Source organism: Schistocerca cancellata, chromosome 1, assembly GCF_023864275.1.
Source record: "Schistocerca cancellata isolate TAMUIC-IGC-003103 chromosome 1, iqSchCanc2.1, whole genome shotgun sequence".
NCBI classification, from domain to species: Eukaryota; Metazoa; Arthropoda; class Insecta; order Orthoptera; family Acrididae; genus Schistocerca; species Schistocerca cancellata.
In genome coordinates this window covers 573,193,777-573,265,865 of record NC_064626.1, presented here as the reverse complement: position 1 = coordinate 573,265,865, position 72,089 = coordinate 573,193,777, and the positions used below count along the sequence as shown (strand labels likewise).

General features: G+C 38.1%; 1 protein-coding gene across 1 annotated transcript; it reads left to right on the top strand.

Moving 5' to 3' along the window:
• The first annotated feature begins 38,373 nt into the window (after positions 1 to 38,373).
• Positions 38,374 to 64,917, top strand: LOC126181670 (transmembrane emp24 domain-containing protein eca). The gene is made up of 5 exons (XM_049924789.1): positions 38,374 to 38,583; positions 42,766 to 42,881; positions 48,293 to 48,397; positions 56,185 to 56,331; positions 64,211 to 64,917. Exons 1-5 carry the CDS (start codon positions 38,451 to 38,453, stop codon positions 64,358 to 64,360), a joined length of 651 nt encoding a protein of 216 aa, XP_049780746.1. The 5' UTR covers positions 38,374 to 38,450; the 3' UTR covers positions 64,361 to 64,917.
• The last annotated feature ends 7,172 nt before the right edge of the window (positions 64,918 to 72,089 follow it).

Below are 72,089 nucleotides of genomic sequence, written 5' to 3'. Positions count from 1 at the left end.
ACTTACACAGCACACATTCCTAGTTCCCCTGAACATCCGAATTACTGTCTCCTTTTCCCGCCTACAGCAGTCCATCTCCCATATTGGCGGCCCACATCTGGGCTAAAGATTGCGGTTTGCACATGGTCCCCTCTCTCTGAACTGGAGTCCTTCCCTTTACTACACTACTTGTGGTCCGTTCATGTATGCCTCCTTGGTGTACACCTCGGCCGCAGCTTCGTTTGGAACTTTAACGTGGCTGAGGTTCATGTTGGCTTTGTCTATGTGCACGGCGGTCCTATCGAACAGCATTCCTTACCCGAGGGCTGCAGTGTATTCACTGTAGAGCTGGTGGCCATTTCTCGTGCACTTCAGTACCTCCGTTCATGCCCTGGGGAGTCTTTTTATTTTATGTACTGATTTTCTGAGCAGCCTGAAAGCAGTCGCCCAGTGCTAGCCTCATTATCCTTTGGTAGCATCCATCCAGGTGTCCATCTATGCCCTGGAACAGTCCAGTCGTTCAGTGGTGTTCATCTGGACCTTTGGTCATGTCAGAATCCCAGAAAATGAACTTGCTGACAGGCTGCCCAAACAGGCTACACAGAAACCACTTCTGGAGATGGGTATCCCCGCAACTGACCTGCGTTCATTATTACTCCGCAAGGTTTTTCAGCTTTGGGAGACAGAATGGCAAAATCTCAGTTCGCACAACAAACTGCGAGCCATTAAGGGGACCATGAATGTGTGGAAGTCCTTGATGAGGGCGTCTCACAGGGACTCTGTGGTTCTCTGCAGGCTCCACATCGGCTTTGCATGGGCGACCCACGGCTACCTCGTGCGCTGTGAAGACCCAGCTCAGTGTCGGTGCGGTACCCGATTGACAGTGGCCCATATTATTCTGCTATGTCCTCCTTCGGCTGCCCGGTGACTTCACCTTCGGTTGCCGGACTCGTTATCATTGATTTTAGCAGACAACGCCTCATGGGCTGATTTGGGTTTACATTTCGTCCATGAGGGTGGGTTTTATCATTTGATCTGAGTTTTACTGCCTGTCCTTTGTTCCTCTGTGTCCTCCACCCTAGTGCTTTTAGGGTGAAGATTTTAATGGTGGTTTTTACTGTTTATTTTTGTGGTCGGCCAGCCACTGTATAATCTGCTTCCTTGTTTTACTCTCTTCTAACTGTTCCTTATATCTCTCTGTTGTTCTCGTGCCCTCTTTTGTTCCGTTTAGTGTTCGTTACCTTTCCTTCAGTACTGCTGGTCTTTCCTTTCTTTCCGTTTTGTGTTATATGTCTCGTCTGTTTTATTCTCACACTTGTGGCATTGTTTTATTACGAACAAGCCTATGACCTCGTAGTTTGGTCCCTTTCCCCCTCTTTTAAACCAACCAATCAACAGCAGCAAAAATGGTCTAACAGGAGTAGGATTCATTATGAAATGGGTGGAGTGTGTGTTACTGTGAACAGTTAAGGTATACATGGTGACATCGCAAGCTGAAGATGCTGAGATAGAGAAAGTTTATGAGGGTATTGAAAGGGTAAAACAATATGCAGTGGGAAATGAAAATGTAATAGTCATGGGGGCTGGAATGCAATTGTAGGGGAAGGAGTGGAAGAAAAGGTTACAGGAGAATATGGGCTTGGGACAAGGAATGAGAGAAGAGAAAGATTGATTGAGTTCTGTAATAAATTTCAGGTAGTAATAGCAAATACTCTGTTCAAGAATCACAAGAGGATGAGGTATACTTGGAAAAGGTTGGGTGATATGGGAAGATTTCATTTAGATTACATCATGGTCAGACAGAGATTCCGAAATCGGATACTGGATTGCAAGGCGTACCCAGGAGCAGATATAGACTCAGATCACAATGTAGTACTGATGAAGAGTAGGCTGAAGTTTAAGAGAGTAATCAGGAAAGGTCAATATGCAAAGAAGTGGGATACAGAAGTACTAAGGAATGACAAGATACACTTGAAGTTATCAACGGGTGTAGATACAGCAATAAAGAATAGTCCAGTAGGCAATACAGTTGAAGAGGAATGGATATTTCTAGAAAGGGCAATCACAGAAACTGGAAAGAAGAACATAGGAACAAAGAAAGTAACTGTGAAGAAACTATAGGTAACAGAAGAAGCCCTTCAGCTGATTAATGAAAGAAGGAAGTGCAAAAACGTTCTGGGAAATTCAGGAAAGCAGAAATATAAGTCGCTGAGGAATGAAATAGGAAGTGCAGGGAAGCTAAGACGAAATGGCGCATGAAAAATGTGGTGAGTAGTCTTTTGCCTCTACTGTTCAATCTGTACATCGAAGAAGCAATGATAGAAATAAAAGGAAAATTCAAGATCGGAATTGAAATTAAAGGTGAAAGGATATCAATGATATGATTTGCTGATGAATTGCTTTCCTGAGTGAAAGTGAAGAAGAATTACTTGATCTGCTGAATTGAATGGTCAGTCTAATGAGTACAGAATATGGATTGAGAGTAAATCGAAGAAAGAATAAAGTAATGAGATGTAACAGAAATGAGAACAGCGAGAAACTCAACGTCAGGATTGATGGTCATGAAGTAGATGAAGTTAAGGAATTTTTCTACCTAGGCAGCAAAATAACCAATGATGGAAACCAATGATGGATGGAGCAAGGAGGACATCAAAAGTTGACTAGCACTGGCAAAGAGGGCATTCCTGGCCAAGGAAAGTCTACAAGTATCAAATATAGACCTTAAGTTGGGAAGAAATTTCTGAGAATATACGTTTGGAGCACAGCATTGTATGGTAGTGAAACATGGACTGTAGGAAAACCTGAACAGGAGAGAATCGAAGCATTTGAGAAGTGGTGCTTCAGACGAGCGTTGAAAATCAGGTGGCTGATAAGGTAAGGCATGAGGAGGTTCTGTGCAGAATCGAAGAGGGAAGGAATATGTGGGAAACACTGACAAGTAGAAGGAACAGGATGATAGGACATCTGTTAAGATATCAGGGACTGACTTCCATGATACTAGAGGGAGCTGTAGAGGGCAAAAACTGTAGAGGAAGACAGAGACTGGAATACATCCAGCAGATAATTGAGGACACAGGTTGCAAGTGCTACTCTGAGATGAAGAGACTGACACAGGAGAGAAATTTGTGGTGGGCCACATCAAACCAGGCAGAAGACTGATGACTCAGAATTCCACATAATTTTCTGTGTTTATAGAAATGTAGGCAGATCTGTTGCTAAAGTACAAAGATGTTGGTTTTTCTGCTATTAACTGCTTTAGTATTGTGCACATATTCTAAGTGCAAATGAGTCACTTCCGTGTTGATTACTTTATGTTAATGCTAGTTAACATTGAATTGTGCCTCTCTCAGAACTTGTTTTGAAACCATAGTGGGCTTTTTACAGAAGCTGTCATGAGTGATATGTTGGGACTTCAAAAGGACAATTATTCACACTATTGTGTAATTTCAAATTGCTTTATTAATAACCAATAAAAAAGTCATAAATATTGCATAAGGGGGTCTTCTCTTGAAGTCATAATTTCAAATCCACAGTTCAGATCCATAGCATAGGACAGATTCAAACATTAGCCTACTTATTCTTTTCTTAGTCTTGTTGGAAATGTTCTCATCTCACCAAAAATAGTTCATACACCCAATTATTGCTTCGTGGTATTCTCATTTTACTTCTGTGTGACACAACAGACTTTTGTCGATATATGCCCCTAGATATTTAAATTTTTCTGTCTCATAACTGTTCTGTCACCGATGAGTACTTTAAATCCAGTGTCGCTATTTGCTAACACACATTCAATTTTTCATTTATTCATTTGTAGTCCCCATTTATCATGTTCATGATATCCACATCTTGTCATAAATTCAAAATCATATTAGTCTTGTGCTAGAATAGCATGCTAATCTGTAAAACTTAACAAATTAACAATGTTTTATGTTCCGTTGGATCCGAAGCATAGTTTGTAATTATAAGACATAATGAAAATAAAAGCTCCAAAACTAGCTGCAATTTAATATTTTACATGAGAGGCCTGTTTCATGGTGATTGCCACTGTCAAGTGACCTGCAAAAATAACATTGGTGAGATTATCTGTTTGTAAATCATGGCTGTTTTATGATTGTATTTTGCATTGGTACTTATGTCTAGTTGAAAGTAGATAACCTTACCATTTAATCAGTACCTCATAATTTCTATACATTTCAATAATAGTCTCTAGAAGCTGGCTATCTGTGTCTGTATTTTTCAGAGCCTCTCACAGTTTCTTTTTCTGGGAACTACGTCATAAGGTGCTGCTAACTCTACAAAGGCAGAGTATAACTCTGTCCCTAATGTTACAAATTTCTCCATTCTCTCTTGTAAAATGAAGAGATTATTTGTACAGGATCTGTCCTTCAAAACCCACTCCGGTCTTCAAAAATATAGTGGCAAACATTCTGCTTATTTTCTCATAAGTAATTTTGCCAAATAAGTGAGTCATTTTACAGTTCACATTAATTCATGCATGCATATTTTTCTAGACCCCTTCTTGAAACTGGAAACCACATATGATCTTTGACTCATGATATTTCAGTCGATTGACAACAATTGTTCTAATGTCCATTGTTCTTTCCTTTCTTCAAATGGTGTCTTCGAGCTATACCTGTAATTGTTCTCTACACTTCTATAGTTAGTGATCTAACTATTAAAGTTGCAATCAGAGTGCATTTCTATTCCCACATCTTGTGCCTTTCTGATGTAATTCTGTTCCTTAATTCCTGATTTATTGTCTGGTAATTTGGTCTTTGTTAAGGCGATTTAGTTGATAACTTTTTTTTACCAAATTGACGTCGTAAGATCCAATACTCATAGATATTCCTACTTGTCTGCACTCTTACTCTGTCCCCATAACCTCCACAGCAATTTTCCTAATTTCTTGTTTAATTTTCTCACATTATATTTCAACATTGCTATCTCCTGGCATTATTCTTGGTTTTTGCTCTAATCTTTGTTGAAATAAATCCTTTATGCTGAATTGGTAGGGGAGAAAGAGCTTGTATGATGTCTGTTTCAAGTTCTTTTCATTGCTTTGGTTGGTTAGTTGTCCTGTTGTTGATAGTTTTCTCTTAAAGGATAGACGAGCTTTGATAAAATTAAGGTCAGATCCACAATTGTCTCCGCTGCATAACTGCAATTTCAAACTACAATTTTTTTATCTTTGTTTAGTTATGATGTAATTAGTTAATGATTTCTACTGTAATGAGGCTTCTTTCCCATGCATAACTGTGAACATATTTATGTGAATGATATGTGTTGAGAATTCTCAAGTTAAAACGGTTAGATAATTCTATAAGATTTCCTTCTGAGTCATTAACTAACATTTCTTCACATTTTCCTATTACTGCATCATTTACTTGAGAGTCCACTTGTACGTTAAAGTCTCTTACTATTATTACTTCTTAATATTCTTAATGTGATTGTGTAGGTGGTCTGATTCCTGGTAGAAATGATTTTTGCTTTGCTGTGGTATATCAGCACTTAGTACATATACTCCAGCTGTAACCATCATAATTCTATTCATTTTTTTATTGTATTTACATATTCATCCATCTACATGGAACCAATGCCATCATGGCTAATGTACAAGAGGTTTTATAAAGTATGATTGACACATTATGAAACACACATACACTATCCTTCTACACATAATTAAAGAATGCATAATAAAAGAACATACATGATAAAACAACATAGGTACACACAAAGATTTCTTCACATGGTTGAACTAAACATTATTAAGTTACTAAGTTTCATATAATAAAAGAATATAGATCATACATAAAAATTTCCCAATGTGGGTAATAGTAAAATATGAGCCGAACATGATTTAGTTACTTGAATAACCATTGTATACATAAGGCAAGATACTGGAGGGAAAAAAAAAGAAAGAACGTACAAACGAACAGTATTATGAGTTATTTAGTAAATTAGATCAACTTTTGAAGAGTTTTCAAATTCTTTAAATTTATAAAAAGCTTTTCCTTTCAGCCATTTTAGTCTTATTTTCAAATATATTAAAAGAGGCAGCACGTGTCTGCATGGGCAATTTGTTAAAAGCTTTATTTCTACATATTCATAACTACCTTGTGTCTTTTTAAACTTGAGTTTAGAAAGTATGAGGTACCATATGTCTACCTTTAATGACTGACAAATATTATGATTATGAATGGACTGCCTAAGGTTGTAACTGTTAAGATTTTCTTTTATGTACAAAAGGCAGCTGTATATAATGAGAGATGGACTGGCATTATCTGTAATTCTTTTGGTGATTCAAAAGAGGTGCCTGATGGCTTTCTTCTGCCAAATAAAAATTTTCCTGGGTCCTGGAGAATTACCTCATAGAAGAAGGCCATTGCTTAGGTAGCAATGAAAGAATCTGTAATAGGTAATTCTCAGAGTTTTGGCATGTAGCTATTGGTCAATAGTGCAACAAATGTTACTACAATGATTGTACCAGTAATTGATCATGTGGCCACAAATATTGACAGGGAAAAATGTGATGTAGCTGTAAAAGATCTCAGACTATCACACCTCCTCTGTCAAATAACAACAGTAAAATCAGGCATCCAGTCATTCCCTAAACTACCTGCCTACAAACGACATCTATCAGAAATAAAAATAAAAGATTTTCAAAAGTACTAGCAAAACAAAGCTGGGATGAAGTGTACAAGTAAACCAATGTGAATATGAAATTCTCCACATTATTTAAACTGAAATTTGAAAAGGCATTCCCTAAAGTATTCATCTCTGAATCAACATCTCATAAAAACAGATGGAAAACAGCAGGTATTAAGAAGTCCTCCCAAACGCTTAAATACCTCAGTTCCATGAAAAAGTCACAATGATCCAGAATTCTGAAATATCTATCATAGATACAAAAAGATCTATAGGATGTTTCTGATTGTTGAAAATAAGTCATTTAATGACAAAGTAATATATAAAGCAGAGAATAAAGGCAAAGCAGTCTGGGATGGTATAGAAAAGGAAATGAGGTGAGGAAAGCAAATGCAGAATAACATGCTGCTAATGGAGGGAGATAAGGTAATAAATGATCCACAGTACTTAGTTAGACATGTAAACAAGCATTTTTCCAGTATTGCAGAGAACTTACAGCAAAAATTCCACAAAACAAATATAATACCTATAAATAATGTTGCACTGAATACAGTGTTGTTACATCCTACCACAGAGAATAAAGCTGGTAAAACTGTTCAAAAACTGAAAAATAAAAAGTCAGTAGGCTTAGATGAAGTACCAGTGTGTGTACTGAAACAATGCATAGGGATTATATAAGGCCCCTTAACAAATATAATAAATGAATCCTTCACATCAGGGACATTCGCAGAGCAGTTAAAATAGGCAGGAGTTGTATCTTTGCTTAAGAAATGTAATGCAGAAGACATAGAAAATTACCAGCCCATTTCCTTCCTGTCACCATTCTCAAAAATAATAGGAGCAATTATGAAAGACAGATTAATGAATTATCTGAATAAATAGTCTTTTAAGCGTATCACAGGTAGGTTTCCGAAGTGGCAAAAATACAGAGTCAGCCATAGTAAAATTCACAAAAGTTGTACTTGATGCTCTTGACAAAGATGAATGTGTCACAGGCATATTTTTGGATCTTTCTAGGGCCTTTGATACATTAGACCACAAGATTCTATTAGATTAGAAGCATTCGGAATAACAGGGGTAGTTAATGACTGGTTTCCAACATACCTAGCTGATAGGATACAAAGAGTAGAGATAACACATACTTCAAATAGATCTAAACATTTACTAAAACACTTATCAGAACCAAACTACATTAATATAGGGGTTCCGCAAGATAGCATATTAGGGCCAATACTCTCCCTGATATACATAAATGACTTTCCCACTAGTGTTACTCATGGTGAAAACATTCTCTTCACTGATGACAACAATATTATAGTCACTGAGAAAACAAGAGAACTCCGCACAGAGAAAGCAAATGACACTCTCAAGGAAGTTTACGATTGGTCAATAAGCAATAAAGTGATGTTGAAAATAAAGAAAACTAACGCTATGAATTTCAGTTTGAAGAGGGAAAACGGCAATGTCAAATTAAATGTAGATGGCCCCTTCTGTAGACCGTGTAACAAATGCAAAATTTGTAGGAATGAATATTGACTCTCAGTTGAAGTGATGTCAACACACTAAGGTACTTGCAAACAGAATGTCATTAGCATGTTATGCCCTTAGGATCCTATCATCAGTGTGTAACATGCAGTGCTCTTAGTTATATGTTTATTCATATGTACAATCAATTCTTAGCTATGGCACTCTTTTTTTGGGGAACAAGTGCACAAAATATGAACACAAGTTTCAAATTCCAGAAAGGAGCCATAAGAATAATAACAACAAATAGCAGTTGAACTCATTGTAAAGATATGTTCAAAACTCTGGGGATTTTAACTGCTCCACATGAATACATTTACCAGTGAGTTGCACACATAAAAAATAACATTGGTAATTACTGCACAAACAGCTCTGTCCATGATCATGGAACAAGAATTAGTCTCAACTTACTTTTACCAACAAAAATAATCATAAAACTCAAAATAGCATTTGCTACCAAGGAATAAAACTGTACAATAAAGCACCAAAAGAGATAAAAGACATTGCAGAAATACACTTATTTAAAATAGGCAGCGAAAAAAGCACATGTTATGCAATACATTTAATACAATGAAAGATTATTTAGATAAAACAGAGTAGGTGTCTGATAAAAAAAGGTTATGATGATCATAAAACATCCAACATTCCACATAACACCTTCACAGTATGTTTTTCCTTTTCCAGAAAAACTTATCCCAAAGCTATGCACAGCACAATAATAACACCACTTCCTCTTTCTGAGCTCAACATCTCACTCATTTTAGAGCTGACTCAGCTTTTCAGGACGGCAAATCTAATGTCTCTAACTAGAAGTCTATAAGTGTATGTGTATATGAATTAGCTTATTTTTAATTGGTCTTAACTTGTAAATACTTTGACATGTCCCATATCCTTGTAAAAAGAGATCTACGGATGAATTAAGCTGCTGCCACTGCTACTACTACTACTACTACTACTACTACTACTACGAGTTAATCAGCGCTTTCTCAGAAATGAATGTGTGTAATTTTTCAGTGGATGGATAACTCATGAAAGCTTGCGTCATATATTGTCTATGTGACCCTTTCAACTTAATTTTGTCTCTAGGTATATGCCAATGAGTTTGGTAGAAATGAGCTCTACATCAACAATGGGTAAGATGAAAGAAATATTTACAATCTTTTCATAGTTAACAGGTAATTTATTTGCTTAAACCATATATTGGATAGTCTGAGAAAATCTTTTCTCCTTCTGTTCATTTATGTCTGTCCTAGAATTGATGAAGTTTGTATCATGTGTGAAAAGCACAAATTTGCATGACATAACTGTGAGTCAGGTTCTTTGTAAATATTGCAAATAGTAATGGCCCAAGCACCGAACCCTGAGGCACACCTCTAGTAACACTCAGAAACTGTGGCTTTTGACCATTGTAGCTTACAATTTGTTTCCTGTTACTGGGATAGGATTTAATGAGGGAGAGTTCCTGGTCCCTGATGCTGTAATGCCATAGTTCCTCCAGTAATATTCTATGGTTTACAGAATCAAATGAAATCCATTATTGTGCCTTCATTACACAATACAAACATTTTGAACAGCTTTAACTGTTGATAACTGGGACCTAAAAACATACAGAGACTTTTTTTACAAACACATGCAAATTTCCTTTTGTATATAATAATCACTTACGAAAAAATAGGTATCAGAGAAACTGGATGATTATTATTAGTGCAGGATTTATCACCCTTTTTGTGTAGCAGGATTACTGCTGTATTTCTTAGGCATTCTGGAAAAATATCACAAACAAACACCCAGTTTATAAGTGTGCAGAGAGGGAATGATATTATGCCCATTATATTTTTAATCACGAAATTTGAGAGGGCGTAAATACCTGCCAATCTGGAACCACTTAATTTTGCCATTGATTTAATCGTGTCATGTTTTCCACATTTCTCCCATTAAAAATTGGAATGGTATCAGCAAAACTTTGTAAAAGCTGGTTTTTATATGCAGTTGTGAATTAGGCTTTTGTACATGTTTCGAACTCTTCTTAAGAGGAGATGAGGAAATAGGATTTACAGAATATTACTTAATAGTGCTAGTGAAAGTTCATTCATCTACAAATTCATAATCATTAATGTAAACTCTCAGAGTGTTGTTACGCAGAATGGAAATATATTAAAAAAATTAAAAATCCGCCTCAATTGCGAAAAAAGCACCTAGTGTTAACATAGGTTTCGGCGTAGATAACTACACCTTCTTCAGAACAACAATAAAACCCACAAGTGCCTAAGAAGACCTTTGTCAATGATTAAAAGAACACCATAGCAATACATTTATAAATGAAAAAGAAAAGGAAAACACAAACAGTACATATGTACAAAGTCAAAACCACTGCTTAACTTAATAGTGTACACTCCACCTCATACCGACCTATGTTCGATGAGCCATTACCCGCCATAAACTGCAGCTACAAATTAAATTTTTCCCAAACTAATTTTATACGTTTACAATCGTCATATCTTATTTCACAGTCATTCAGCTTCTTCTGTTAATGGAATCTGTGTTCCTTCAAATTTCATTCAACTATGCATATAATCATATAGATAACACTTTTCTTGCTCACTAGATTGAATAGATTTTGTAGAAAAAATTTCTTAATATTTTTCATTGTACTCTTTTGAGATTTGATGAAACTTTGTCAAGGTTTGAAGACATGAATTGAAAAGTGTCAGTAAACCTCATATTGAAATTTTGTGTCATTTTTCCAAAATTAATACATTTGCCTTCAGTTTTGGTATTCAATCTATATCCTTTAAATCATAACAAAGTTCTTTTACAGACAAATGAGAATTGTATCGTGAAAGATTATGTAAATAAACTGGTACAAAACTTCAATTTGTAGTTTAATGGATTTATATATTTTCCAGTCAAATGACATCTACAAAATGTAAACATTTTAGATCTTGAGTTTAGATTCTTCTTCAGGTGTTAATAGCATCATTCCTCCAATTTCAGAATAAGTTCTTCCAATTTCTTCAACCTCTTTTTTCATACAGTCAATGAATTTTTGATGACAATTTGTTCTTTGATGTATGACTGGATCCATGTAGTGTCTATTGATGTATTTAATATACTAACAGAAACCACTTGGTTCATGTTTGTGATATTTCATTGTATATGAGGTTTTGAGATTCAGTTGACAATGATTCATCTTTAACAACAAACTTTCAAAATCTCCATAAATAATAAATGGAACATTCTGTGATTGTTGATAATTTTTAAAATTTACATATGAATCTTTCTCTGATAATTCTACTTCTATTGATTTGTTAACTAAACAGTTTGATGTGTGAATGTCTAATTTTTTTCTTACTGTTGAAGTGAAGTAAACACATATTACAAATAAATTTTACTTCATGTTTTGTAATTTGACTCAAAACAAGCCCACACCAAGTGAGGTGGCACAATGGTTAGCACACAGGATAGGCGTTTGGGAGGTTGATGGTCCAGACCTGTGTCCGGCCATCCTAATGCCGGGACAGGTCCTTTGAAAGGTCACAACTGATTTCCTTCTCCATCCTTGATGCTGTCCAAGCTTGAGCTCAGTCTCTAACGACCTCAAATTCTTTGAGACATTAAACTCAGTCCTCCTGCCTTCCTTATTCAAAACAAGCTTAGTTATCTATTTTTGTAACAGTAGTGTGAATTTTCACCATTTTTGAAACAACGCGATTTTCTGTTTCTCTTTCTTACGTTTCATTTTTAATGGATATACTTAATTTTTTCTTCAAATGAATAAACATTAATAGATACCTTAATTCTAGTCTCAATTGTTGGTATATTATCAAACACTAAAGGAAATTTAAAGTTTTCAAGTTTTTGATCTAGATCAACAGATTTATATTTTGTGACTCTACCTGCGTTTTTATTTACAGAATATAATGCAGTCTCTATGGACCATAGTAAACATTTTGTATCTTTTTTTTACATTAATAGAAGATTTCATATTTTTACTGTTAAAGCAAGTCAATATAAGACGAACATTTTAATGGAATGTATGTAGTAATTCCAAACTGTGAGCTGATTGTTCTGTTTAATGAGCAACCTGATTCTTGAGCTTGAAAATTAGACACTTTTGATATGATATTTTGTTTGCCTTTTTAAATGTTTTATTAATTCTCTCTCCCTCCCTCCCTCCCTCTCTCTCTCTCTCTCTCTCTCTCTCTCTCTCTCTCTCTCTCTCTCTCTCTCTGGTGAATTTATAGTTTTATGTTCGAAATCGAAGTTCCATAATATTTGCACTTGTCTACACTCTGTACTCACAAAAATGTTTAAATTTTAATTTCGACCCATGATTTATTTTAAGATAATTTTTAACAGTTTTCATAATTTTTGGTTTTGGTGCCTTCAAGAAGTAGTTTGTGTCAAGCAAGTTTAGATTCTTCCCATAATTTATAGTTTCTAGTTTTTTTGCAAAAGCTTTATCGACTAGATAAGAATTTAATTGTTCTTCTGTTTCTTAAATCCTCAAATGCTTAAGTAGGAAAAGGAGATATTTCTTGTAGTTTTTACTTTCATTATTTTGAAGAATTTAACCTCATTTCCAATTTTAGAATAAGTAAATTGTTTCCAAAAATTTCTATCCTGGTGACTATTAATATGTGAAATTAGAAAAGCATTAGTTAATTTACTATGTCCAGTTAAATTTTTTTTTACAATGGTCACCAAGTTGGGCAATGACGAATTGATCCAGTTGAGTCTCTTATTCAACCCTAAAAGTTTTGTTAAGGAATTTTAAAAAAGGCTCAGCCAGATTATTTATTCTGATATTTTTTTAGTACACTTTTTTACATTTACTGGTAAACTTGTCTTTACAAGATGGGTTTGGGTAACGACAATCTATCTTTAATTTCTTGACAATTTGCACAATTTTTTGAATTTGTATTTTCTTAATCGTTTTTCTATGTTTTGATCATTTTTAATCGATGATAATATTTTTTTATGTTCTTCACACAGGATTCGTTTTAAGCGAATTTTATAACGCTAATGTATATACTTTTTTCACAAGCACAAGGAATTCTTTTACTATAATGGTCCCTTATAAGATATTCATTTATACATTGCCTAAAATTGTTCTATAACTATCTTCTCTATATTTCTGTGACGAATAATTGTCAATTGATTTTCCACCTCCACAATATTTTCATGTTTTAGATCTGATGGCTGCCATTTATTTAGAAAAAATTCTTATTAGGAACTTGAAAAATTTAAATGTTCTAATTTTTGCAGTGCATTCTTTTAAACAGTTATTACCTCTGGAATTAATCCTGATGTTTTACTGCTGTCAATACCAAATACTGACAAATCTCTTGGAACCAGCTGTAACTACTTTTGGGTGAATTTATTATATTCATAGAAACTATCATCCTTGAAAAATATAACGATCCATTAATGTACCTAAACATGAATTCATTACAGTAGGTATTCCTGGAAATTCTCTTGTTATAACTCCTTGTGTTGTATATTTAAAATTGCATTCATCTATCTACATATAGAAAATTTCGTTAAAGAATGAAAATGTTCTAAGTACATATGTGTTGAGTACACCATTTATTAAATTCTTTTTATATAATTCTGTACTAGATATTGGTTTAGGATATCCTGAAGTTAATTTTAAAGGATGAAAAAAAAATATATATATGTAATCATATGATCATCAAATAACACCACTTCACCATGAAGTCTTTGATATATTCAATCTGTTTTTTTGTAGATCGCAAGGTAAGAATGATAACCAATTAGTTATTAATTGAGATTTCATATCTCTACCTACACACCCACATCTGATAACAGATATAGAAATCTCCATCCATAAATAGCAAGTGATCAAAATGCTTCTGTGATTCAGTTGGTTCAGGTGACATAATTGGTACAGTTTCTGGAATAGTTGATTGTGCTGCTGTTGCTTTAACATACAAGCTTTGAATAACATAAATATCATTTTGAGATAATTCTAAATTCCTCTGTAAACATCAGTGTGCTCTAGACCTAACACATGACCAGTTTCATGATCTAAAACTTCAAATAGATTTGTTTCATCTTTTGGTGTATTCTCATCAGTCTCCAAGTATCACAAATCTTCATTATCCTTTGGGGTATTCTCATCAGTCTCCAAGTATCACAAATCTTCATTATCCTTTGGGGTATTCTCATCAGTCTCCAAGTATCACAAATCTTCATCATCCATATGAATTTCCATTGGATCATTATTCACGTTTGTGAAAAAAAAAAATACAAGACCTAACACAGCACTTTTCCCATCTAGATCCTTTGAACAACGATGGCCATATATGTCATAATTGTATACTCATACTTTCTTTATTACAAAAATACCAAAATTATTGGTACCCTGATGAAACTGAATGTTAATTCACTTTTGCCATAAATGAAATATTGCTTTTCTTACCTGTAATACCTTTTCAGTTGCACCTTTGTAATACCATTTCAACTTTTCTTATTCCACTTATACATACTAGTTCAGTAGCCAGTATTTGCAACTTTTACAACACATCTAGGTTTATTCATAACATATAAATTATCTTCACTTAACTCACAATTTATTCCAAGCCCATGCGTTTTCTGAAATATCATTAATTCTTCTTAGAATACATCACTCACTAGAGTTTTCCCATCTGTTATTGGAATACACAAATAAAAAAATCATTTAAATATTTTATTGCATTACCCCTGTCTCCAACTACTATTTTTACAAGCAGAGTAGAAGTGTCTTCATTTATTAATAACAAGCTTACACATAGTAGTAAGCAAGTATTTATAATTATTGATGAAAAGAATAACCCATAATTTTATGCAAATCAAGTTGTTGATTTTTAGGATATGACCATCCAAAGATAGGACCATGTAATACAAAAACATTGTTAAACATACAAAAATTTTGGTAGTCCCTATTTGGTGCTTCCTAAATATGTACAAAATTCTACAATATTTACCAATGAATCTTATCTGTATTTTTAAGTTATGAGATCCAATATGCCTTTTGCAGAAAAGGTCCATGATTGGTTTTGTGAAGAAGTTTTACCTTCAATTTGTAAACATGGAGTACATAAAATAAGAAAAAAACAAGTGACAGAAATCTAACAATGCAAAAAAATCTCACTTAGGAAATTTAAATCAAATTAAAGATGATGGAATTAAAATTTAAGATGACAATATACATCATTTAATTGAGTTGGTTGATAATGCATTAAAAATAGTACAAATAAGAAATAGAGAAATAAATAGATTATTATCTCATTTTGTACCTGAAACGACTAATGATGATTTGAACCAACTCTCATACTTTTAAAATTATTTGACAAAAACTTTGAATATAATTATTATGTAATTGGAATGCAAAGAAGAACTGTACAGAGGCAATTGTATAGAATTGTAGATAGAGAACCAAATTGTGTAGAAATGGTAAGACTTAATTACAATTCTAATTCAGTAAACTTGTACCAAACAATGAAAGGAACTTTAAGAACTGATATTTGCACAGTAATTTTAATATTTTGGATGACTACACATGAGAACAACTAATTAAACATAATAAATCTTCACTAGGTGTAACAGTCTGGGAAATATTTCTCATGCTGCAAATTTTATCAACAATTCTACACACTGGAAAAGAAGAACTATCTACTAACTATTTATCAGCACATTCTTTCTGAAATATATTACTACGTTTTGTTCTCACAAATTGATGATTTTGATCAATACAACATGTAGAAAAATATTCTTCTGTGTGTGACATATAATTTGATATATATATAAATTTTCGGTGCCTACAGTGTCATGTCTTTCAGTGTCACACAAATTTTTATTTTTAAACAGGATCACTTAGGACTATTTCCATGGGTTCGCCCCTCAAATTTCTCCCTCACATCACAAAATTGTCTTCTGATGTAGAACATACTGAAAAAAATAAATTCCTTTTAAAGCACAGTTTCGTGTATATATTCAAAACCTTACACCTGTGTCACAGAACAAATCCTACATCAAGAATACTTTACACAAGTTTAAAGGAAGAAATGCTTCCGATAATTATTGCAGTATTTAAAGAACATCAAAATATGAACAGGCTGAAATGAACAAACAGTACATGAGACTATTTTAATCAATTCAACTGTAAAAAGCTAAGATCATATTATTAGCAAAATGAGTAATATGCAAAAGTGAAATGCCAAAATGAGCACTTCTCAATTGGGAGTAAATCAAAACAATCAGAACGGCTGAAAGAGAGCACAATAACATGAGCCATAAACGAATAAGAACTAAGCAAATAAGAGAATAGCCAAAAAGAAGATGCCAACAAAAATGAGAGCTGTCCAAACTCCGTCGGGACTTACATACAGTTGCACTCATGGCGGTACCTCGCGGCCTGTATGCAACACGCGTGCCTGTGATCGAAATGCGCTCGCAGCACATCTAGCGGCCCGTACGCAAGTTGTGCGATTGCTGTTCCAGATCGACCCTTTATGTGGTAGATAATATCTCATAAGACTTACTATTTTTTGTGTGAATGGTTTAGATAAATTTTGATCACTTAAAATATTATCGCAGTTACCTTTATGTTAAAATTACATTATAATATATTCGCCTTTTTTGTTCAACTGGCATTTCATCCCAAATTAATTTGTCATGAAATTTTCTCTTCATATCTTCAGATAAACTCTGGAAGATTGATATATCATCCCAAATTAATTTTCCTTGAAATTCTCTTACAAAATCTTCAGGCAGTTTATGCCCACCTGATATTTGACTCCAGTCAACTGTCTCATGAAATTCTATGATAAAATCTTCAGGTAATATTTGTTACTTTGTTATACATGTTCAGTCATATTAAGTAAATGTAATTTTCCTTCTAACTACAGTTCTCTATGTTTCATTTTTAAATACGATTCATATTATTGTTCAAAATCAATTTTTTTTTCTTTCATTCACCTTATTATTATTATTGTTGCCAATAAAATTTATACATTGTTGTTTTCTGAGTTTAGAATAACCTTTTATCTCTAGCTGTTTTCTCTAGCTTTTAATTCGATTACTTTTAGGCTCTCCATTATCAATATTAAGTTTTTGTAAGAAACATTAAACCTACCTATTTCCAGAAAAGAGGCATTTGGGTTCCTCTGAAGAAATTAATAATATTTTACAAAAATCATAAAAATTATTTTCTTTAAATAAAATAAAATCCAAGTAATCTAATTAGGGATGGGCTATGATGGCGATCGAGAAACGCGCAACGCGAATGCAATTTGTCGAGACTGTCTCGGGTATGTTCGAGAAGTTGACAGTGCTACGCTCTCTGAGAAATTGCACAAACCTTCACTACATGAAGCACTGAGCTGCAGCGGTCGTACTCGTCGTACGTATGTGCACAGAAAACTTTGAAATTCTATGAATGATATCAACTGTACTACTGTTATTAATGTGTACTGAAATATTACTATATGTCTCATAAGACAAACCTCATAGAATTGTTGTTTAAAACAAAGCACATAATTCGCATGAAACAGAAGCTTTATTCTTACAAAATAAATTACCTTGTACATTCTGCATGTATGCATGCATGCTTGAATGTAAAAGAGAAGTGCTATAGCCTTTTATGTACAGAAACTGCATACATGCGTTTACTTACTGAAGAAAGAAAGGAAACAAAAGTTGTTCAGTAGAAGGCATTTTTACATCCCATTGCTGCACTGCCATCGATTTTTGTTTAGAAATGTGATTTTATTAACCAATTGACCTTTTAGTCTGCTTCTTTGTTTGTTTATAAGTAGTACTGTTTTCGAAAATATTCTTTCACAGGGAACAGAAGTTGTAGGTATTGCAAGATATTTTTTTGTCACAGCAGCTAGACCTGGGAACTGTTTCCATTTTTTTCCAGTAGTGTAAAGCATTATCCGTGTGTTGTAGGTATGGTTCTTCCAAATATCGTTGTACCTCCATGTCTATGCTATCACAAACGCTTTTCATTAGATTTTTATTGGAAACCTCTTCATCGAAAGAAGCCCACAAGGAACTACTGGCATTTTGTACGAAATGGTACTCTTGGCTAGTGTCATTAGCAGCCGAATGAGTAGATCGTACGGTCTCTACCACACTCGTGCACTCTGCAATTAGGCTTGCAACGGTATGTACTTTGTTTGTTTCTATTAATCCTAGCCGGGCTATTAGGGAGTTGTGCAGATGTTGCTGTAGCTCTTGCACTGTCGTGGTAGCCCATTTTCCATTGCATATGGTAAGGATTAGCTGTCTGATTATTGGAATAGCTTTCGAAAGAGAGGTATAGTTTTCAGTTGAGATTTCACTTGTTACCACTTCAAATGGCTCCAGTACACACAAAAATTCGCTCAAAATTCGCCACTTGTCAGCTGTGAGGTTCTCTACACCTGAAGACAAAGATGATAAACACGCTGCAATGCATTCCTTTTGCTCAACTAGACGTTGTAGCATATAAAACATACTGTTCCATTGGGCTTCGGTTTCCTGAATCAATTTATGAACAGGTTTTTTCATTAGAACCTGGATCTCATGGAGTTTTTCATTAGCATTGCAACTTGTTTTAAAATAGCTAACAATTTTTCTGGCCTTTTCCCGCATTATGCAGAGCTCACTGTTGCTGTTCAAAGAACTTTTCACAACTAAATTGATGGTGTGTGCTAAACAAGGCACATGTTGCATATCTATGTTGCCACTGTGAATAAGTTGTACGGCTGCCATAATGTTACTGGCGTTGTCAGTTGTGATGCTTACAACTTTGTTCTCAATGTTCCATCTTGAAATCACGTTATCTAACGCCTCGCCAATATTTAGCGCTGTATGCTTTTCCGGGAAACGGAATGTCTCGAGAGCTAAAGCTTTCAGGCACCAATTTGTGTTAATGAAATGACCAGTTACAGCAATATATGAGGTCCAAAAATCGGTCGTTAAAGAAACACAAGTAGAGTCTTCCACAGCCAAGTTTACAGCCTCTTTCTGTTTATGGTAATCGTCCTCAATCATGCGGCGCAACTTTTTTCCATTTGGTATCGAGTATTGTGGGTCCAACAGTGAAACAAAACGTCGAAAACCAGTGTCCTCGACGATTGAAAGCGGTTGAAAATCGTCTGTTATCATGGCCACTAGTGCTTCATCAAGCTGTTGTTAATGTTTACTTCCCTGTATGAAGAGATACGTAAGATTTAGATTAGTGCTCCTGCACGGGGATACGTTATGCTCGACAACTAGTCCAATAAAATTACATGGCGGACCGCTTCGGACACTATCCGAACTTTTGGATGGAATTCACCTTTTGTACCATATGTACCTGGATATTTTGTCTGCCTCACACTATTGGAAGAATGAGCCTCTGTATCCACAGACGTCGCTGTTTTATTGCTTGATAAATTCTGCAGTTTGAGATGTCTAATCATGGCCATTGTATTATTTGATACATTACAGAGATTTTTACGACAGATGTTGCAAGTAACGTTATCTCTATTACCCATAAAGTATTGCCAGCACCATGATGTTCGTTTTCGAGTGTCCATATTGATCTGAATAACAACTTTACTCGAATAAAACCTGAGACATACTAGTTACGAGCATAGCGAGCAGCGGGCGTGTTTGTCTAGCGGCGGCATTCAATTCATAGAACAGCGGCGCGGCTTATGTTGTCGCAGCCAACTGGCACGCACCGGCCCACGCTGCCGAGCCGTTTCTCGTGAGCTTCTCGAGAATTGCTTGAGAACTAGAGGCTCGAGGAATTCTCGGTGCGCTCGAGATACAAAATTTGAATATGATTCATTTCGAGGAAATTTTCCACAGGAATTGGCTGAAGTGAGTTGTACTATAAAAGAGGAGGAATACGAAGTTTTATAATAACAGATCCAATCAACATCACCAGATGTATCTAAAGTTACTATTCCAGATCAGTATTCTCTAGGAGGATTAGCTAATTCATCAGTCATAAAAACACCACAAAAGTGTTTAATATTAAATTATTTGCAAGCTTTTCCATGTAAAGATTACTCACATCTACATCTACATGATTACTCTGCAATTCACTTTTAAGTGCGTGACAGAGGGTTCATCGAACCACAATCATACTATCTCTCTACCATTCCACTCCCGAACAGCGCGCGGGAAAAACGAACACCTAAACCTTTCTGTTCGAGCTCTGATTTCTCTTATTTTATGTTGATGATCATTCCAACCTATGTAGGTTGGGCTCAACAAAATATTTTCCCATTCGGAAGAGAAAGTTGGTGACTGAAATTTCGTAAATAGATCTCGCCGCGACGAAAAACGTCTTTGCTGTAATGACTTCCATCCCAATTCGCGTATCATATCTGCCACACTCTCTCCCCTACTATGTGATAATACAAAACGAGCTGCCCTTTTTTGCACCCTTTCGATGTCCTCCATCAATCCCACCTGGTAAGGATTCCACACCACGCAGCAATATTCCAACAGAGGACGAACGAGTGTAGTGTAAGCTGTCTCTTTAGTGGACTTGTTGCATCTTCCAAGTGTCCTGCCAATGAAACGCAACCTTTGGCTGGCCTTCCCCACAATATTTTCTATTTGGTCTTTCCAACTGAAGTTGTTCGTAATTTTAACACCCAGGTACTTAGTTGAATTTACAGCCTTGAGAATTGTACTATATCGAGTAATCGAATTCCAACGGATTTCTTTTGGAACACTTTTCGCTATTTAGCGTCAACTGCCACCTGCCACACCATACAGCAATCTTTTCTAAATCGCTTTGCAACTGATACTGGTCTTCGGATGACCTTACTACACGGTATATTACAGCATCATCTGTGAACAACCTAAGATAACTGCCCAGATTGTCACCCAGGTCATTTATACAGATCAGGAACAGCAGAGGTCCCAGGACGCTTCCCTGGGGAACACCTGATATCACTTCAGTTTTACTCGATGATTTTCCGTCTATTACTACAAACTGCGACCTTCCTGACAGGAAATCACGAATCCAGTCGCACAACTGAGACGATACCCCATAGGCCCGCAGCTTGATTAGAAGTCGCTTGTGAGGAACGGTGTCAAAAGCTATCTGGATATCTAGAAATACGGAATCAACATGAGATCCCCTATCGATAGCGGCCATTACTTCGTGCGATTAAAGAGCTAGGTGCGTTGCACAAGAACGATGTTTTCTGAAACCATGCTGATTACGTATCAATAGATCATTCGCTTCGAGGTGATGCATAATGTTTGAATACAGTATATGCGCCAAAACCCTACTGCAAACTGACGTCAATGATATAGGTCTGTAGTTCGATGGATTACTCCTACTACCCTTCTTAAACACTGGAGCGACCTGCGCAATTTTCCAATCTGTAGGTACAGATCTATCGGTGAGCGAGCGGTTGTATATGATTGCTAAGTAGGGAGCTATTGCATCAGCGTAATCTGAAAGGAACCTAATCGGTATACAATCTGGACCTGAAGACTTGCCCGTATCAAGCGATTTGAGTTGCTTCGCAACCCCTAAGGTATCTACTTCTAAGAAACTTATGCTAGCAGCTGTTCGTGTTTCAAATTCTGGAATATTCCATTCGTCTTCCCTGGTGAAGGAATTTCGGAAAACTGCGTTCAATAACTCCGCTTTAGGGGCGCACTCGTCGGTAACAATACCATTGGCACTGCGCAGCGAAGGTATTGACTGCGTTTTGTCGCTTGTGTACTTTAAATACGATCAGAATTTCTTCGGATTTTTTACCAAATTTCGAGACAATGTTTCGTTGTGGAACCTATTAAAGGCATCTCGCATTGAAGTCCGTGCCAAATTTCGCGCGTCTGTAAATTTTAGCCAATCTTCGGGATTTCGCGTTCTTCTGAACTTCGCATGCATTTTCCGTTGCCTCTGCAACAGCGTTCGGATCTGTTTTGTGTACCATGGGGGATCAGTTCCATCTCTTACCAGTTTATGAGGTATGAATCTCTCAATTGCCGTCGCTACTATATTTTTGAATTTGAGCCACATCTCGTCTACATTTGCATAGTCAGTTCGGAAGGAATGGAGATTGTCTTTTAGGAAGGCTTCTAGTGACACTTTATCCGCTGTTTTAAATAAAATTATTTTGCGTTGGTTTCTGGTGGATTTGGAAGAAACGGTATTCAGCCTAGCTACAACGACCTTGTGATCACTAATCACTGTATCAGTCATGATGCTCTTCATTAGCTCTGGATTGTTTGTGGCTAAGAGGTCAAATGTGTTTTCGCAACCATTTACAATTCGCGTGGGTTCGTGGGCTAAACGCTCGAAATAATTTTCGGAGAAAAGTATTTAGGACAATCTCGGAAGATGTTTTCTGCCTACCACCGGTTTTGAACAAGTATTTTTGCTAACATATCGAGGGAAGGTTGAAGTCCCCACCAACTATAACCGTATGAGTGGGGTATTGATTTGTTACGAGACTCAAATTTTCTCTGAACTGTTCAGCAACTACACTCCTGGAAATTGAAATAAGAACACCGTGAATTCATTGTCCCAGGAAGGGGAAACTTTATTGACACATTCCTGGGGTCAGATACATCACATGATCACACTGACAGAACCACAGGCACATAGACACAGGCAACAGAGCATGCACAATGTCGGCACTAGTACAGTGTATATCCACATTTCGCAGCAATGCAGGCTGCTATTCTCCCATGGAGACGATCGTAGAGATGCTGGATGTAGTCCTGTGGAACGGCTTGCCATGCCATTTCCACCTGGCGCCTCAGTTGGACCAGCGTTCGTGCTGGACGTGCAGACCGCGTGAGACGACGCTTCATCCAGTCCCAAACATGCTCAATGGGGGACAGATCCGGAGATCTTGCTGGCCAGGGTAGTTGACTTACACCTTCTAGAGCACGTTGGGTGGCACGGGATACATGCGGACGTGCATTGTCCTGTTGGAACAGCAAGTTCCCTTGCCGGTCTAGGAATGGTAGAACGATGGGTTCGATGACGGTTTGGATGTACCGTGCACTACTCAGTGTCCCCTCGACGATCACCAGTGGTGTACGGCCAGTGTAGGAGATCGCTCCCCACACCATGATGCCGGGTGTTGGCCCTGTGTGCCTCGGTCGTATGCAGTCCTGATTGTGGCGCTCACCTGCATGGCGCCAAACACGCATACGACCATCATTGGCACCAAGGCAGAAGCGACTCTCATCGCTGAAGACGACACGTCTCCATTCGTCCCTCCATTCACGCCTGTCGCGACACCACTGGAGGCGGGCTGCACGATGTTGGGGCATGAACGGAAGACGGCCTAACAGTGTGTGGGACCGTAGCCCAGCTTCATGGAGACGGTTGCAAATGGTCCTCGCTGATACCCCAGGAGCAACAGTGTCCCTAATTTTCTGGAAAGTGGCGGTGCAGTCCCCTACGGCACTGCGTAGGATCCTACGGTCTTGGCGTGCATCCGTGCGTCGCTGCGGTCCGGTCCCAGGTCGACGGGCACGTGCACCTTCCGCCGACCACTGGCGACAACATCGATGTACTGTGGAGACCTCACGCCCCACGTGTTGAGCAATTCGGCGGTACGTCCACCCGGCCTCCCGCATGCCCACTATACGCCCTTGCTCAAAGTCCGTCAACTGCACATACGGTTCACGTCCACGCTGTCGCGGCATGCTACCAGTGTTAAAGACTGCGATGGAGCTCCGTATGCCACGGCAAACTGGCTGACACTGACGGCGGCGGTGCACAAATGCTGCGCAGCTAGCGCCATTCGATGGCCAACACCGCGGTTCGTGGTGTGTCCGCTGTGCCGTGCGTGTGATCATTGCTTGTACAGCCCTCTCGCAGTGTCCGGAGCAAGTATGGTGGGTCTGACACACCGGTGTCAATGTGTTCTTTTTTCCATTTCCAGGAGTGTATATCATCAGAGTCTGGGGGTCGGTAGAAGGAGCCAATTATTAACTTAGTTCGGCTGTTAAGTATAACCCCCACCCATACCAATTCACACGGAGTATCTACTTCGACTTCACTACAAGATAAACCACTACTGACAGACATAAACACTCCACCACCAATTCTGCCTAGTCTATCCTTCCTGAACACCGTCTGAGACTTTGTAAAAATTTCTGCAGAACTTATTTCAGGCTTTAGCCAGCTTTCTGTATCTATAACGATTTCAGCTTCTGTGCTTTCTATTAGCGCGTGAAGCTCAGGGACTTTCCCAGCACAACTACAACACTTTACAACTACAATTCTGACTGTTCCTTGATCCAAGCACGTCCTGTATTTGCCATGCACCCTTTGAGATTGCAGCCCACCCCGTACTTTCCCGAGGCCTTCTAACCTAAAAGACTGCTTAGCATCCACTACCCATGCAGCCGCCAGCTGAGTGTAGTGAACTCCTGACGTATTCAGTGGAACCCGAAACCCCACCACCCTATGGCGCAAGTCAAGGAATCTGCAGCCAACATGGTCGCAAAACCGTCTGAGCCTCTGATTCAGACCCACCACCCGGCTCTGCACCAAAGGTCCGCAGTTGGTTCTGTCAACGATGCTGCAGATGGTGAGCTCTGCCTTCATCTCGTAAGCAAGACCGACAGCTTTCACCAAATCAGATAGCCACTGGAATCCAGAGAGAATTTCCTCAGATCCAAAGCGACACACGTCATTAGTGCTGACATGTGCCACCACCTGCAGCTGGCTGCACCCTGTGCTCTTCATGGCATCCGGAAGGACCATTTCCACATCAGGAATGACTCCACCCGGAATGCACACGAAGTGCACACTGGATTTCTTCCCCTCCTTAGCCACCATATCCCTAAGGGGCCCCATTATGCGCCTAACATTGGAGCTCCCAACTACCAATAAGCCCACCCTCTGCGATTGCCCAGACCTTGAAGGCTGAGAATCATCCTCTGAAACAGGGCAGGCAGCAGCATCTAGCTCAGCCAGAGACAGCCAGAGACGCACCGAGGAGGCTTTCTGATCGGCCTCCGGGGACGTCTTTTGCTGCCTGCCACGCCTTGGAACGACCTCTCAATCAACCACAGGTGAGGGCTCAGCCCCACTACGGGCACCAACCGGGGCAACCACAGCGGCAGACCGATCTGGGAACAGACGGGACAAGGTTGACATCCCTGTGATATCCAAGTCTGGATCCCCACAGTGGTGCCCATTGGCAACAGCCTCAAGCTGTGCGACTGAAGTCAGCGCCGCCTGCAGCTGTGAGCGAAGGGATGCCAACTCAGCCCTCACCCGAACACAGGAATCACAGTCCCTGTCCATTCTAATCAATGTTGAACAACAGTTACTGAAACACGAGTCTGTGCCTAGATCACGCAAGGGAAACACACAAAGAATGTATGAACTAACCTGTACAAATGCCTAACGACTGCACTAAAATCTGCCTTAATGCATTAGGATACAATCATTTGGAAGTTTTTGTTTCATTCCCTTTGTTCTCCATCGCAAAATTTTGTCTCTTTTTTTTTCTTCTAATTCTGCATCCCCTTTTTCTTGCCCATTATTTCCTTTCACAATACCTGCTGCTACAACAGCTTGTGAACCAGTAGTTGCTAGATATGGTGATGCTACCAAAGTAGTGGAAGAAAACCACTTTCATATTTTGTTGGTCCTGAACCTTTTTTTCTGTTTTGTTAGACATTCAATTTTTTACAACAAGAATACCTAGTGTATGAGTAAATTGCCACCAGTTTTTTTGTCTCTCTTTTCTTGTTAAGAATTTATCAGTGCTTTGTAAATGATCATTATTCAGTTTAATTTTAATTGATTTTGGATTAGTTTTGCTGCTAGGTAGCAAAGTACAATCAGTAGTGAAGTTCTTCATTCATATAGATGAAAATGTTATAAGGATAATTATTTTTGTGAACTCTAACCATTATCATCAAGCTCTAAACCAACATGTAATTTTCTTTTTCCATACATTATTCCTCTGACTGCTGCTACTACTGATTTTTCACAAAGAGGAGCATCAAACAATGCATTCTTTCTTTTGTGGCTAATTGGAGCTCTGTATCTGCTTCTTGTCCTGTTCTGAAATCTTTCTTATGTCTACGCAGAATATCATGTTTTTGCAAGCTGTATCTAGTGAATTTATTCCTTGACCTCCTCTAGTTAATGTTTCGTTTAATTTGGTTTCTGGACCACAAAATTGTAGGCTGGTTGATGTGTTTCAAATGGTAGTTTGTCAGTCATAGTGTTAACTAAGCCTTTTTCGCCAGAATGTGCGAAAAATATTATTGAGAAATCTAATCCAATGTGAAATTTATTTTTGATGTTTGATAATGTATTCGTTAACATCTGTGTTACTCCTAATTTTTGATTATGATAATTTTTATTTCCAGCTAATTCTTCACCATGAATTACTGCTAATCTGTCGATTAAATTCTTAACATCATTCATCTAAATATATTCAGTTAGTTTTTCTGTATATTGCTTAATTTAGCTGTCACCTGTTTTTGAATCTGAATAATGTGAATCATCTGATTCTGTTCTTTTGGGTGAGCAACATCGAAAATTTCGTTTACAGAATAATCACATAATTCATCTGGATTAATTTGTTATATTCTTAGTCATGGGAAAAAAGCTTTAACAGTTTCTTTTATTACTTTAATGTATTCTTTACCTTTCCTCGATTTTATTTTATCATGATTTGATCAGAATATAAAGTTCCTGAAAGAAATAATATATCTGCATAATTTGATAAATCAACATCATCAAAATTTCATTCATATCATTTATAGTAATCTGCTTTTAGTTAAAAGCTTCATCAGTCCATGTGTACCTTCATATGGCTTTCCACTGATCATTATCATATCTGCAGTGAATTCAAGTGGATAACTACTGACTGGTCCCAATCCAAGCATTAGTGTTCACTATTTTTAATATACTTTATCAATTTTTCACATATATATATTTTTTAATAGCACCATGAGTAGCTGTTCTAATTTTTTATGATTTTAACCTCTTCTTCATACTTCTTCAATGCATCTTATATTTCTGATTCACTTACTGTATTGTCATACTAAGCAGGATGATTATCAGACCATTCAAATTGTGGACTTTGGTATCTTGGTAAATCACCACTATAAGGAACCATTTGTTTTTCAATCTCTGTATTTTCTTCAATTACTTTCAGAACATTATCACCTAATCCTTCGTTTCTTCTTTAAGTTTTTCGATTACATCAGTAACACGTTCGTCTTCGTTTTTATACTCTTCATATTCTATTTTCAGTTGTTTCTTACATTTTTGTAAATTCTTCATGTAATTCTTCAATTTTTTCCTATTTCATTTAGCTTTTTTAAACAACTTCTGGGTCATACTTTCCAAATATTTACAGATGTTAAAAACATAAATAAATTGTTTTCAGATGTTTATCTTTCTGTTATGACTATAAAAATTAAGAGGGTATTGAAATCTTCTTTTACACTTATCATGGTCTAATAGGTATGCAATATCATCTTTTAAGGGGAGCCAGAGGTGCCTATGCTGCCCATGTTAAAATCACTAAGTTTGAGGAACATTTATGAATAAACTACCAAATAGAAAAATTTGAATTTTTTTACATATAGAGTGGTTTAGTATTGCAGTTATGACAGAGGGATTTTGGAGTATCTTTTCTAGTTTCCTTCCAATTATGTTTTTTATTAATGACCCAATTTTTTTCACAAATAATTGCTTTACAATTAAACTGAAATGAAACTACTGAACATATTGCCAAATGGCTGTGTTACAATGTAAGTTTGACCACTAGGAGTGCTGTATAAAAATTTCATCTCTCCAGCTTAAGTGGATTTTGAGAAAATGTTCCTTATATTCGAAAAATTCTAATTTACAGGAAATGGCTATCAAAGTTTCTCAATACATTCCTGCACTATATGATGGATTATCAGGGTCTTCTTCTTCATCCTCCAAAAGCTTCCTCTTCTGTCTTCTTTTCTGGCCTGTTGTTCCATCATACTTCATATGCCTTTCTCTTCTTTCTGCTCCTCTTATCCTTTCTCTGTCAATATTTCTTAGTGCTTGTACAGTGTTCACCCCAGCTGTAAATCCTAAAGCCTTTAGAACTTCACACTTCAAACTGTTCCCTTGGTTGTAGGTTGCTATTGCATCATAAATGCCAAAGTGCAGTGTTTTTATGCTTACAAACACCCTTTTAGGAATCAGTTTCCAAATCAAATTGTTTACGCTCTCATTAGGATTCTGTGTCTTTCCGTGTACACATTTGTGTAACAATTCTGGCTGTGCTAAGTCATGAAAAATTGGTTTTATTGCATTTACCACAGCTGCTGGCAAACCATGTTTGTGATCATAGTCCTTTTTTGCATTATATTTGCACCAGGAATCTTTTGGGTACAGGCTGTGTTGAGGGTATTCATTGGAAGAGGCAGTATGAAGGAACAATACCCACACTGCTTTTCGCATGTCACTAAAATTACTAATATTTTGCCTTATAGCATACCCATAGTATCTCTGTAGACGTTCAATCACCTCATCAGTAAGCCTGCCTCTCCCTCCTATTGTCTTTCCATCACTGAGCTTACTTGAACCCAAAGTTTGTTTGAGCCTTCGAAGCCGTGCACCCATACGCTTTTGCACATGCCCAATGCATTCCAACTTTTCAGCTACAAATTCATTTCCATACGGTTTCAGTTCCTCTATAGTCTTGAAACCTTTGGAGTCACCATCCCCAAGGTAGTATTTGTATCTAACGTTGTATCTGGGAACTGAACGTTCAAAAATTTGTTTCACTCCATTCACTTCCATTGCTCCACTTGATCCACTAAAATTTGCCTCACAGGTTCCACTGTGCTCTCCTTTGATTTTATTGATTTTATTTTTGCACCTACAATGTTTTGATAATATTGCAACATCTATCACTTTTGCACTATCACCACAAGTAGCAGTTACAACCCCATTCAGGGATTTATGACCCCTCTTTTGCCAGGAACCATCTAATGCCACTATCAAATCCCTAGAACCACCGTTCATTTCTACAGATTACTCCACTGCTTCCTGCATGGTTTTCAAAGCCACATCTTCAACAGAGGATTCTACCAGTTCACATTAGTACCCAAATTTGCTTGGAGGTGATGGCAAGTTCATAATACCACAAAACAGTTTACCAGCAGCAGACCCTTTTCCAATGGATCGAAGACAATACACAAGTCGAACATTCACATCAAACACTCTAGATCGTCCATTTTCACCAAAGAGACTGGGATGTGAATTGTAGAAAGTCACTTGATACTTGCAACATGCACAGATTATCTTCATCTCACAAGCTAAACCAAAGTGCTTTGTTATCTCTAGTCCCACTCCTACACTTGAACACATTTTGCACAGAACACTTTCTTTCAGTACAGAAGATAATAATCCAATATTCAGTACTTCGTTAATATCATCACTGTCACTAACATATTCACGAAATCTGTCACTTCCACCAGTCACCTTCTTGCTAGAAGATGTCTCAGGGCTATGGCCGGCCATGTGTTGCTTAGCAGAAGAACGCACTGTGTCAGTAAGTGTAGTATCGCACCTTTGGTATTAGTGTTAATTTTCTTTTCCCTACGTTCTTCCTCTTCTTATATAAACGGTTACTAAAACGTGGCATCGTAACCAGAACAACGCTTTACACAAGAAGTATAATACTACCAACAACAGGCGCAACACTGAATAATTCGAAACGGTAAACAGCAAAGAGACGATGTTCCGCGCTCTTAGCGCTTCATTTGTCACAGAAAGCAATGTAGCCAACCCTTGCACACTCGCTGTATGCGTAACATAAGGCGCTGTATGCGTAACAGGCCGAGAAAATCCCAAGCAGTTCGCCAGGAAGTCACGAGAGGGTGTTAGATGCATTCAGCGGCCGCCCATTTCTTCTGCAGGTGTGGGGGAAAATGGTAATAACTCCACTTCTAGGGCGAGTAGAACATTAATTCAAAGTTTACATTAAAGAGGAATGTTCCAATTAATTTTCGGTAGCAAAAAAATCGTAATTTTTTGGATTTGACCAACTCCAGCTCCCCTTAAAGCACTTAAAAAACAATAATAAAATTATTATAAGAAATATTTTATGTGCCATCTGTATTTCACTTCATTAGATTTCTTAGTCATGTCCATCATGAAACATCCAAATTTATCATTCCAACAGTTACTACACATTGATTCAAAATTATCAAACTTTAAACCACCTCCAACAAACTCATGATAAATATGATTTAAATTTGTGTTGTCTTCTCTCAAAATATGTAAAGAATTTAGATTATCTCTGACTAATTATTTAGTTATTTTAGAATATGTCTGAGCACAATAAACAAGCTATTCCTTTATGTCTGCCTATAGTAAAATATTCTCTTACTACATTCTGATTTTCAAGTACTACTAGTGAATTGTCTTGGCACTGGTTCTGCATTATAATTTCATCATTATCCTCAATAAAAGCAGTAATCTTATTTTTCTCTTCAAATTTTCTATTCATTTTTAAAATTCTTGAGATTTCGGTTCATATAAGCTTTTTGAATGAACATGCAAGACATTTATCTTATTCCAGGTTAACTATCCTGGAGGTAGAATCATTAATGTTGTTTTTCCACATACACTTGGTTCTATTATTTCACATGAAATAGAATTTATTAAAAGCTTACCATGTTTATTTTTTGATTTCGTCTCTAGAATTCGTGTTTTTGGTTTCCAATCAATTTTCATTTAATTAAATAATTTTTTATTTATGTTGAATGAGTCACCTATTTCAGTTCATTGTCATCATCTGTTCTCAAAAAAAGATTGACTGTACTTACTCGAGAAAGTTACACTAATTTTGCACTAGATGGGTTTTTACAGCATTTCTGACTCCAAATATTACACAAAAAATAATAAAGTATACTGTGATGGAGATACAATGAAATTTCCGATTGGCCAATATACAGAGCCCATCAGAAAAATGTATACAAACTTTAAGGAACGACAAGTATTACTTACATGTTTATTTTACATTAATAATTGATCACACATGTTGTATAACCTTCAGTTTAGCATATGGTTACTTTAAATGTTCAAAATGTTCACTCTTGGCGGCTATACACATAACAGAGCAGCGAGCGGTCGCCGCAAGTATATCAGTCAGTTTTACAGTGGATATCGCTGCACATGTTACTGTTGTAATCTCCTGGCGAAGTTCCTCCAGCATGCATGGCTTACATCAATAGACGTTGTCTTTGGCAGTTCCCAACAAGTAAAAGTCCATAGGTCTTAGATCTAGCGACCATGGAGGGAACTCAATAGGCCATCTTCGTCCAATCCAGTGTCCTGGAAAACTGCCATTGAGGCAAGTTGTACAGCGAGGTGTTAGTGTGGTGGCACCTCGTCCTGTTGGTAGAAGACCTCTTCATCAGCTCCATAAAGCGCATGTATACCTGTCAAAATAGATGTGTGTTACATTTCCAGATACACTTCTCCAGTGACATAAAAAAGGGTCTTAGTAAGCCCGTGGATGGTAGTCCACACCACACATGAACCCCTGGTTGACTGACCGCTTTATCCACATAAACATGTGGCTTTTCCAATGCCCAGTACACACTGTTATGCCGATTCACGGTTCCATGGTTTAAATTGTGCCCCATAACTCCACACTACCTTTGTCACAAATTGTTGATCATCAGTTATAATTTCTGATGCCATTCGCAAAATTGCATTCAGCAATCAAGATCGTCATCATTATTCACGTGCAGTAATCATGGAATGTATACTTTCCACTTTGCACATTTGTATTGCTAACACCCACTTCACATGCACATTGCGTTGCAAAATTCTGTCGAGAATTAACAAACGTTTCCAACATGAGAGCCAGCTAAGCAGGACTTGTAGCTGTATGCTGTCTTCTCGATCTTCGTTTGTGAATATCACAAATCGTTCCATGCAGTTCAAACTTGTCAGTGATGCGTTTAATTGTTAGGTGGGTTGGCAGTTCTGTTCCAAACTCCCACCTCCATTGATATTGCACTTCAGCGGCGTTATCAAACTTGAAGAACCTCTTCACAATACATTTCATTGCTCGAATGTCAAGCGTGCTCCATCTTGTTTTCTCAATACCGAGGGAGAGATTAAAGCACTAACATCTGTTAAGCCAAAGACTATACTACAACACATTTGTAACTCAAATTGAACAACATCAATATCTCGATAGAGCCTGACAAAGATTGTATACATTTTTCTGGCGGGCTCAGTAGTTTGAAAAGGCTGGAAAAATTTATTCATTCAAAACAATCTAATGTACTGACTGAAGCAGACGAAATTTTAAATAGAATAATTATCGAGAGTGATGTTAAATTATATACAGTTAAAAAATATAGTATTGGAAGTGTGCTTGGATTTAGCAGTCAAACTATTGAAGCTAGTAAAATGGCTGTTGCTTGTGATATTACTAAAATTCTTCCATTTTAGTTGATTAATATCAATTTTGATTTAGCTGAGTAATGCTTGTGAAATATACGGATAATTTTCATAGAGATACTAATATTATTGCTTCATTCAAACCTAATGCTGATTTTGGTGGACTGCTAACTCATGAGCCACATTCCCGTTTGAATTTCAATTTTTAATACTATTCAGGATTTAGAAATTACTATGACTGATGAAAATGATAATTTAATTGACTTCAGTGGTGTTACTGAGACAATTAGTTTAGAAATATCTTAATAAAATTTTATTGTAAATAAATAATGGCCGGCCGCGGTGGCCGTGCGGTTCTAGGCGCTTCAGTCCAGAACCCTGCGACTGCTACGGTTGCAGGTTCGAATCCTGCCTTGGGCATGGGTGTGTGTGATGTCCCTAGGTTAGTTAGGTTTAAGTAGTTCTAAGTTCTAGGGGACTGATGACTTCAGATGTTAAGTCCCATAGTGCTCAGAGCCATTTGAACCATAAATAATGAACAAAATTGGCAGGTATCAGTTTCACTAATTGCTTGTGAGTGAGAAAAGCCAAAATAATTTAAATGTAGCTATAAAGTTTAATAAAATTAACATAAATATAGCAGATGGATGTCTTCACCCTAATCATGCTCACTTGTATATGAGCATAAGGATAGTTAAAGCTTGTGGATCAGATTACCCAACATATGATGCAAAAGTCAATTAAAAATTAAGTAATAATTATGTGGGAAAGCTATTTGACTTTATAACCACAAAGAAAAAGAAAATACTCTGTCTAGAACTGATTATCATTTGATTTCATCGTCTGTTTTGTTGCATTTGAAATCATATCTTCCTGACAAAGTAAGTATAGAAGGACATATACTTAATCACCAAAAAATAAAGATTAAGAAAAATGAGGTGCTTTATCCACTAGGAATGGTTGGTAGATTTGTGAAAGATTATAGGTGAGTTATATGGTTGGGTGAGCTTACTGTAATTTGTACTTGGAGGTCAAGTGCAGGAGATTCTATCCGTAGATGGGCTCATTACAGTGATGCTGGAATGAAATAAAAGGTACATTACCAAATGAAGGCAAAATTATAGTCGAATCTACGGAAATTCGTGTGCCTATTCTTAAATACGAACTGACTGATGAGCATGAACAACTAGAAAATATACTGAAAAATCCCTAAGTTCCTACATACGTTTATCAACTGCAAACTGTTGACATAGCAAGATTAAGTGGGAAGAACAATTTCAAGCTAGATATCACCAATTACCATAATGAGTTTGATATGCCTTATTCATATTTTTTGCTTTTCGAAAAAATGGTGAAAATTATCGAAAAAAATGGTGCTTCATTATTAGATCACGTTAAGCTACAGATCATATACCTTAAAAATGGAAGAAACGAAGTTTTCCCTCACATAATGTGGAATATTTACCCACCACACAATTTTCAGAAAGCGTATGATGCTTTTCTCGATTTTAAAAGTGTTACATTACTGAAAGGAGATGTAGATGTTAGTCATTATAATTTCATAACAAATTATTCAATGTGTGCAATTAATATGACTCATTGAAAAATATTGTTATAAGTCAGAAGACAGCAGTGAAACTAGTTGCAACTTTTAATGAAATAATTCCTGCAAATAATGTAACATATGTAGTCATGTATGGTACAAAAAAATTAACATATGACACTTAGCATAAGATACTACCTGATAATTTTTGAACTGAAAAATTTTATTTATTCAATTTTATACATTGTAATTTTTATGGATAATTCTTTTTATGTTAGCACTTTGAATTTTTAAAATTGTTTAATATTTGGCTGAGAAATGAATGAAAATCGATCTATTTGGAATACTGTTGCTAAATGAGTTACTGTGAATGGGTACAATATGACAAATGTGTCTTCAATGTAACCAGGAGAGGAAATCAGATAAAGATAACATTGCAGGTGGTATCATGCAGACTGATAAAATTCAAATGAGTGTGATATCTTATGGGACTTAACTGGTAAGGACATCAGTCCCTAAGCTTACACACTACTTGACCAAAATTATCCTAAGGACAAACACACACACCTATGCCCAAGGGAGGACTCGAACCTCTGCCGGGACCAGCCACGCAGTCCATGACTGCAGAGCCTTAGACCGCTCGGCTACTCCCACGCAGCGCAGACTGATTAGCTATCGCGAGATGATGCTGGGCTTCCACTGAAAGAGATATAAAATTAAAGCCAAGGGTCAGTAGCTCAGCATGCTAGGTGAGTGGATTAGAATCATTAAATGTTTCTCAGTGATATTTTATGATTTAAATCCTGTTCAAATACAGCATTTTAAATAATCCTGCTTTGTGTGATCCACGGTTTCTCCAAACGAGATGGGCGTTTTGCTGAAAAAACTGTGTTTTAGTAGTAAATATTCAACCAAAATTTAATTTTGTGTTTTTTTACTTGTCATAGTAGAGTATATTCCTAGTTTGAAATTTATTTTTTCCTTAATGAAAATTTTCAAGAATTTCATAAGGATAAGTATAAAAAATATGGCTATCATTATACATGTATCTTTTTACCAAGAAATTGAATTTACATATATAAAAAACAGTTCATAATTATCTTATGTGCGCTAAAAATAAAAAATTATTGAATATGTAGAACATTTTAAAAATTCAATAGATGGAGCCCATTTCTCTTATTTGTTTAAAGGTGATTTTTTATGAAAAAGGGAACTGAAGGAAAAACCATCCTCCTCTCATTTCTTTTCTCTTAATTTTATACAGATTTTTCAATAAAATTTATATTTTTTTAATTTTTGGGTAAAAAATGAGCAAGTGAGCTTACTTTTAAAAAATTTCGCCCAAACATGCAATTTCCTTGTACTTCAACTGTCTCTCAAACTGTGAAATGGTCCATTTCCTTAACTGTTAATGCTGAACAAGATATAAAATCCACTAAATCTGATTTCAAGACCATAGTGAGTAAGCCAGAAGCTGGTTAAAGACACTCCTCAAAGACCTGAACTGAACGATGTATGTAGTAGTCTTGGCATGAATGAAAAATACAACACTTTTTTAAATAAAGTCCTATTCTTAATATTACACATATCAATAAACGTTTTGATCACCACTGTGCCCAGAACTCCCGAAGACAGATATTGGCTCTGGATATTGTATCGCAGAAGCAGTACCTTTGAACGATTCGGAGATGTCACTAAACCCGCCCAAAGCAGTAAACAACCATGTATGACAGCGGATCATTTCCAGTCATTCCACCAGGAAGGAGGTACACGGCTCATGTTGTCTATAGTTCAATCATGCCTACAGGGTCAATACCGCAGTTCGATTGTGCCTGCATTGCTACTTTGTGTCAGGAAGGGCTCTCAACAAGGGAAGTGTCCAGGCATCTTGGAGTGAACCAAAGTGATGTTTGGACATCGAGGAGATACGGAGGGCCAGGAACTGTTGATGACATGCCTCACTCAGGGTGCCCAAGGGCTACTACTGCAGTGGATGACCATTACATACGGATTATGGCTCGGAGGAACCCTGACAGCAACGCCACCATGTTGAATAACGCTTTTCGTGCAGCCACAGGACGTCGTGTTACGACTCAAACTGTGTGCAATAGGCTGCATGATGCCCAACTTCACTCCCAATGTCAATGGCGAGGTCCATCTTTGCAACCACATTACCATGCAGTGCGGTACAGATGGGCCCAACAACATGCCGAATGGACAACTCAGGATTGGCATCATGTTTTCTTCACCAATGAGCGTCGCATATGCCTTCAACCAGACAATCGTCAGGGACGTGTTTGGAGGCAACCCAGTGAGGCTGAATGCCTTAGACACACTGTCCAGCGAGTGCAGCAAGGTGGAGGCTCCCTGCTCTTTTATTACGGTATTATGTGGGGCCGACGTATGGGTTGGTCATCATCGAATGCTCTGTAACGGCTGTACAATATGTGAATGCCATCCTCCGACTGATAGTGCAACCATATTAGCAACACATTGACGAGGCAGTCGTCTTCATGGACGACAATTCGCGCCCCATCGTGCATATCCTGTGAATGACTTCCTTCAGGATAACGATATCGCTCGAATAGAGTGGCCATCATGTTCTCCAGACATGAACCCTATCAAACATACCTGGGATAGATTGAAAAGGGCTGTTTATGGACGATGTGACCCACCAACCACTCTGAGGGGTCTACGCCGAATCGCCATTGAGGAGTGGGACAATCTGGACCAACAGTGCCTTGATGAACTTGTGGATAGTATGCCACGATAAAAACAGGCATGCATCGATGAAAGAGGACGTGCTACTGGGTATTAGAGGTACCACTGTGTACAGTTATGTGATTGGATTTGCGATTTCCTGTCAGAGAGGTCACAGTTCATAGTAATTCTCAGAAAGTCATCGAGTAAAACAGAAGTTATTTCTGGCGTTCCTGAAGGTAGTGTTATAGGCACTTTACTGTTTCTTATCTATATAAACGATTTGGGAGACAATCTGAGGAACCATCTTAGGTTGTGATGACGCTTTTGTTTATTGACTAATAAAGTGGTCAGAAGATCAAAGCAAACTACAAAACGATTTAGAAAAGATACCTGAATGGTGCGAAAATTGGCAGTTAACCCTAAATAACGAAAAGTGTGAGGTCATCCACATGAGTGCCAAAAGGAATTCGTTAAACTTGGTTACACGATAAATCAGTCTAATCTAAAAGCTGTAAATTCAATTAATACCTAGGTATTACAATTACAAACAGCTTAAATTGGAAGAAATATATAGATAATGTTGTGGGGAAGGCTAACCAAAGACTACGTTTTGTTGGGAGGACACTTGAAAAATGTAACAGATCTACTAAGGAGACTGCCTACACTACACTTGTCCGTCCTGTTTTAGAATACTGCTGCGCAGTGTGGGATCCTTACCAGATAGGACTGATGGAGTACATCCAAAAAATTGAAAGAAGGGCAGCACGTTTTGTTTTATCGCGAAACATGCGAGAGAGTGTCATAGAAATGATACAGGATTTGGGCTGGACATCATGAAAAGAAAGGCGTTTTTCGTTCCGACGGAATCTTCTCACAAAATTCCAATCACCAACGTTCTCCTCCGAAAGTGAAAATATTTTGTTGACACCGACCTACATAGGGAGAAACGATCACCAGGATAACATAATCTCGGGCGGAAAGATATAGGTCTTCTTTCTTTCTGCGTGCTATACGAAATTGGAATAAGGGAGAATTATAAAGGTGTTTCGATGAACCATCTGGCAGAAACTTAAATGTGATTTGTAGAGTATCAATGTAGATGAAGATGTATTATGGTACTTTAAAAAATTTCTGCTATAGTGGGGTCAAAAGAGCAAATTACTCTTATTATGACTTTACTGTCCAGCCTTTCGTGCCAGCTTATACTTTATAATGACCATTTGGCCGAAAATAGTAGCGAAGAGAATTGTGCAAGATAAAGGACAAATGAAGGTTCACCGTGAATTTTAACGTACAGTATGTATTGACAGTACTGAGAATATTTTGACGTTCATCAATACTTCTCGTCAATATTTCTAGTACTGAAAATAGTCTAAGCGCGCCCTCAGACCGTTAATATATTGACTGTTTGACAATATTTTTGAACGTGTAAGTGTCCCTTTAACGATTTCTCCGCGATTCAAAGAAGTTCGTCGTGACGTTTCACTTCGACCACGATAACGACGGAGCTGTCAACTGTCTACACGTGTTGCAGTGACGTGTAAAGCTATTGGTCTGTCTTCGGTCGAATCTGTTTGGGCAGTCAAACCAGTGTTGTGGCTGTGAGAGTGTGTGTGGTTGTGCTTATCATTTCAAAACATGAAGGTGGTTTTGATTGTTTTAGGCATATTTTTGATGCTTTGTGAGATGACATTTGGTCTTTATTTTCACATTGGTGAAACTGAGCGCAAGTGTTTTATTGAAGAAATACCGGACGAAACCACAGTTATAGGTTAGTAATGTGTGTAATACAATATTGTTTCTTAAAATCGTCGTTCTCTCTCCTTTATCTTGTGTAAACGTTACAAGTGATGTTTAAGAATCGGAGACAATTCTTTATTATCAATCATACTTCTTTAATAACGTTAATATTTATCTTTTGTGAGGAGTACTCAAAATCAATGGAAAGCGACAATTGATGTTATTTGAATATTCATTAGTTTGACTGTGGAATGCTGAACTTTTAAGTGTACAGGTTGGTGAACACTACCAACAAAGATAATGTACATTTTGTTAAATTTAATTTACATTTAGGACAGACTTTAGTCAAATATGGGTAACTTTAAGAAGTAAGGAAAAATTTGTCAAAGAAGCCTATGTTATGTCAAGGGAAAAATGCTATGGAAGAGGTCTGCAGTATGCCCAGGGAAAAATGCTTTTCAGATATATTGATTACATGGTTCTTCTTTAAGTCGAGAAAGTTTAAATCCTTCATTGTGTATATGCCTTTAAAGTATGCCATATGAAACAAATAAGGATGTTTCTCATTTTCAGGAACAGGTGCTGCTTGGTCTATTTCAGTTACTGTATCTTTCAAGCATTCATTATTTTATGAAATACAGTTTACTCATTTTGTGATCTTCATTTTGCTGACTCTCTTCTTGTATCTCTAGTTGTATCTTTTATTTTTATTTATTTTTTAATGTAGTAGTGTAGTGGCCTTAGGCAATCGTGGCTTACTGGCAGGAATGTGCATAACCTAAGTGCCAAATGTGCAGTCTTTTTACTTATTTTTAGTGGTGTCATTTGTCCACAAACAGAACAACAGAACAGAACATTGACAATATTTCTTTTGTGTCTAGAACTGTATTATTTTTTGGAATGTAACTTATAATGACATAGGCCTACTGGTCTGTAGCAATGCCTGATGCCTTGGCTACAGTGAAAGATGCCAGTGTGGTTGTGAGTTAGCAAAGCAGTATCAGAGGTTTCTGTTAATCCACATTTTGTACCCATTTACTCACCCAACAGTTCTGGAACAACAGTAGAATGTAGCTACACACACGCCCTGATGTTACCACCCAAAGTTTCCTCCAGGTAAATAAATGCCAAAAATTGAAATTTATAGTAAACCTAGTTATTGAAATTTGTGTGTTGGTGCGTGTTGTGGTGGTCTTTCAACTGTAGAATTAATTTTTAGGAACATAATCACTGCTTTACAAGAACATTGCATCTGAAAATAAGAGGATACATTATGACTTAAGTTCCACTTGAAACTACATCCATTTAATAAACTGAGTAGATGAGCCTTGATCAAAATAACAAAGTGATCACAGTTGGAAGGGGACAATATAAGACATTTGCCTTGGCCAATGCACAAGACCTGGCTGCAACAGCAACATCTGTTCACTCCAGTTTTGTGTATGTTCACATGCTCCCTGTGAATGAGCAGTATTGGGTTTACTTAGGGGGATGCTAACAGCCTTGTCGATTTCCTGTGTACTTTGCAGTTAGTTCAATATATTCTGTCACATAAAATGAACAAACCGTGTTGAGAAACCGAACAGACAGTATCAGTGAATCACTTTGTTATAGTACTAGCTTAAAGTGCTGTATGTAACTGACTTTGATAACTAGCTCTTGACATAGGAGAGTGAAATGACATCTTTGAATATGACTGGTGTGACCAAGCTGATTCCCTGAGTGGTTGTTATGATAGTTGTCCTTTAAACAAATAGCTCTCAATCATGTTATTCTGATTGAAATGTAATTCAGAGATTGAAAGGGGCACATCACTGCTGACAGGATCTCACGTTGTAGAACAGCAGTTGTAGATTTAAGCAGGCATTGTGAATTGTATATTTTTTTCTTCCTTCATCTGTTTGTGTATTTTAGGTTATCTGCTTGAAGGATGTGACCTTTACGTATTTTAAGATAAGTCACCTGTGTTTATTAAGTAAGGATCTAAACCTAAACTGAAAAATGCAACATTACTAGACTGAAGAAACAAATATAAAATTTGCTAACCAACATCATACAACTGGATGATGTCTCTGAGAAATCGTACACTTTGCACATTCACAAATACTTAAATAAAACAGAATGAAAATAATTGCTTGGCTCTCTCACTGATCACAAGTTTCTAATTTGGTTCATAATATTTAAGTAATAATGGAAGAAAAGTTTTTCCGATAAAGAGAGATGTGGTATGTTACTGTAGTAACAATCAACTATGGAATGAATATGGTCACACATTCAGTTGTGTTCAAAATTACGTTGCTCAGCTACTTCAACCATTGGTTACCACAGTCAGTTGCAGCTGGCACCTTAGACCAGCAGTGTATCAGTGTGATTCATTGTCACTATATGTGTTGTTTCTCAATATATATAAATTTAAAGTGTTTGGTCTTTTCTGAAAGTATTTGTCTGGAGTGTATCCTTACATGGGGGAGTGGAACATCGACAGTACAGGCGAGATAGGAAAAGCTACAGATGTGGTGCTACAGGTTAGGTGGGTAGATTGGATGTCCAATTAGGAGATACTGAATTGAATCGGGGAGAAGAAATTTGTATGACAACTTCACTGAAAGAGGGGATTGGTTTATAAACATTTTGAGACATCAAAGAATAATTAATTTGGTAGTAAAGGGAAGTTTGGGGATAAAAAGTTGACGGGGATATCAAGGCTTGACTACAGTAAGCAGGTTCAAATGGATTTAGGGTGCAGTAGGCCTAGTTATGCAGTGATGGAGAGGCTTTCACAGCAGGACTATGTAGTGTGCAGAGCTGCATGAAAACAGTCTTTGGACTGAAGGCCATAATAGCAATGGGTGATGTGTTAAAACAGTGCAATACCTTGTTTATAGTCCAATGGCGCTATTGACACGATTGGGATATAAGCGTCAAGAAATGAAGAACAGATGGTGTCAATAACAGTATGAAAACATTAGCAAAATATAAATTGACAGTCTAATAGAACCTACACAGGATTATTTTTTTTGTGATTAACACATTTAAAACTTCAAAAAGTCAGGTACAGTGAGAAAGTAGGGGTTTCCATTATGGTCATAAATGTAACTATGGCATGCTCAATGCATATAAAAAAGAATGTTATAATGCTTGTAACCAAACTATCACCTTTGAATCTAAAGGGGCATCAGGATACCCTACAGATTAGTCTGTCACTGCACCTTCATAAAAAACCTGTGCAGTTAGTATGCAATACTAACCAAAACATTGTTCTCAATGCTCACCAGCTCCACTAGGCCTATGTAGATATAGTAAATAAAATTATGTGAGCCACCACCCACAAAATCTAAGCAAGACATTGTGAACAAAATTCATAACTATGATCTAAAACTGAAAGATACAAACTAAAACATTCCAGGCACTATGTAACACATGATACCATTTTCAAGTAATGTATTCGTGGCTAATGTTGTTTACTAGACCCCCCAACGAGTGGTCCTGAATAGCACAGTTAGGACAATATTTCGCATGTGTTAGTGTGTGTGCACATGCACATTTTCATAAATAACTTACAATATAGGATGTTATTCTTTATTCTGATTAAACTACTGTCGTGTGTGTTATATATGCTCCCCTATATTTTTCCATTTCGTGCATTTTGACTTGAAATCGCTCTTGAGTATTAATGAAAGCAGTGAATTGCAGTTGTATTTGGGAGGAGTGAGGTTAAAATCTCTGTTCAGCTGTCCAGAGTTAAGGGTGTGTTTTTTAAAAAAAGTATCCTGAATCACTTTAGGTAGAGTTGAGATGTTCCCTTTGATAAAGGCTGATGCCCTTCGCCATTATTGTACAGTCAGAATTGGTGCTCAGTCTGTGGTGACCTTGCTGTCATTGTGATGTGAAACCATAATCTAGTGCTCCATTTTTGTAAATATTTCAAGGTTTCTACCAATTATTGTAATTGTTTTTAGCTGAAGCCACAAAAAAATAGAGAAAGGCAAAATTGTATTTTTAGATGAGGCCATTCCTTTTTTTTTCCCCCCCTTTGGTTGCAACTGCAGCGGATCATGCTCTCCTTACCTACCTTTTGCATAATCTCAATGTGTACAATAGTGGGAGTTATCATTCAGTATTCTGCCAAAGTGATTTCTGAAATGCTATTGATTTTTTGCTTTATGGTGTCAGCTGTGGTTATAATTTGTTTGAATATGATATTTTGTTTCAGTTAACTACAAGGTTGAATTATATGATCCCAAAAGTGGAGGATTTATGCCATCAAGTCCAGGAATTGGGATGCATGTTGAAGCAAGAGATCCTGATGATAAAGTCTTATTATCAAGAGTAAGTAAAATAATCTGCTATACAGATGCCAAGGTCACATCATTATATGAAGTTTCAACTCAAAAGCGTGGGTGAAGAAGTTATTAAGCATCTATACTTCTTGAATGAACTGTTAAAAACAATGTTTTGTTATACATAAACGGAACTTTTTTACGTGTATAATTGGTAAGTGTTGTAATTAAAACTGCAGGTATATTACTTAAGTATGTTCTTAAGTGTTATGATGATGTATAAATATTTCTCAGTATGAGCTTACAGTAGAGCTTTATCTCTCATAAAGGTTTGCCCATGTCATGTCATTCTCAATGGAGAGAAGTCTTCCGAAGTAAGAGTGATTTCAGGTGTGCCGCAGGGGAGTGTCATAGGACCGTTGCTATTCACAATATACATAAATGACCTGGTGGACGACATCGAAAGATCACTGAGGCTTTTTGCGCATGACGCTGTGGTATATCGAGAGGCTGTAACAATGGAAAATTGTACTGAAATGCAGGAGGATCTGCAGCGAATTGACGCATGGGGCAGGGAATGGCAATTGAATCTCAATGTAGACAAGTGTAATGTGCTGCGAATTCATAGTTCCCTTATCATTTAGCTGCAAAATAGCAGGTTAGCAATTGGAAGCAGTTAATTCCATAAATTATCTGGGAGTATGCATTAGGAGTGATTTAAAATGGAATGATCATATAAAGTTGATTTTCGGTAAAGCAGATGCCAGACTGAGATTCATTGGAAGAATCCTAAGGAAACGCAGTCCAAAAACAAAGGAAGAAGGTTACAGTACGCTTGTTCACTCACTGCTTGAATACTGCTCAGCAGTGTGGGATCTGTACCAGATAGGGTTGATAGAAGAAGTAGAGAAGATCCAACGGAGAGCAGGATCCGTGCAACTATGCACTGCAAGATTCAACCAGTCTCCTCTCTCTAGAGTAGTGAGAAGTGCCCAAAACCTGACTTACCCACTGAACACATGGGACTGTATGCCTGAGACATACATTGGTAACTGGCCACCACCAAACTCTGCGACAATGGTGATCTAGCTTCTGACAAGTCGTGCATTTGTCCACGAAGAGAGCCCAATGCCATATCATAGATGAAAGGCATCCATTCATGTTCCCATGTCCACCTGTGGTACTGGCGGATTTGTACTGTTCTAAGCAATGCATGCCTCTAGGCCAAGTGTATTCGTGTGGTGGAGGTGGTTGCTTTCCGACTAATTAGAAGGCCATTTTGTTTTGTCTCCTGTAGCAGTGTGCTATGGTGTTGTGGTGCAAGAATTTAATGTGTACCAGGATTGCAGACAGGTACATACATACAGATAAAAAATAATTACTTTTTTGAGGTTGTAATTGTTAAGAAAATCTCATGTACAAGGAATCATTGATAGCTCTGAAATTATAAACTTGATTATATCCTGAAAGACTGAAAAATTAGAAGCCTATGTAAACTATGTGAGGATAATGTTTATAATCACATTTTTGATTGTTTCCACAGTCTTTGATTGTTGAATGTACTCCAGGCATGCTTCAAATAAAAAGAAACAAGAAACCAAATTTCATTGACACTCAGCATTATTATTGTAAAACATCAGAAACTGGAAAACTACATTTCCATCAGCAATTTTCTAGCATTTATGTTCTATCAATATTTTAAAACTGTATCAGGCACAGAAGCATTGTTGAAGATTCCAGTTTTTAATGATGTGTTTTTTCTGTGATACACAGGATGTCCACGTTAAATATATAATAATATAAAAGTTAATGACTAGAGAAGTAATCAAGGTGGTTTGCTTCAACAAAATGTTTTTTGTGCTTGCTTGTGGCAGTTGATACCACTTGCACATGTGCGTAGCTGCTTTGTTTGCGTAAACTCAGATTGGTAACCACATGGACTCTACAACAGAAGGTATTCTGTGTGCTTTCTCTTGTGGAGCTTAAGTCTGTTACACTGCTTTAATGTAATTTTTAGTGAGAGTATGGACTGCGACAACTGACGATGTTCTCACTAACGTAACAATCAAGAAATGGGACATGTGGCTTCAGGAAAGTGGGATTTAGTTTTTGATGATGTCTGACCGCCACACCAAGCACACAGTTCCAGAGACTACTGTTGAATTAAGTCATATGTCCTTCCAGTAGAGCCTGTATTAAGTCAATCCAACAAGCAAGCAGGTAGCTATAGTTACCTTGTTAGAGAGTACATGCTTTAGTCTGTACACAAACTGTAACAGAGTAATTCCTGAGGATAAGCTGTGATGGAAGGCATTTGTGGAGACAATTCTGACAAAAATGGATGAAAATGAGGCTGTTTGCAATTTCATCTGTTTCCTGGATGAGGTTACATTCCACACATCCAGCATGGGGTGTTCTGAATGTGTGTGTGCCATGTAGAGTGTTGAAAGAGAGTTTTATAGGCCCATTGTTCTTCATGGAGCCTACAGTTAACACAACAATGTAAATAGCCATGTTAGGGCTGTTGCTGTGGCACAACTTCCTCGTGATGTGATCTTTCAACAAAATGGTGCCCTAGGGATGTGTAATTCATGACCAAATTAGTTGAAATGAACTAGTCCATGAAAGGAAATGTTCAGAGCAGTCTTCTTTTTTTAGTGAACTATAGTTCTTTTACTCCTCGCTTCCCCTACCTATTGGAAGTTGGAATGTGCACAGATAAATTTCCTGTCCCTTGATATGTGAGTATACTCCACTCCCAGGACCTAAGTGTCCATAGTTCTGAAAGCCTAATGGTGAAATGTACAAACTGTGTCTGATCAGAAGTCCAAAACCGTATCGTTAGTTCACTTAGTTCAGCTCGGGCTGCAGTTCTGAACTGTGTGAACTTGTTGGGTAGTTCATTTGAACTAGTTCATCAAGCTAGTCCAGTAAGAACTACCTCACAAGGAATAGTCCTGTTAAAAAGAGCTACTGTGCTAATCTCTATGGTGCACCATTCCATTTTGCGAGCATTGAGGGATTGCTTGGATCATGAGTTCCCGGATTGCTCTAGTGGGACAGGTAGTCTATCGATTGCCCCCCCCCCCCCCCAATCCCCCGAAGCCTAGACATTAAGCTACTTGATTTTTTTCTAGTGAAGTTAATCAGTGATTAGTTTGTAATCTACCAGATGTGTGCCTTTGCATTCGTGTAGCTATTGCAAATGTTATGACGGCAATGTTGCAAAGCACTTGCAGAAAAGTGGAGTACAGGTTAGATGTCTGTTGTGTCAATTGAGTTACCATTCTTGTAGAAGCATATCATCAATAAATACCTCAATTACATCACAACTTATTACATTTTACACTGAGGTGACAAAAATTGTTGGAAATGATATGCACGTATACAAATGGCGGTATTTATCATGTACACAAGGTTTAAAAGGGCAGTGCATTGCCAGAGCTGCCTTTTGTACTCAGGTGATTCGAGTGAAACTGTGTCTGATGTGAGTATGGCCGCATGACGGAAATAAACAGACTAACGGACTTTGAAACCGAATGATAGTTGGAGACTGGCACATGGGACATTTCATTTCAGAAATTTATAGGGAATTCAGTATTCTGAGGTCCACAGTGTCAAGAGTGTGCCTTAATACCAAATTTCAGGCATTACATTGCACCATGGACAATCCAGGGCCAGACAGCCTCCGCTGAGGGCAGTGCCGTTTGTGTAGAGTTGTAAGCACTAAGAGACAAGCAACATTGCATTGTATGACCACAGAAATCATTGTGGGACGTACGATGAATGTATCAGTTTGGTGAAATCTGGTGTTAATGAATGGGATATGACGGAAATGACAGACGTGAGTGAGTGCCTATGATAACAGCACGGCACCACCTGCAAAACCTCTCCTGGGCTCGTGACCATGTTGGTTGTATCCTAGATGATTGAAGAACTGTGGCCTGGTCAGATGAGTCCCAATTTCAGATGATAAGAGTGGATGACAGGCTCGTGTGTGGTGCAGACCTCATGAAGGCATGGACCCAAATTGTCAGCAAGGCACAGTGCAAACGGGAGTGACTCCATAATGGTGTGCGCTACCTTTACATGGGATGGGCTGGGTCCTCTGTTCCAACTGAACTGGTCATTGACTGGAAATGGTTGTGTTTGGCTATTTGGACACCATTTGCAGCCATACACGGACTTCATCGTCCCAAACAACGATGGAATGTTTGTTGATGACAGTGTGCCATATCACTGGCCACAATTGTTCCCAATTGATTTGAAGAACTTTCTGGACAATTTGAGCGAAAGATCATCACCTAATATGACTCCCGTAGAACATTTACGGGACCTAATCAAAGGATCTGTTTGTGCACAGAATCCTGCACCGGCAGCACTTTCAGAATTATGGATGGCTACAGAGGCAGCATGGCTCAATATTTCTGCAGGGGACTTCCAACAACTTGTTGAGTCCAAGCTACGTTGAATTTCTGCACTACACTAGTAAAAGGAGATCCAACGCAATATTAGGAGGTAACCCATTACTTCTGTCATTTCAGTGTATATTATAATGTGGTTAACCTGGACACCCTGTACTATAGTTACTAATTCTGTTATGATTATCTACCAATTTACTAGTCAACTTCAACTTAAGTTTTGCAGTTGCATTACGGATTTAAGCATTAGTTCACCTTGGACATCGGTTTCAAATTTTGCTGATGCTGTGGAAGATGCAAGTCCTGCTTCTCTTTTCAACATCACTGTGTGAGATAGGCAGTTTTCCCCTTGACTTTCAAGTTTAGAGTGGCGTGTCCTTACCCTCTGTATCTGCCTCATAGCATCAAGGACAAATCATTGCTGATACAAATACTGGTTGATAAAACCTCAATTTCCTCTTGACACTTACAAGTGCAGCTAGCCAGAGTAAAATGTATGCTTAGAAAAATGGCAGCATTTCTTTAATCTTGTATTTCTTATTTGCAGGGGAAACTAATACACACTTTAAATAGTTATACTTTGTTTTATATTTTTATTTGATGTTTGTACCTAAATATTTCATATACTTCCCTCAGAAAAGGTACAGTGGACAGTGCTGCTGTAATTATGAGACACAAGCTTCACTTGGTTGCTGATGTGATTGCAGTATACACTCATTCATTCATACATTGTGCTGAGTGCATCATTAGGTGGGAATGAGATGCAACTTGTGCATAAACAGAAAGAGGATGGCAGTATTAACTATTGTAGGCAACCATTTATTTATGTCATTTACACTCTAAAAGACTATTACTGAACATATTGTTGAATTCGACAGAGCATGTGGAAAATGTAGCTAGAGTGGATGAGTAATTCCATGAGTTGTTAGTTGATAGTATTACCTCTACTCATTATTTCATGTGTGAAAGTGTTTCTGGTGTGTTTCTTGCCAGAACAGCATGACTGTCTAAAAATCTTAAGATGCCTTTTCTTTTGTAGGTGTATAGCTCTGAGGGTAGAATTTCATTCACATCGCAGACCCCAGGCGAGCATGTGATATGCCTGTATTCCAACAGCACTAGCTGGTTCAGTGGATCACAACTAGTAAGTAATGTGTAAATGGAGAAATAATGCACTTCTTTTCTATCAAAACAAATTTCATACATAGTGCATTTTTGTCTTTTCTTCTGCAACCTCTTGCACATACTATAAGAAGGTTTCCAAAGTGTAGTAAATATACTACATTTTCATCACAATCTGATGTGTTTAATATATTGTACCATAATAATATATCTGGCATTATAGTCTGAGTACTGATACAAATATTGAAAGAATCTGACTGAAAATCAATACCTGCTTTAAAAATAAACAAGAGAATGTAACAATCATACCAGTCTGTGCACCACTATATTGACATTCTGATGATGTCAATACCTCTAAGAAAAGTTATAGAATCTGATAAACAATAGCAAATCCAATAAAAATGATAAGAGGAATTTCAAGTGACAGTAGGACAAACACTTTAGAATGAACATTCAGTGGGTAGCTTCATATGTGACACCATAAATGACAGAGGTCATAAATGCATTTTATCAATCAGAGAAATTGTATGTTTTATAATGGTCCTAAACGACTGTAGAATTTCAAGGGTCATAGACTTTCAGGATGCAGAGTAAAGCTGAGATCAGAATTGTAGATTGTAGTATTTTTTGAAGAACAGGCAGATATGTCAGAGTAAAAAAAAATAACGAGTTCAGCTTAGAAGAAATGGAGGTTTTTCAGTCGCACACAAAATAGGAAATTATTTAACAAAGGTACTAAAGCAAATTACAAAATGTAGATATGAAGAAATCAAAAGAAAAGATAATCTTAAACGAAAGAAGGCAACAATTAAACAGATAGTGAGAGTTTCAAGCAGATGGTAATGGGGATACATACAGAATAACTGAGCAAGGTGGCGTAGTGGTTAGCACACTGGACTTGCGTTCAGAATGACGATGGTTGAAACCCATATTCAGCCATCCAGATGTAGGTTTTCTGTGATTTCCCTAAATTGCTCCAGGAAGATGCCAGGATTGTTCCTTCCCCATCCTTGAGACCATCTGAGCTTGTGCTCTGTCTCTAATGACTTCTATGTTGATGGAATATTAAACCCAGTCTTCCTTCTTTCTACATACAGAACCAAACAAAGCTATTAGGAAATATGCTGATGAGGCAAAATATTATGACCACCTGCTTAATAGCTTGTTTGTCCATCATTGGAACAAAATACATTGTTGATTCTATGTATCAGGGATCCAACAGTTTGTTGCTAGCTTTGTGGAGGTATGTGGCATTACATGTCTAGGCACAGGTCATGTAATCCTCATAAATAACAGGCTGCTGATTTGCTTGCATGGAGATGGTGACTGATAGTGACCCAGTTGCATTCCATAGGATTTACATAAGGCAAGACATCAATGTGGGTTCATTACAATGCTCCTGAAACCACTGTAGCACAGTTCCTGGCCAGAGACATGGACAATTACACTTCTGAAAGATGACATTGCTGTCAGGGAAGACATCAAGCATAAACTCTTCGTTGATCCATTATGGACCGTGGGACAACGGCTGGCATGTATTTCTTGATGCAATAATTTACCAACAACCGTATGTATTGCAGAAATTTATTTTATGAGTTTCTTACGTGCTACCAGTTTCGGCATTACATTTATGCCATCTTCAGGCCCCACACGTCATAGTCGTAAAATCACTATACGCAGAAGGAGCAATATAACTGGATCCATGAATCAAATCATTATGCAACACCTCTTGGTGGCCAGGCGGCACAGACTGAGGTGGTTTGCAAACATCGATGTTTGGGGCCTGAAGATGGTATCGATGTAATGCCAAAACTGGTAGCACGTAAGAAGTTAATAAAATAAATTTCTGCAATACATACGGCTGTTGGTAAATTATTTCATTGAGAAATCAAGCATAAAGGGATGCAGGTTGTTTGCAGATGTCAGTGTGTGTCTTCCATTACTACCACATGTCCCATGCAAGCGCAGGAGAATGTCACCCATAGCATAATAGTGCTCACACCAGCCTGCACCCTTAGCGTGCTGCACATTTCAAGCCAATGTTCCCCTTGATGGTGGCATTTGTGGAGATGACCATGGTCATAATGTTATGGCATATCAGTGTATCTTTGAGAGGGTGTGAGAAGATGGAATGAAAATTTGTCACAGGAAACAGTTGTAGTACAAAGAAAAGAAAATAGAAGCTGATGTTGGTTATGACTATGTTCCATCAGTTATGGTGCCAGGTTGAAACAGAAACAAAGATAGTTAATAGTGAAAAAAATTATGTTCCATAAGAAATGACAGTTGAAGTGTGTAAATCCAAGCAAGGTATGAAGAGGACGAAGGCAGTTGACATGATTAACTCGAGAGGCAAAGTAACTTAAAAGGAACTAGGAAAAATATTTTTAGAATGTCTCCAGAGGAAGCTGTTTCTCCAAAACTAGAACATGCTGTTAATTATTTTATTTGACAAGAGAGGAGTCAGACACACAAAATATGCTCAACCTGTCAGTCTCCTCTTTGTAATTTACAAAATATTCATTAAAACTGTCACTAACCACATAGAAACATAATGATTTATACTGGCCAAGGCTGATTTTAAAAGTGGAAGTAGCACATAACAAAATGGTAGAGTGGAGCAAAAAGTATCAACTACCATTTTGTTGCAATTTTATAGACTTTGAGAACTTTTTATTCAGTTTCAACAAAATCATTGTTAACAGTCCTAGAGGTGGTTCTCATGTCCATCAGGCTCACTTACAATTCATTGTCCAGGAGTGGGATCACAAGAAACCAGTGACTCGACTACAAGAGTAGAGAAATGAGTCAGCTCCAGCATTCCAGTCACAGAAAGGATATTGGTTGAGTACGATGATGAATACCATACAATAAAAATTGCGTACACGACAAGTAAATTTTGATGAACTATAAGAGATCTGTTCAAATTTCCACACACTTGTAATTTTGCACCAATGGTGTGTTTAATGTGTAACTTCCAGAAGTTTCAATATTGTATGTATGTTAGTTATTGTTCAGTACTGTATTGAGTAGAACATTGTGTCGCACAGTTTGCGAATTTCAAGATGGCAAACTTAGAGCAACAATGCATCTGCATTTAATTTTGCATGAAACTCAAGAAATACTTTTACAGGCACGCCAAATGATGCAGGAAGCCTATGGCAATGAGTGCTTAAGCCGTACTCGGTGTTATGAATGGTTCACGCAGTTTAAAAACGGCTGGATGGAAGTTAAAGATGATCTTCATTCAGGACGCCCTTTGACGTCTACTGACAGGGCTCATTTCAGAAACATCAACAAAATAGTGAATGCCAATTGAATACTGACTATCAGAGAGATTGCAGAAGAATGTAACATTTCGGTTGGATCATGTCATGAAATCCCGACACAGTATCTTGGAATGCGTTATGTTGCTGTCAAGTTTGTCCCATGACTCAGGAGTCAAGACCAGAAAAACTTTTGCCTCACAATCTGTGACGAGCTTTTGGATCGTGCAGATGAGAACAAGATGTTCCTTAAGAGAATCATAACTGGTGATGAGACATGGGTCTAGGATTATGATGTTAGGACCAAGGTTCAGTCTTCGCAATGGGTCTGGAATGGTTCTCAGAGACAAAAAAAAGCTCATCAACTCAGGTGAGATGTCAAAGCCATGCTGATAGTTTTCTTTGACTTTGAAGGATGAACTGTGAGAGTGGCCTGAAATGTGACTAGACAATTCATGGCTCTTGCATCACAATAATGCCTGACTATTGCAGAAAAAATGAAGTCATTGTGCTGCCTTATCCTCTGTACTCTCCAGACCTGGCCCTTGCGAACTTCTTTTATTTCCAAAGTTGAAAACCATATTGAAAAGACAAAACTTTGTAACAGTCGATGAGATAAAAGAAAATTCACTGATGATGCTTCGTGCGATTCAGCGAGAGGTATACCAACACTGCTTCCGAAAGTGGAAACAGCTTTGGGAGCGGTGTATCAATTATGGAGGATAGTATTTCGAAAGAGACCATGCACAATAAATAAAAGGTAAGCGTATAAAAATTTTGTGAACAAAGTTCCAGAATTTTTTGAACAGACCTCGTATGTTCACGTTTGCTATCTTATTTCTTATTAGTTTCAAAAGATTGTAGTATCAGAAAATGGTCATGCATTTTGTTCTTTGAGCATGTGCTTGGAGGCAATTGGATTCATTTATAAAATCATTTTGTAATTGTTCACTGAAGGAGAAAATATTTTTAAGCTATCTAAGTGTATAATACAATTAAAAACACAAATTCTTGGGATGTATAAAATAATCATTTATTTTAATATAGTTACCTGCCTGGGGGTTGGGGACTAGAATGGACCTGTGGTAATTCCTAGTGTGTTGTAAGACGTGACTGGAAGCAGTCTTATGCCTAGTCAAGCTTTTACAATGATGACTCAGCTATTATTATGACACCTGTCTCTTTTAGCTTATTTTTCAAACTTTTACTTAACCTTTTCAGCTTAATTACGTATTGTCTCCATTTAGGGCTTGACTTCCACTTTCCTAAATTTCACAGAAGTGTGGGCTGTAGGGGAAGGGCACTTTACCCACTATTCAAAAGGGATTTATGGTCGCATCCAAAATCTAGTGCCATAGCCGATCCGTCATGGGTGGGATCATCATATACCACATGACTGTTGTAGCCCCCGAAAATGCAGGGATAACACTGCTGATGCCTAAGTTTTACATTCCCATGTTTGCCAGAAAGAAGGTGCCTCTCCAGTCCGGGCACAGAGACTACAGACAATGACTACCATGCCAGCTAGTCTATGTTGTGGTGCCCATGGGGAGAGTCTGATTGGAATGAAAGCGTCAGGGTGGACAGTCTGCAATTAAATCGAGCAAATTCATCCATACCAGCATTTGTACCAATACAGCCCTCTCAGCAAATAGAAAACAAGATTTTTTAATGCAAAGGCTTACAACTCCATGTTGTTTCCATCCATGGCCACACCATAGAGGATGAGGATCAGGCAAGGAGAAATGGATGTGGACACTTTGCCCAGTTCTTGGAATGGTCCAAAACTGACAGTGAGTCTTTTGGAATGAAGCTACCATTTTTTAATGAAATTATTGACAGTAAGTTTGAAGAAGTTTTTGCTATGGAGAAATTAAGAAATGGATCTCTGTTGATCAAAACTTTGGATGCTAACCAATCATAGACACTTCTCTAACACTACAGAGAGACAAAGAACTGCACTCTAACCTCGAGTGGCCTGGAGTACATTTTGTTCATTCTATTCAGGGAGGACCAAAGGATAATAGGGTGGACACTGGAGCTTTCATCCTAGACTTTGAAGAAATACTTATCTTGAGAAAGTTAAGGTTGTGTTCTACACGTGTGATGTCAAATTGTTTTAGGTGACAAAGATGTGGACACATGTCCAACTGTATGCATTAGACCATGTAGAAGGAGAATACATGAGTGCCCACATCACGGACAGGCCCCTATGTATGTAAACTGCCTTTGGCACCATCCCCTTCGTTCACTGATATGTTCAGTTTTCAAAACAGAGAAGAAAATCCCCACTTGTCAGCCTAACTTATCAAGATGCTAAGAAACAGTTTGACCAACTCCACCCAATCGATATGAGTTCAAACTTTGGAGGCATTGTATCAAAATCCACACCTAGGATGATGACCAGGCCTTAAATGGCATCGTCCTGGCCTTATCCACATGTCACTGCCTTTTTCTCATTTGGGGAAGGGACATTGGCTCCATTGACCCCCAAACTCACCCAAGTTGTCCTTCTCCAGCATCATCAGGGAAGAGGACGACACTTACGAAGATGTCACCCTCCCAGGATGAGAGAGACTAGTATTGTACTACCAACCAGTGCCTGAAAGAGCCACAGGCTGCATGTTTTAGAAAAGAATGGTGCTCATTTGTCCCAAAAGTCAAGACAAGAAACTAAAATCTCACAGGGAAAGGAGAAAAAATTGAAAGTTTATCCGAATTCTGCCGTTCTCGTCGCACCATAACTGTATGTGGATGAACTGGGCTGTATTACAGTTCTGTGTCACTGCACATTGCAGAACACCAACTCCAGGGGTCATACAGAAAGTATGTAATATAGACATCTATTTTCTCCCACGAAAACTTGTCATGCACTTTTGTCAACTCAGGACTGTGCACCTTCACCAATAACTTTATTTCAGTGACCTGTTACATGAAGTTCTTGAAAATTTCAGATTTTTAGGCCTGTTGTTTGACATTAAGTTAATATGGTTGTCTTATGTACATTAGAAACTGAAGACCCTCAGATTTCTCAGCAGCACCTTTTGGGGCACAGAGCATACAGTTCTACAAGTCTACAAACCTTTGATTTTATCCTGCATCGACTGTGAATCTGTTGCCTCGAGTTGGCAGCACCATCAGTATTGAGCTTGTTAGACGATGTCCACCACAGTGGAGTGTGGTTGGCAAGTGGAGCCTTCTGTACAAGCCCCATTGACAGCCTCTTGGTGGAATTGGTATCCCACCACTGAGATCCAGATGCCAGCAACTCTTGGCAAACTATGCAGTCACAGTGTATCAGATGCCTATCCATCCATGTTACTCAATGCTGTTTCACAGCAAACAGTTTAAACTGTTTGCGAGTGGCCAAAAAATGGATGGACCAGCTGGGATACAATTCTGCAAGGACCGCCAACTGCCCTCTCTTGCCTGTATATACAGAGTTCCCTCTCAGCCCCCCCCCCCTCCACCCTGCCCCCCTTCCCCCTCCCCTCCTACCCATGTCATGTACCCACTCCTATGATTTGGTTGCACCTCTTCTGTGACCCCAAGGAAAATGCTGATCCCACCATTCTCCATAACTATCTCAATTCGACATGCATCCTACACAGATGGGTTGAAAGTCAGTGACAGGGTTTTTCCATGCACAGGGGGCAGGAGGAGCATTCTCTACCTAGTGCTTGCAAAATGGTTCAAATGGCTCTGAGCACTATGGGACTCAACATCTTAGGTCATAAGTCCCCTAGAACTTAGAACTACTTAAACCTAACTAACCTAAGGACATCACACACACCCATGCCCGAGGCAGGATTCGAACCTGCGGCCGTAGCAGTCCCGCGGTTCCGGACTGCAGCGCCAGAACCGCACGGTCACCGCGGCCGGCTAGTGCATGCTCTACAAAGTTGGTCACTATATCGTGTGTCTATTGTTGAAGAGGGCCTTAATGGCCGAAAGCTATAATTGTGAGAGTCTTTTAATTGTGCCTATTTGCGACTCAGGATCTCCGCTGTATTGTCAGGTATGATGATGTGTGTTGAAAATTGTGTAGTGCCTATCAGTTATTTGGATTTTAAAGTGAATTAATAAATGGCAGACTGCAACACATTTGGCATATTTTCAGAGAGATTGAAGTGTTCAGTTAAAGATGTGACCTGCAGGGCTTTGTGTCACACATCTTTGAGCCATGCTCATCTGTTGAATTGATACCAATATGAAAAAACTCTGTATGACTCATCATCATGTTTTTTGTTAAGGACGAGTTTTTTTACAAAGAAGCACAACAAACCAAAATGGGGACCGTTATAAGAAGTGTTCTTTGTATTATAAGGAGAAACTGTGTTTATCAGGAATTATCAAGCAAGTTATCCAAATTCTGAACTCTTTCACTGTACTTTACTATCAAATATTTTGGAGTCATGACATTTTCCTTGAATTGTTTTCATTAATGGAATTAATCTTGACATACCAATAGCTGATTTCCTATACCATCATATAGACACCATGCTATAAAGCTCATTTCTTTTTTCTTTTTCCATTTGTTAAGAGGGTGCACCTAGACATACAAGTTGGAGAACATGCTGTGGACTACGCCAATGTTGCACAAAAGGAAAAGCTTTCTGAGATTCAGCTCAGAGTTCGTCAACTTCTTGATCAAGTTGAGCAGATAGCAAAAGAACAGAATTACCAAAGGGTGAGTTACTTTTACCAATTAAAATGAGCAGTTTTGTTGCCTTCTGTTATTTCAGGTACTAAACATGTGGTGTCGAGTTATAGGTTGACAAAACTGTTGGATGGGGTCAATATATTATAATGTTACATTTTTATACATATAAAAAATGAATGAGTGTTTAAGATGGCATGCAACTGTAGAAATGAAATACAGATCCGAAACAAACAGTTCCACTTTCTTGTTATGATTTAATTTTCATCACAATCTAGCCAGTAATCTCAGTATGTGATTTTGTGTTATGCTAAACACAGGGTGTCTGGGTTAAACATACAATAATATAAAATGTAATGACTTGAGAAGTAATTTATTGGAGGTTTGCTTCCACATGTATGGTAACTCTAAATGTTTTCTGTTTGTTCGGCAGTTCGTATCCTTGTGTGCATGTGTGTGGCTGCTTGCGTCATGTAAATGCATGTCAGTAACCATGTGGACTCCACAGCAGAAGGCATTCTGTAGCTTCCTCTTGTGGAACTAAAGTCTGTTACACAGTATGGACTGCAATCAACTAATGATGTTCTCATTTACGTAACATCCAGAAATGGGACAAGTGGCTTCGGGAAACTGGGAGTTTGCTTTCAATGTCGGCCACCATGCCAAACACAGAGTTCCAGAGCTTGCTATTGAATTAATCAGTACATATCCTTCCAGCGGAGTCCTCATAAATCAATCTGACAAGCAAGTAAGCAGTTACAGTTATCTCATTTGGCAGTACACGATTTTGTCCATTAAAGGGTGTGCCTATAGGCATAAAAACTGCAACTTCATCACAAAATCAAGCCTGAGAAAGGCCGTGACAGAAGGCATTCAGGGAGGCAATTCTGGCAAAAATGCATGAAAGTGATTTCATCCATTTCTCAAATGAGGCTACGTTGCACACTTCCAGCAAGATAAACATGCACATTCCACATATGGGGAACTGAAAGCCCCCCCCCCCATCCCCCCCCCCATCCCCTCTCCAGTGCGCAAACGTGACTGTCTGAAAGTGAATTTGCGGTGTGGATTGTTGAAGGACAAGATTATAGGCCCATTCTTTGTCGCAGAGCCTACGGTTAATGCAATAACATACATAAACATGTTGGAACTGTATGCTACACCACAACTTCCTCATGACATAATCTTTCAATAAGATGGCGCACTATACCACTTTGCGAATGTTGAAGGATTTCTTGCATCATGAGTTTTCAGACAGCTGGATTGGCAGTTGTTATCAATCAGTTGCTTGGCTCCCTAGAAGCCCAGACATTATGCCACTTGATTTTTTTATGTGGGGTTTATCAGAATCGAGTGTACCAGACACCAGTTTGTGATTTACCATATCTGCACCATTGCATCGGTGTAGTTATTGCAAATGTTACACCAGCAATGTTGAAAAGCACTTGGAGAGAAGTGGTATATAGATTACATGTCTATTGTGCCACTAATTGTGCTCATATCTAGGTGTATTACGTGTGTAAAAAACATATTGATTTACCATACATGCAGAAACGTACCATCAATAAATATATCAATTACTTCTCAAGTTATTACATTTTCTATTATTATGTGGTTAACCCAAGTACCTTGTTTAAGTTTTAGCAATAAGCATTAAGGTGCATATAACTTTCATTAGATGGGACTGACCAAATTATCGGACAACTAAATAAAGAATTTTTCCCAGCTTCATGATGTGTGATAAAGAATTACTGCATATGCTGGGCAAGTAGACAATACACTGATAAGGCTAGTGCATAAGCATTCAAGTAATTTTGTATATAAAGCATGAATTGCGTAGTATCAGATGTAGAAAGCTCACAAGCCTTCACATTAAGACAACTCGCACAAACATGGCCACCATCATCTCTGGGTCTCAAGGCCTGACACTTCGATCCTTACAAGGGTTTGTGTCACCCTCAGCCTTAATGTCCGGAGACAGCAGTGGCCGTGTTTGTATGTCTTATAATTACGTGAGTGCGTATTGTTTTATTATTTGTAATGAAGGACTTTGAAAGATGGATATTTCTAGCATTATTTTTCATTGTGACTGTCTGCGACTCACTGCCCCCCCCCCCCCCCCCCCTATGTTGTGAGTAGCAATCTATCATTTCCATATTGTTAGGCAGCAGCAGCCAGCTGAGACACACGCAGCAACAGGAAAGTAACAGATTTTGTGACTTTTATGAGTTCCTAACTAGGAGCGAATTTTGTAATATCATCTGTATGCTTTAATAGTTTAGTTCCGTGAGTTTGTGCATGTTAATTTAATATTTAATAGCCAAAGTTCTCGTGTTTTCATTTGCATTGGAAAGTAAACCAATTTTGTCACATATTAGAAGTTCCTAATCAGGGGCAAATTATTTAGTTTCACCTGAGTGCTTCGGTAGTTAGGTTTTTGAATCTCTGCGTATTGATCTAATTTATTAGACACAGCTTTGCATTTCCATCAGTGTCTACAGTAGAGTTGCTCAGCAGGTGTCAGTCCATTTATCTGCATAGTTTAGTTTTTCACGGTCTTTAGTATGGATGGGGACTGCGGTTGTTGTCTGCAGTTGAGAGCCGAGTTGGTGACACTTGTTCACAGCTCCAGTCTGTGATGGCTATGGTTACACAGCTTGAGGCTGCAGTGGATGGGCACAACTGTTGTGGGCTGGCTGTGGGGATCCAAAGGACATCCAGCATGTCTGAGTCCTCCATTTGGTCTAGCCAGCTCAGTTATTGCTCGCACTGAGGTCATCCTCTCACCTGTGGTCAAATGGGAGGTCGTCCCGGGGCCCAGCAGGTTACAAAATACTTCCCAGGTGGCCGCACGCGAGGCCTCCTCGGTTTGTCTGACAAACAAGATCCAGGTGCTGTCTGTGGCCGACACTGTTGCTGAGCCAGATGTCGTCACTTGTCCCTGTTTCAGAGGAAACCTCTCAGCTAGCAAGATCCGGACAATCACAGAGGGCGGGATTATTGATAGTTGGGAGCTCCACTATTAGGTGCGTTATGGACATGGCTGCCTAGAAGGGAAAGAAAACCAATGTGCACTCCGTGTGCATACCGGGTGGAGTCATTCCAGATGTGGAGTGGGTCCTCTCAAATGCCATGAAGAGCACAGGGTGTAGCCAACTGCAGGTGGTGGCTCACGTTGGTACCAATGATGTGTGTCACTTTGGATCAGAAGAGATTCTCTCTGGTTTTGAGTGACTAACAGAAGTGGTAAAGGCTGCCAGTCTTGCTTGCAAGATGAAAGCAGAGCTGACAATTTGCAGCATAGTCGACAGGACCAGGACCGAAGCACCTCTGATACAGAGTTCTGCTGAGTAGGTCAGGTGTCCACTATATGCAGGAGGTGGCTACACGAGTAGCAGGTGCTGTGTTTTGAGGACTGGGCAGTTTTCTAGGTTAGAGGGTCTTGGAAAAACACAAGAAGGACTTCATTCACAAAGGATGCAGCCTGAACACAGGAAAAACGTAGATACAGGAACCATTGGTATAACAGTTGTAAATTGTCGTAGCTGTGTTGGGAAAGTACCAGAGCTCCAAGCGTTAATAGAAATCACTGATGCTGAAATCATTATAGGCACCGAGAGCTGGCTAAAGCTGGCGATAAGCTCAGCTAAAGTTTTTGCGAAGATCCTATCGGTGTTCCAAAAGGATAGGCTAAACACGGTTGGTGGTGGTGTGTGTGTTGCTCTTAGAAGTAGTTTATCTTGTCATGAAATTGAAGTAGATAGTTCCTGTGAGTTAATATGGGCAGAGGTTATTGTTGGCAACGGGAATAAAATAATAATAGGATCCTTTTACTGATCTCCCACTTCAGATGATACAGTTGCTGAAAGATTCAAAGAAAACTTGAGATTGATTTCAAACATGTACTCGACTCATACAATTATAGTTGGTGGTGACTTTAATTTACCCATGATATGTTGGTAAAAATACATGTTTAATTCTGGAGGTATGCATAAAACATCATCCGGAGTTGTACTAAATGTATTCTCTGAAAATTTTGTAGAACAGTTAGTTCATGAGCTCATGCAAATAATAAATGGTTGTGAAAACACTTGACCTCTTAGCAACAAATAATCCTGGGTTAATAACAAGCATCAAAATGGATACAGGGATTAGTGAACACAGGGTTGTCATAGCAAGATTGAATATTGTAAACCCCAAGTCTTCCAAAAATGAATGAAAAATATACCTATTCAAAAAAGCAAATAAAAATTCACTTGGTGCCTTCCTGAGAGACACACTCCACTTCTTCTGAATTAATAATATAAGTGTAGACCAGATGTGGCTTGAATTCAAAGAAATAGTATCAGCAGCAATTGAGAGGTTTATACTAAATAAATTAACGAATGACAGAGCTGATCCTCCTTGGTACACAAAACAGGTCAGAACACTGTTGCAGAAACAAAGAAACAAACATGCCAAATTTAAACAGACGCAAAATCCCCAAGATTGGCGATCTTTTACAGAAGCTCAAAATTTAGCGTGGACTTCAATGCGAGATGCTTATAATAGTTTCCGCAGTGAAACTTTGTCTTGAAACCTGGCAGAAAATCCAAAGAGATTTTGGTCGTATGTGAAGTATGTTAGCAGCAAGAAACAATCAATGCTTTCTCTGTGCGATAGCAATGGAGATGCTATCGAAGACAGTGCTGCCAAAGTAGAGTTACTAAACACAGCCTTCCAATGCCTTCACAAAAGAAGACGAAGTAAATATTCCAGAATTCGAATCAAGAACAGCTGCCAACATGAGTAACATAGAAGTAAATATCCTCGGAGTAGTGAAGCAACTTAAATCACTTAATAAAAGCAAGTCTTCTGGTCCAGACTGTATACCATTTAGGTTCCTTTCGGAGTATGCTGATGCGTTAGCTCCATACTTAATAATCATATACAACCGTTCGCTCAACGAAAGATACGTACCCAAATACTGGAGAGTTGCACAGGCCGCATCAATATTCAAGAAAGGTATTAGAAGTAATCCACTAAATTACAGGCCTATATCATTAACGTCGATATGCAGCAGGATTTTGGAACATACATTGTGTTCGAACATTATGAATTACTTCGAAAGAAAAAAAAAAGGTCTATTGACACACAGTCAACATGGATTTAGGCAACATCATTCTTTTGAAACACAACTAGCTCTGTATTCCCATGACGTGTTAAGTGCTATTAACAAGGTATTTCAGATTGATTCAATATTTCTGGATGGCTTTTGACACTGTACCACACAAACGACTTGTAGTGAAATTTTGTGCTTATGGAATATCGTCTCAGTTATGTGATTTCCTGTCAGAGAGGTCACAGTTCGTAGTAATTGACGGAAAGTCATTGAGTAAAACAGAAGTGACTTCTGGCATTCCCCAATATGGTGTTATCAGCCCTTTGCTGTACCTCTGTACCTTATCTATACAAACAATTTGGGAGACAATCTGAGCAGTCGTCTTAGGTTGTTTGCAGATGACGCTGTCATTTATTGACTAATGAAGTCATCAGAAGATCAAAACAAATTGCAAAACAATTTAGAAAAGATGGTGCGAAAATTGGCAGAAGTGTAACGGATTCCTTTTAGCACTCATGTGGATGATCTCTCACTTTTCATTATTTATAATGAAAAGTGAGAGATCATCCACATGAGTGCTAAAAGGAATCTGTTAAACTTCAGTTACACGATAAATCAGTCACATCCAAAGGCCATAAATTCAACTAAATAAATAGGAATTACGGTTATGAACAACTTAAAATGGAAGGAACACACAGAAAATGTTCTGGGGATGGCTAACCAAAGACTGTGTTTTATTGGCAGGACACTTAGAAAATGTAGCAGATCTACTAAGGAGACTGCCTACACTGAGCTTGTCTGTCCTCTTTTGGAATACTGCTGCGTGGTGTGGAATTCTTACCTGCTAGGATTGACGGAGTAAATTGAAAAAGTTCAAAGAAGGGCAGCACATTTTGTATTATTGCAAAATATGGGAGAGAGAGTCACTGAAATGATACAGGATTTGGGCTGGACATCATTAAAAGAAGGTGTCTTTCGCTGCTACGGAATCTTCTCATGAAATTCCAGTCACCAACTTTCTCCTCCAAATGCAAAAATATTTTGTTGACACCGACCTACATAGGGAGAAACGATCAGCATGATAAAATAAGGTTATTCAGTGTTTGTATGGAAATATACAGGTGTTAGTTCTTTCCACGCACTATACAAGATTGGAATAATAAGAGAATTGTGAAGATGGTTTGATGAACCCTCCGCTGGGCACTTAAATGTGATTTGCAGAATATCCATGTGGATGTAGACGTTGGTATTCCATATGAACTTCAGTTGTTTGAACCGTGAATTGCCGGAAAGTTGTACAAATGTTGATAGCACATCAAAGGTATTGTTACTTCTTGGCTTGCACAGCTGTGATTCCAACATATTTTGTGGGGTTCAGAATTACAATTTGACCTTTTACTATCTTGGAATCTTTGTGAAATTAGGAAACTTCATTTCACCGTGTTCTCCAGTATAGTTCCCTAGACCAAATATTGATGAATTTTTAAATTTATGTTTTGTGAGCAGTGTCTGATGTGGGAATAGTAAAGTTAGTATGGGATGTGGGGATAGTAAAATTGAGGCATTACAGATCATTTCCAGGAAACAAAAACCATAAACAGTTCCAAGAAAACACTGCCCCACACTTGTATTATATAGGTTAGTATGCAGTAGTATCACTTTTTCCTGTACACACGTCAACGGCCTCAATTTAAGCATTAGTTCTTAATGAAGTGATTTTCATATTGGACTTCCTCAGAGTAATTTTTTGCAGTTTACAGATTAGTGTGTAATCATAATTGTTTCACATGTTGAATGAAATTACTGTTTAGTGAAGGATGCTGTTTGCCATAAATGGTAGTTCTGTTTTGTGTACAGTGTTTTGTATTTATAATATCTATTCCATAAGCCACCTTATGATGTGTAGTAAAAGCACTTCTGTTACCACTATCTTCCCCCTCTTTCCATATCCATTTAAAAATGGTGTAGGGGAAAAATGGTTGTCAGTAGAGCTCTCCATGCGACATCCAATATCATCATGATCACTGTGGCAGATCTATGTGGGAGGAAGTAATAAGTTATGTACATTGCATCGCAGCAATAGCGTTAAGTCACACAGACCAAATTAAGTAAGTATGGTTTTGTTAAGTGTGTTTCAGCAGTTCTGTGCCAATATATACATTATATGAAAAAAAATTGGATGACCTGTAGTGGGGTCATCTTATTTTTCCTGTTTGTGGGAGTTGCTGGTGACAGATGTTGACTTTTGGATCAGCTGTAATATGTTAGAGCAAGCAATATCTATTTTATGAAAAACTGTCCCGATCATGTGTTCATCAAACTGTTTCACAAATTACACGTGCATCACAATTTTGTCTAATTATCTGTTTCTAATGGATCTCATGGCATTGTTTCACAAGACAATGAAATGAATGACAGAAGATCAAGCTGAATCCATTTTTCTTGTTGGTCTGTCAGTGTGTTGATATCTGACAGGAAGTGCAATGCTACATTAAGTTTTGGTAAAGATCACTGGTGGAAGAATTATTTGTAACTGTATAGTGCCTCTAAGAATATGAGACATGTGTTTATCTCTTGGTAGTGTCTGATTCCTTGCTTTATATGAATAGCAGTGTAACTAAAGCCAATGATTCACTATGTAGTAGTAGTATTAGTAGTAGTGGACAGGCTTATGAGCTACAACTTGTACCCAGTGAATGAACTTACTGTTCATCATTGAAACATTGAAATGATATCTTGGAAGCAAGCACACATCAGCATATCATTGTAGCTGTAACATGTCAATTTTGTTTCTTATTTAACTTACAGTTTCGTGAAGAGAGATTCCGCCAAACAAGTGAGAGCACCAGTCAGCGAGTGCTTTGGTGGTCGATCACACAGACAGTCATTTTGCTCGCAATGGGGGCTTGGCAAATGCGTCATTTGAAGAGTTTCTTTGAAGCCAAGAAACTTGTATAAATCTGTGCTGGTTGCAAGTGACACCTTAGTTGTGCATGGCCAGAAGTGTAAATAACATTTGAACATTTTGCAGAGTGAACGCAATGTTATTTTCATATGGTGTAAAATTTACATGAGTATTTATTTGCTGTTGATATAAATTTGGATTAAAAAGTAAAAGTCTTAAATTTGTTTACTGTTAATTTTCAGAACATAACTTATAATGTAAGACATCTAAATACTCCAGTTGCCTCTCCTCCTACTTTCTCACCCTTCCCCTGTCTCCTTTCTTCTGTACCTCCCTATATCACAGTCTCTCTTCCTGCGTTCTTTTTATTTTGATATTGTTTGCATTAAAAAGTTAAAAGATCTTTTGTTGTTAACCATGTCTGTGTGTGTAATCTGTGGACTTCATTGTTGATGTAAAATAACTGAGTGATTGTGACAATTTTTATATTGAAGATAAATTTGTTTTGTCTTTCTGAGTGGAAAAATGGCTATAAGGTTATTGTGCAGTTACGAATCAGAACAAAGACTGTAAAGAGCTTGTTTAAATAAAGAAGCTTTATTAAAAGAAAGGAGAATTTCACTACAAAAATTTGTATATGTAGAGGAGTCTGCTTATTGATAACAGAGGTTCTTACAATATTGTAATTATTCAATGTGTGCAGTTACACAATATGAATATTTGTAAAATTAAGGGCAAAAAATGAGATCTACATTCATTGGTAATAAAAAAGTGGAAACTGATTTAGCTGACAGAAAAGCATAAACTCAAAGCTCTCCTTCCATTCTGCAGTGCTACGTAAGCCGATAGGGTATTTGCTAGACAAGTATGCCCACACTGAAACTCAACAAAATGTTTCATTGAGTGAAAGAAGGTCTTGGTTGTAGGGTACCAGTTGTACGGAGCTAGCTTGTGAATGGGTGAAAAGTACATGTGAAAGACGATCCACACAGTGTCCGAACAGTGGCATGGTACAAATTTAGAAATTTTGAAATCAATAATAGCGAAATATAGCTTTAAAAATGGCTTAACGAGCTCACTGGAAAAGTTTGTGGTTTTCTCCTTAAAAGAGCACACTGGTTACTTTTAGTGCTGTAAATGGTGTAGAAGGTAATAGCATCATATGACTGTGAAGTGGTGTGCATGTGCCAGTCGACTACATGGAATCAACATAGTAAGGTAGGTAATGTTGAGAAGTGACGGAATGACACAAAGGAGATATTTTGTGTGGATATGCCCATAACTGTACTGTGAATGAAGTTGTCCAATTTATTGGTGTATCATTGCAGACTGTCCAATGTGTCAACAAGTAAAGGTGTACTGCTCAACAGCCATATAGTTGTGTAATAATAGTGATAGTAAAAACATGATAACTGACAGGGACCAGAGACAGATTTTATTCCTTGTCAGTGGCAATCAGTTTTGTTTGTGATGAGAACACCCCCCCCCCCCCCCCACACACACACACACAAATTATCAACAGCAGCTGGTTATAAATTCTTTGCTGTCAACAGCAAATGCAACATGTGCCCTTGGGTGAGATCGAACCGCCAAGATAGCTTATCAGAGTGTCATTGTGCCATATCAGCCCAGTCAAAGCACCATGAGGTCCAAGACCCTTTATGTATTTTCCTTGTTTTAATACACTGATGTTCGAAATTGCAACTGCTTTTCACCACTTAGTTATTCAGATATATTGCCCACATTCAGGAATATAAGTCTTAGTTCCGCAAAGAATTGACATTTGGCTTGTTTGATAATGACGAATTTTGGTGGCCAGCAAAAAGGAGATTAATTAATATCTGAGCACAATTTGGATGTCACCACAGTGAATATGTACAGGTCGCAAATTTTGGCCTCGCCCATTGGTGATCGGTTGTAGTCTGCTGATTTCATGTTGCTTCGGAATATTTATGCTTATTACCCACCTTCACTACATAACAGTATTGTGGCCTGTAGCTGTAAGTAGCCATTGTGAATATACTGTTGATCCATGTGTGGTGTTGAGCTTAGTGATTATGTTGTTGAGTGTAATTATTATTATTATTATTTCTTTTTTTTCTCAGACGTTATGTCTGGTCAAAAATGGAAAGTGACGCGGACCTTGATCAAGCGTGACTTCCTTTTAACTATACGGTATATGTTATATTGCATTTAGGAACGTTCGGGTAATTGAACATGTATCAATAATTACGGATTTCTGTAGTTGTATATATAAGTTTGGATGTAGCTGTATTGCGTTGATGTACTCGTGGATATTGTGTGGTATGACTCCTGTAGTTGATAGTATAATTGGTATAATGTCAACTTTATCCTGATGCCACATGGCCTTGACTTCCTCAGCCAGCTGGATGTATTTTTCAATTTTTTCTCCTGTTTTCTTTTGTATATTTGTTGTATTGGGTATGGATATTTCGATTATTTGTGTTAATTTCTTCTTTTTTATTGGTGAGTATGATGTCAGGTTTGTTATGTGGTGTTGTTTTATCTGTTATAATGGTTCTGTTCCAGTATAATTTGTATTCATCATTCTCCAGTACATTTTGTGGTGCATACTTGTGTGTGGGAACGTTTTGTTTCATAAGTTTATGTTGTAAGGCAAGCTGTTGATGTAATATTTTTGCTACATTGTCATGTCTTCTGGGGTATTCTGTATTTGCTAGTATTGTACACCCGCTTATGATGTGATCTACTGTTTCTATTTGTTGTTTGCAAAGTCTGCATTTATCTGTTGTGGTATTGGGATCTTTAATAATATGCTTACTGTAATATCTGTTGTTTATTGTTTGATCCTGTATTGCAATCATGAATCCTTCCGTCTCACTGTATATATTGCCTTTTCTTAGCCATGTGTTCGATGCATCTTGATCAATGTGTGGCTGTGTTAGATGATACGGGCGCTTGCCATGTAGTGTTTTCTTTTTCCAATTTACTTTCTTCGTATCTGTTGCTGTTATGTGATCTAAAGGGTTGTAGAAGTGGTTATGAAATTGCGGTGGTCTAGCTGATGTATTTATATGAGTGATTGCTTTGTGTATTTTGCTAGTTTCTGCTCATTCTAGAAAGAATTTTCTTAAATTGTCTACCTGTCCATAATGTAGGTTTTTTATGTCGATAAATCCCCTTCCTCCTTCCTTTCTGCTTAATGTGAATCTTTCTGTTGCTGAATGTATGTGATGTATTCTATATTTGTGGCATTGTGATCATGTAAGTGTATTGAGTGCTTCTAGGTCTGTGTTACTCCATTTCACTACTCCAAAGGAGTAGGTCAATATTGGTATAGCGTAAGTATTTATAGCTTTTGTCTTGTTTCTTGCTGTCAATTTTGTTTTCAGTATTTTTGTTAGTCTTTGTCTATATTTTTCTTTTAGTTCTTCTTTAATATTTGTATTATCTATTCCTATTTTTTGTCTGTATCCTAGATATTTATAGGCATCTGTTTTTTCCATCGCTTCTATGCAGTCGCTGTGGTTATCCAATATGTAATCTTCCTGTTTAGTGTGTTTTACCTTGACTATGCTATTTTTCTTACATTTGTCTGTTCCAAAAGCCATATTTATATCATTGCTGAATACTTCTGTTATCTTTAGTAATTGGTTGAGTTGTTGATTTGTTGCTGCCAGTAGTTTTAGATCATCCATGTATAGCAAATGTGTGATTTTGTGTGGGTGTGTTCCAGTAATATTGTATCCATAATTTGTATTATTTAGCATGTTGGATAGTGGGTTCAGAGCAAGGCAGAACCAGAAAGGACTTAATGAGTCTCCTTGGTATATTCCACGCTTAATCTGTATTGGCTGTGATGTGATATTATTTGAATTTGTTTGTATATTAAGTGTGGTTTTCCAATTTTTCATTACTATGTTTAGGAACTGTATCAATTTAGGATCTACTTTGTATATTTCCAATATTTGTAGTAACCATGAGTGGGGTACACTATCAAAAGCTTTTTGGTAATCAATGTATGCGTAGTGTAGCGACCTTCGTTTAGTTTTAGCTTGATATGTCACCTCTGCATCTATTATCAGTTGCTCTTTACATCCTCGTGCTCCTTTGCAACAACCTTTTTGTTCTTCATTTATAATTTTGTTCTGTGTTGTACGTGTCATTAATTTCTGTGTAATGACTGAAGTTAATATTTTGTATATTGTTGGTAGGCATGTTATGGGGCGATATTTAGCTGGGTTTGCTGTGTCTGCTTGATCTTTAGGTTTCAGATAAGTTATTCCATGTGTAAGTGTATCAGGGAATGTGTATGTGTATTATTATTATTATTATTATTATTATTATTATTATTATTATTATTATTATTGTTATTGTTATTATTATTTGCAAAAATGAGTGAAGAGGCTGTACCTGGTCCTTCTGATGACTCTCCATTGATTTTCATATAACTTCTGTGATGAATTAATCCATTACATGTTCGTTTCTTTATAAGTTATAAGCTGACTGCTCTGTGAGAAGGAGATGGGGCTTGTACCAGCAGCCAATTTGCAATGAGCTGATCCCTAGGTTCCACTCTCTCAGCATCCTTAGCTCAGGGGCCGAGTAAAAGTGTGCAATCTTTACCTATTTTCATGAACGCTCGGGCGCTATTGCAACTTAAGTGATCCCGTAAATTATCCAATCGCAGTCTGATAGATGATTTTAGGGTTATTTGGGACAATAGATGAAACATAACAACCAACATCTTTAGAGCATGGTAGTTCTGTAGGATCTAATTATCAATGACTGGCTCCAGATGGTTGTGGATTACCTGAAGAAACTCATGCACTTGATATCCTGTAGAATTGAGGGTATTGTCAGGACTAGAGTTGATATTACACCGTACTAGTATGATGTCTCCTGACGGTGACTAATTTTTTGTCCATTGTGTTTAACAGCTTTTGATATGACAAGTTGTGTCTCATTGTAATTATTGTAACTCACAACATAAAAAATAGTGAGATGACATGTCCAGAACAAGTATATTTAACTCTCTCACAGGACAATAGTCTACTAGGGAAACAATGTTTGGTGTAGCAAAGTGGCAAGACAGCCCAGTTCTAGATAGTGTAGTAAATAGCAAGAGAGCAAGTTGAGGGTGGTTGCAGGACAGTGATAGCATACATAGATGGCGTGCTGCAGGTGGCACTGAGAGGTCTCTGCATAGCTGAGCTGCATTGTCTGGTGGCCATGCTTCGCAATAGTGACTGTCACGTCATATGTAGCTCTTGTGTGACATCAGAGATGTTGGTTGGTGCCCGACATCTAGGTGGTAGGCCAGTGAGTTACCGTATCTCTCCTTCCATGAGGAAGCGGCAAACTGCATCTCGCTGAGTTGACACCCAGAAAGGTGTCAGGTAGAACTCCAGACCAGGCTGATTTCTATCAAAGTGTTGGACGCCCCTTCAGTTTTACTAGTTCCTGGTCAGTGTAGATGGGAGTGTAAATCTGCAAATTCCTTGCCCTGACACTGCAGTTGGAATCGTGGTCGCTCTGACTAATAGCAGAGGTCAATCTGTATTGGGTCTTGGCATGGACCCTGCACAGGCAGGAGCGGGGCTGGTACCACATCCTGATCTTCTCCCAGCATCTGGTTTATCTCAGGTGACCTGTAAACCAAGGGAGATGACAGTGTGGTGGGATTGATGAATAGGGCTAAGAAACAGAGGTCAGGAATAGATTGCGAGCAGGAGGGGAGATAGCAGAGGGTCCAGCAGAAGAGAAACAGAAGGTGGCATTGCCACAATGTGTTTCACCCAGAGGTGGCACCAGCTGGACCCACTGCTGCAGATGGAGCTGATGTTCATGGTGTGTCCCCATCTGGACTCTGGCCTGAGTGAACAAATGGCATCCCTGCTGTTGCTGGATAACTTACAGAATCTATTTGTCCTGGCATCTGAAGCACCTAACCCAGACACGGGTGCCCACCTGGAGGTGTGGAGACAGCGCTACAGCCAGACCCACAGGCATTGGCAGCATGAGATGGAGGAATGTGCTGGGATGAGTTCCTCATCCATAGGAGTGTCAGCCAGATATTTCTTCATCTGTGTTCTAAAAGTATGCATGAGTCTTTCGCCCTCCTCATTTGATTCAGAGTGGAAATGTGGAGACAGCAGGTGTTGAATGCCATTACTGCAGCAGAATGTGCCAAAAACCTGGAAGTCCTCTCAGTTAGTTTTGCCAGAGGGAGATCAGTGGCTTATGATCAATAATGAGGTGAAACTTTATTCTGTATAGGAATACATGGAATTCCGTCAGTACATAGATGATCGTGAGGGCCTATCTCTTGGGTGTGTCATTGAGCATCTCTGACGCAAATGGAATCAGATGTTCAAAGCCTTCCATGTCTCTGTGTGCCACGACATCCTCCAGGCCCTGTTCAGAGGCATCCACCGCCACCACTGCATTTTTGCCCAGTTGAAATGTGGCAAGACATGGTACTGATGATAGTAGGGTCTGTTTCAGAGTCTTGAACACCTGTTGACATGCCTCTAACCATTCAAAAGGCACTATCTTCTTCTGAAGGTTGCTGAGGGGGTATGCAATTGATGCCATGCTGAGAATAAACTTTCTGTAATAGATTGTTTTTCCCAAGAAGGACCTGAACTATTTTAAATTTGTGGGGCGAAGAAATGCAGTGACGGCTTTGACCAGCTTCTGTGTGGGCTTAATACCTTCACGAGAGATGATGTGTCCTATGTTGAAAAAAGAAAATTTTTTTGAGATTGCATTTGAGGCCTGCAGACAGAAGGGTGTGGAACAGTATCTGCAAGTTCCCTAAGTGTTTTTCCATGGTGGCTCCCCTCACCACAGACTAAGCATATGGAACGATATAATTCATGTGGCATGATGAGTACCAGTACTTTCAGTGATTTCTCATCCAGGGGTAGATGTGAGCTTTGAAGAGATCGACCTTTGAATGTACTGGCCTCCTGCAAGTGCAGGGGAACACTTGTTTGGTTTCAGAATGGGATACATATCAGTCTCTGACTGAAAACTGACCATAACCTTAAAGTCTCCACACAGGATTGGTTTCATTGACATTTTTTTCACAATAACAAAAGGTGTTCCCCACTCATATGTAGATATGGGTTCAATGACGTCCAAAGGCTTTGAATTTATCTAGCTAATTCTTTATGGATTCCCGCAGTGTGTGGGGCATGGGTCATGCACAGAAGAAGCGAGGATGTGCCGAGTTCTTTAATGTAATGGGTGCCATAAAGTTCTTCGCTTTCCCGAGACCCTAAGACAAAAAGGTTTCCAATTGTCTAAACAGTAATTGTTCCGAGACCAGGTGGACTGATTCATGGGTGATAAGTGCGAAAGCAGAAAAAGACTGAATAGATTGTCAGTATCCATTCAATTAATCACAGAGAAGGTGAGGTGTCATATGCATTTTTCTACATTGTCCTGATTCTGAATTGTCCTTTGAATGGAACAAGTTGTTGTTATATACCACCAAATGGCAAGCTGTGGATTGAAGGGGCGGCACTCTCATTTTGAGAAATGTTTGAGAGTTTAACAGGGACATAGAGGCACCGGTGTCAACATGTAGCTGAGTTTGTTTGTTGCGCAAAGTGAGCCTGATGAACCATTTCTTAGTGCCACCACTGTGGTGTGAGACTCCTTTGAAATGACATTAATGCTGATTAGGTCCTGTCGAGGTGAGTGTTCTTCATCCTGCAGGCAGGTGTAAGATATCCTTCCTTCTGATATGCCTTGCACTGTGCGAAGCTTTCGGGACAGTCCTCTCTGATG

Excerpts from the sequence above, each read along its gene's own strand:
- LOC126181670 (XM_049924789.1), top strand. The coding sequence starts at position 38,451 with ATGAAGGTGGTTTTGATTGTTTTAGGCATATTTTTGATGCTTTGTGAG. Across the intron at positions 38,584-42,765 it reads GGACGAAACCACAGTTATAG|TTAACTACAAGGTTGAATTA; the intron begins GTTAGTAATGTG and ends ATTTTGTTTCAG. Across the intron at positions 56,332-64,210 it reads AAGAACAGAATTACCAAAGG|TTTCGTGAAGAGAGATTCCG; the intron begins GTGAGTTACTTT and ends TTTAACTTACAG.